This window comes from Carcharhinus amblyrhynchos, chromosome 15, assembly GCF_965287045.1.
Source record: "Carcharhinus amblyrhynchos chromosome 15, sCarAmb.v2.hapA, whole genome shotgun sequence".
Lineage (NCBI taxonomy): Eukaryota > Metazoa > Chordata > Chondrichthyes > Carcharhiniformes > Carcharhinidae > Carcharhinus > Carcharhinus amblyrhynchos.
In genome coordinates this window covers 34,212,054-34,284,142 of record NC_137338.1, presented here as the reverse complement: position 1 = coordinate 34,284,142, position 72,089 = coordinate 34,212,054, and the positions used below count along the sequence as shown (strand labels likewise).

The 72,089-nt window shown below is 43.3% G+C and overlaps 1 protein-coding gene across 1 annotated transcript; it reads left to right on the top strand.

The window, feature by feature from the left end:
• Nucleotides 1-26,222: 26,222 nt before the first annotated feature.
• LOC145353229 (immunoglobulin superfamily member 3-like) lies at nucleotides 26,223-70,185 on the top strand. Its single transcript, XM_080203776.1, has 9 exons — nucleotides 26,223-26,851; nucleotides 38,821-39,198; nucleotides 42,081-42,488; nucleotides 47,872-48,252; nucleotides 50,294-50,698; nucleotides 52,031-52,432; nucleotides 54,222-54,638; nucleotides 55,811-56,227; nucleotides 66,979-70,185. Exons 1-9 carry the CDS (start codon nucleotides 26,776-26,778, stop codon nucleotides 67,176-67,178), a joined length of 3,084 nt encoding a protein of 1,027 aa, XP_080059902.1. The 5' UTR covers nucleotides 26,223-26,775; the 3' UTR covers nucleotides 67,179-70,185.
• The last annotated feature ends 1,904 nt before the right edge of the window (nucleotides 70,186-72,089 follow it).

The window sequence follows — 72,089 nt, the reverse complement described above, 5'->3', positions numbered from 1 at the left end:
TTTGCATTTATATAAAGCTATTTCTCAAGCAGAGACAGAGGGCTCGATTTTACCATCACGTTGCATCCGCTTTCTGGCATGAAAACTTGGGCAAGTTGGGTGAGAGGTAAGCAGCATGATCCGCGACCACCTCCACAGCCATTCCCACTTTACCAATGGCAGAAAATGGCAGCGATTGGGATCAAAGAACAAAAAACAGCCCGGTAAACAGGCCCTTCGGCCCAATGAGCCCGCACCGCCATTTTAACATTACCAGTCCCCCCCTCCACCCATGACCCTTATCTATGCTTATGGCATTCCACATTGAGGGAAACTAATTTCGGGACAATTTATTACCTCCAATCAGCCTAATAGCACATCTTTGGGGTGTGGGAGGAAACTGGAGCACCTGGAGAAAACCCACACAGGCATGGGGAGAATGTGCAAACTCCCACAGACACTGGCCCAAATCCATGTATCTGCACAGCAAACAGTGATAGTCACTGAGCTGTCGTGTTGCCCAGCATCTGGTCCAGTTTAAGCGTACACTAATGACATGAAGTACTAGGCTACTCTTGAACATCCAAGAGTATCCTTATACGACACGTCGCGTGTATGCCCCTCGTTGGACAACAAGGCGGACTGACTTAAAGCCTGTGAATTAAAAGAGAAAAACATTAGTATCATTCCACATCCTTATACATTACCAGGGACGTCCCAATGCTAATGAACCTTATTTAAAACCATCTCCTATATCCTCCCAACTCCAACCCACTTATGTGCCTGTCTAAGTTACTCTTAAACAACTCCAGCGTGCCTGCCTCCACCACGGTGCTTGGCAGAGCATTCCATACCCCCACTACCCTCTGTGTGAACAACCTCCCTCTAATATCCGTGTTATATCTCTCCCCCCTCACCCTAAGCCCGTGGGCCCTCGTACAGTGCGTTTCTAACATAGGAACTAGCTTACCTCTGTTTACTCTATCTATACCCTTCTTAATCTTATATACCTCTATTAGATCCCCCCTCAGTCGCCGAATTGGGTCCAGTTGGGTCCAAAAAGTCTACCAGGGCAATAGCTACATGAAAGGTGCTCTTCCTAGCTCATTAAGATACAGTATGAATGACTTGCAAGTTAACGACAGTGCTATTACAGAACTTAATAACTCAGGCTATAAAACAATAACCTTAATTTATCCAGAAATGAGCTGAACAAGTGTGTTCTGAAATCATTGTGAAGCGAGAGGACATGTGACTGGACTGACTGTTTCTGAATGTCTTTTATTACAACACACAGAAGATTGGAAGAGGTTCGCCAATGGAGCAGCAACACCACTTCTCTCTCTCTCCAAAGTTCGAGACCCTATCACTATTGCTGTTTGAAATCCAGCACAGAGATAGAGAATTTCCATTAATGGAAAATCAGGTGCAAAAATCATCAACTTTTGGAAAAGACAGGTTGTGTTTTAAAAAAAGAGGCTATCTCCAGGAATTGTAGCTTTTCTTAGCTTCAACTCTACTGAAGTTTCAAGAGCGCTGTGAAAATATTTGCTTCAGGCATGAACACCAACAAAGGAGCCATAAAAAACATGTTTTTAATCATTTAGTGTTGAATTTTAAATTAAAATTAAATTTTAAGCGAACCTCACACTGTATGACGCGCAATTTGTGTGTGTATGTGTGAATTTGTTGTGTGTGCGTGTGTGTGTCTGTTTGTTATGCATGTGTGTGTGCGTGTGTATGTGTGTGTGTGTGTGTGTGTGTGTTTGTGTGTGTGTGTTTGTTGTGCTTGTGGATGTGTTTGTGTGCATGTGCATGTGTGTGTGTGTATGTGTCTGTATTTGTTGTGTGTGTCACGGAGGTTGGATGTACATTTACCTTTTTAAACTTCTTTACACATTTACCTGGGTGGTCTATTAACTCAAGAATTGCTAAGTGTTTAATACAAACAAATGCCTGCCGGGCCAGTTTCTTTATAGTCAGCACATAATTTAAGCACAGACATTGAGTAAATACCTTTATCCTTATAATTTTTTTAAAAAACCCCTGTTACAGGTAGACCTGGGGTGGTAGGGTAGGGGAGCCACTCTCTACCCCACCTCACATGGTGGAAACAGCACTCAATGCTGACTTTGTATTCAGATTAGTGCAATGGGTTTCAGGACTTCCCTCGGGTTACGTTTTAATGTACGCTAATGTACACTACACCAGTTGCTACCACATTCTCTTAAGTGTTATTAATACTTATGACTATTAACCTCCCTTGCTAGTTGACTCAGATGGACAACTCAAGATTCATCTCACGCACCCAAACAAAATAGTCAGCAATTATACAGTAGTACACTTGATGCTACTTTTAATTTGTTTTCTATGATCAATACCTGACCGTCCAAGGCTTTGCCTGGTTGTTGCTCTTCCAGTAAGGATTATCCCCAGGATTCATCCAATGAAGCCATTGCTGGTTCAATTGGCATCCTTATTGTGCAAAATCTATTATAAACACGTTATTTGTTCACCCTAGGGCTATGTTACAGACAGGAAGGGGGTTAATTAAACAGTATTAATTTCTCCTTTTCAACAGCAAGGTGATTTTATTTGTTTCTCTTGATAAGTGGTGGTGTATTTCCAAGCCTTCAGTTTTTGTTAATTTTCTATTAAAAACCTCACAGCTAACTCAATGTAGGATGAACTCCAAAGGTGGTGGTGGTGGTGGTGATGGGGGGGAAGAGGAAGGGTGGGGGGTGGTCGCAGCATTGCCAATACACTCAGACAGTACAGAAGTAAAAGGAAGAAGAGAAAATAAGGTTTTGCAATATAGATACAGAAAAAATAAATATTAGTGCACACGAGTTTCAGAGGTCAGAATCAATGATCAATGAGGCAGTCGTTCACAGAAACCAGTGGATTGAAAATCAATGCTGAATAATTCACTTTGCTGATGGTGTTGATTCACATGATGAGATAGGCATGCAAAGATGAATCAGTCATGTAAGTAATTGTACAGACCTCTCCAGAAAGTTGTGTAGATGGGACCTGTTGTTCAACCTGGGCCAGAGCTCCTTCAGTCTGACCTGCTGGTCAGATGTTAAACAGCAGACTGAGCTATGCAGTCCAGCAAAGCAATATTACTTGATCCAAAAGTTACAGGCCCATATCACACAACCTCCTACCTCTCCACCTGGCCTTTGATAAAGGATGTGTGTCCACCATCTGGGTCCCAAAGACTGTTAATGGTCTCAATTGAAAGGGAGATGATGGGGCCTTTGTCTTATAGCTGATTCATCTCATTCTGTCCAACCTGGGTTATGAAATGCATTTGGCCTCTGTATAGCTCTCTTTGCAGTTGAGTTGTACAGTGACTGTCATTAGAAGCTCCTCAGAGGTAATGAAGTGTGGGTTTTCCGAACAGCCAAGCGGCATTTTTGTTCAGGGGCCACAGACAAGCATAGTTTCAACTATTTTCAAGGTCTCGGCTCAGTTGTAAAACAAATAGCAATGAGCTTATATATATTTATTTTATGAAAGTATACAGTGTGAGATCTTAGTTCCTCACACATAAATGTTTTATAAAATAAAATATAAAACATTATTAGCACCATCCAGGTAATGAAAAGAAGTTTGCAACTAAAGACAATGCAGGTATTCACCACAGAGGTTACATGCTGTACAGAGGAATTAGGTGATGTTGGCTAAGATATTTCTGGCAGGTTTTATTTTACAACATCAGGTTAAAGTCCAACAGGTTTACTTGGTAGCAAAGCCACTAGCTTCTGGAGTGCTGGCTGCCCCTTCGTCAGGTGAGGAGGGGCAGCAAGCACTCTGAAAGCTAGTAGGTTTTGCTACCAAATAAACCTGTTGGACTTTAACCTGGTGTTGTGAGACTTTTCACTGTATTTACCCCAGTCCAATGCGACATCTCTACATCATGGTTTTGTTTTAACAGCTATTAATCACATGGCCTTTTCTTGGAAACTTCTCTAATCAAATTGGCTTGGCAATGCAAAGTAAATACACTGTCTTGAGGAAGCCTTAATTGTATACAAGTTGGGCATTATTAGTTATGCAGACCTATGAATTGTAATTGATTGTCTAGATATATGCACGTCCAAGCTGTGACAACAGACAATTCATTTAGTGGTTTTGCAAATAAATTCTCCCTTTTGGAGAGTGAACTTAGTGCTCCTGCCACTGAGCCAGAAGGTTTGAATGCTATATCAGGTAGAGTCCCAGTGAGAGGAGATAGTAACATGGTTTGTAAATACAGAGTTGATATCAGATCATGTCTGGCCATTAGCACAGTGCTCATGTTCCTGCCTCTGAGTCAAACAGGTTAGATTTGGGCCCAACTCCAGATAGCAACAGCAAGGACAGCTCCTGCATGAATCGCTGCTTTGATATCTAATCATAGAACCATAGAATCCCTGCAGTGCAGAAGGAGGCCATTCAGCCCATCCAGTCTGCGCCGAGAACAATCCCACCCAGCCCCTATCCCCATAACCCCACATATTTACCATGTTAGTCCCCCTGACACTATGTGGCAATTTAACCTGGTCAATCAACATTACCCGCACATCTTTGGACTGTGGGAGGAAATTGGAGCACCTGGCAGAAACCCACACAGACACGAGGAGAATGTGCAAACTCCACACAGACAGTGACCCAAGCTGGGAAGCGAACCTGGGTCCCTGGTGTTGTGAGGCACCAGTGCTAACCGCCGTGCCACCTTAATATCTGATGGATGTGGGTGGCCTCCACAAGGTGAGGGTGGTTAAGGTTGTTTAGCCGCATTGGCAATCTGAATCACGTAAAGACTGCTGCAAATGCTCTCAGCTAAATTGACACTGGCAGAGCATGGCAGATGATGGACTTGCAGCACAATTTGTGTTTTGTAAGTAAAAGAAATTAATCTATTGATGCCACTTTAGTTTCCAGGTGCACTTTAGCTGTGTAACAGCAGAAACACTGGGGTTCTGATTAGAGTCCAGAGATTTAATGATGTTGCACTTGTGTTTCATGCTTCAACCTCCAAGATGACAGGTGGGAAGTGCACATTCATTTTGAGAAGCAAGTGTGCTGTCCACCACATTGGCAATAAAAAGCTTCCCACCCACCCAACTGCCAGCTCCTACCAATTGCTATGTTTTCCAATTGTCCTTTCCAGTTAGTTTCCTTCCTGTCCTAGCTGTTGTTGGCTTATTAAGCTGAATGCTAATATTTGAAACCTCCTTGTTGGCGACCTGCTTGGGAACTCCCTCACTAAGTGCCTGCAACTTACTAACCTCATTTACCAGAGACACAAATTCGTGGTCAGGTGCAGGAGCTGTTTCATGAACGTAACAATTTAGTACAAATGAACTTCTAAGCCATTACTGCCTGCATTTTTATGTACTTTCAAGGGAGCTAATATTTACACAATAAGTATTTGAAATAGGGTTCTTAAATCGGTTTGGATTTACAAATATAATTACATATGTTGCTGCGTGTAAGTGCTGCTCTGGATGAAAGACCTGGTCATGATGTGGAGATGGCAACGTTGGGCTGGGGTAAACACAGTAAGAAGTTCTTACTGAAGAATCTGGTTACAGGTTTCATGGCTGTTATCTGAAGCAATGGCAAATTTAGAAAGTGTTGCAGAATATTTACTGCACAGAAACAGGCCATTCATCTCAACACACCTATGCCAGTATTTATACTCCCCTTGAGCTTCCTCCCACCCTTCTTCATCTACATATCCTTCCATTTCTGTCTCCCTCCCAAGCTTATCTTGTTTCCCCTTATCTATACTGTGGTAGTGAGTTACATATATTAACCACTCGGTAAAGAAGTTTCTTCTGGATTCACTGTTGGATTTATTAATGACTGTCTCATATTTATGGCACTTAATTTCATTCTTGCCTCTAAGTGGAAAATTCTTCCCTCCATCTAGTGACACGGTGGCACAGTGGTTGGCACTGGTGACTCACAGCGCCATAGACCAAGGTTTAATTCCAGCCTCCGGCCACTGTCTGTGCGGAGTTCTCCATGTCTGCATGGGTTTTCTCCAGGCTCTCTAGTTTCCTCCTGAACTCTGAAGATGTGTGAGTTAGGTTGATTGGTCATGCAAAAATTGCCCCTTATTGTCAGGAGGACTAGCAGGGTAAATATGTGGTGTTACGGGGATAGGACCTGGGTGGGAATGTCGCAGGTTCATTGGGCTGAATGGTCTCCTTCCACACTGTCGGGATTCTATGATTCTACCCTTTTATATCAAGGCCTTGACCAGGTTACTCCTCGGTCCTTTCTTCTCTAGTGAAAATAATTCCAATCCGCTCAATCTTGCCCTCCAGAATTGAAGACTGGTGTGTTCTTTGCTTTTTTTTCAGGCATTATTAACCTGCATCACTACTTCCAGTGATCTGTGTATCTGTACCCCCAGATCTTTCTAATCGTCTGCCTCTTTCAGACATTTACTTTCCAAGAAGTCTGTGGCCTCCTACCTAAATGTTTTGCCTCACACTTACCGATATTGATATTCATTCACCAGTTCCAGGCAACTTTTTAAAGTTTACTAATGCCTTCCATATTTTGTCACAGTCCTTTCCTGTGTTAACTACATCCTAATATTTGGTGTCATGCACAAATTTTGAAATGATACTTCTGATTGCCAAATTCAAATCTGAATACATGGGGGCATATGTTTAGCAGTGCAGCAGACTGGGAGCCTCAAATAGAGGTCATGTTGCAGGCTTCCTGCTGGGCGTCATGGCCTCCACAAGTCTCCAGCTGCTGGATTTCTGCACCAGAAATCGGGGTGGAACTGAATAAATTATGGAGATGCTGATTTTAATATAATTTCAATATCATTAGCAGGCACAGGACTGAAGTCTCTGGGCCCGCCAGAGTCTCCCCCGCACCAGGAGTGGTTCACGCCAGCAGGATTTAGCATAACTCCCCACTTGTGGGGAGCTGGGGACCCAACCCCACAGTAGTGAAGGGGGGCCATTGGGGCCCCCAAAAGTTTGGGATAAGTGGGGGTGCCCCCTGGGCATTACCAGATTGGCAGTGCCAGCCTGACCCCCTGGCACTGCCCAATGGGCAAGGCCCAAGGGGACACCTTGACACAGCCCTGGACATTGGGCAGTACCAAGGAAACGGGACCTAATGGTACAGGGCCTATAAAAGGCAGAGCCTCTGGAGGGGAGATTGGTGAGGGCGTAAGGGTGTCCTGCTGCCACTCTGCAATCGGTAGTGACAGAAAGAGGGAGGCCAGCAATCGGGGCTAGCCATCAGGGTTGGGGTGATGTGGTCAGGGTATCAGTGCTGGGGGAGTGGGAAATCGGGAAATTGGGGTGCCAGGCGCGGTGGGGTGTTGGGTCGAGGCTGGTCCGGACATGCCTGGGAAGCCAGCAATCAGGGCGTGAGGGGTTTGGAGTTGCAGGGATGCAGAGCCGCGGGGCTGACCAGCAATCGAGCTGGCCAGCATTCAGGAGGCTGGCAGCACAGGGCTACTGCGCAAATACAAACCTGCGCTCTGACAGATCGGGACATGCGCAGTGGCCCGCTCAGCTCTATGCTACTAGATCTCCAGCGGGAATTGGCACTGACTACAGCTTTTTAATGGTATTCATGCTAGTACACTCTGTGACGTACAGAATGTGGGAGATTCAGTTTGCAAATCCCGCTGGAAAATCCAGAGATTTACTCCAGTTTTTATGCAAATTCAACATTTAGAATTTTTTTGGGAGCATCCCACCTGATATGCATATGCTTATAGATAAAATAAAACCTAAATGTCAATTACAGCAAAAATGTCATCTGATTGATGCCCCATAATTTATACCTTAACAATTCTGACTAAGAGATTGAAAAGTAAAGGATGACTTTGCCTGGTGCGGTTGATTGAAAGATGATCAACTGCACTGGACAAGGGAGGATATTAAAAATTTAATGAATTTCTCTACCAGCTGGAGTTTTCCCTACCCCAGTCCACCACCATGTCATGAAATACCACGGCTACCTTTGCTATTATTTCTCTCTTCAGGCAGGACCTCAAAAGCGATGGAAATTTTACTGTGAAGCTGCCAATCAAGTAGAAATGGCCTTGACCCTGGAAGATGAACATTAGCTGGAAGGAAAAAGCCCACGAACCACCGACTCAGCAGCATTCCCACTGGATCAGAAAGCTCTGCGCACAGAACCACAACTACGTAGAGCCATAAATGACTTTGTTCCTGATTGAAATATCTGGTAAGCAGTTGGAAAATCGTACGCCCTCTGAGCCAATACTGCAAAGTCAGGTGTCGAATTTTCTGAAGGACAATTGGAGAACAAAAATCAAGGCTTCTCAATTTTAAACTTCATTTTAATGTGTGCATATACCTAAAAAAGGACACTATGCCAAAATTCCTGTGCCACTGCAGGGGAATGTTTGCTTCAAGTGTTCTATTTGCCGGTAAAAACAGTATGTGGGAGCATTGGGAGCAGATTCACCTACAGCTCAAATAGACATCTTGGGAGTCAATTCCCTTACTATTTTCAGTCTATTAGCAATGCATAAATGGTAGAAGGAATATTTTCAGGCAGTAAATTTAATGGATGCCATTTAAGCTAGAGTTTTATTTTATTCTCAGGCAAACATGTAAGAGAGTCAAATTTCCTGAGGCAGCTCTTCAAAGTACAGAGCACTCAACAGAAAATTTGGCATAACATTCCCTTTGAACTGCAAGCTTCTGCTTTGGATCAATTCAATGCCATTTTGTCTTTTTTCAGTTTTGTCGATAGTTTCACAGGGTCTCAGAAAGTTTCCCCTCAGTTCAATTTTTTTGCTTGCGTTGCTGTTTTTTTTTATTCATTCACAGGATGTGTGTGTTGCTGATTAGGCCAGCATTTGTTGCCCATCCCTTTATGTCAGTAATGAGTCCACGGAGGCAGAAGCACTTTCATCAAAATCCTTTTACTTACAAGGTTGAGAACAGCATACAGAGTGTTTTCAGTTAGCAGTCTGCACTAGGAGTCCCAGAGGAACTGACACTTCTGGTTAAGTACAAAGCAAGAGGCTCCCTGATCAGCCCATCACTTTGGCCCTTAGTTAGTGACATCTTTTTTATGTGCAACCAATAAACAAAATCAAATTAACTTAGGGACAACTCAAAATGGGACAGCTCCCTAAAAGGAGGGGAACCACCTGAAATAAAAAAACAAAGCAGAAAGGACGCTTAAAACATCAAATTAAAATGTGATTAAAGGAGCCAATAATACACCCCAGTCCCTGCAGTGTCCAATAGGCACAGAAGATGCCCTTAGTCAGTGAGTTCATATTCTGACAAACCAACCTCAATTACCTGATTAAAGTCATTACAATGTCGCTGTCACCTCAGATCAGCTCTTTTATCCATGTTTGGATCAAAGTTTGTGCTCCTCAGGGCCTACAGACATGATAACCAAGATCTTCTGTCTCGGAACAATTTCTGGGGGGGTGGTGGGAGGAGAAATGTGATCAGTATTTGAATTTGAATTTTCCATGCTGTTTACCTGAGTTTGAACAACAATCAGGTGAGTGGGAGGTAGAAAAAGAGCTGAGGTTGTTAGACTGCAATTCAATCTACATTAGTGCCCAACCCATTTTCTGTCTTATTGTGGCAGACTTGGAACAAGCAGGAAAAACGTGAAAACATTAGATTGGGACCAGTGCTTTCCTGCACAATTTTCATGCCTAGTAAGTCATGCCTTTGAATCTGGGTGTCTGAGGTAGCTAGGCAACAGTAACTAAACAGAAATTTATTTAAAGAACACCATATTTAAAGGAAGTGCATCCATCAATTCATGCGTTTTGTGTGTGTTTTCCCCGTTTTCACTTCTTGAACTTTTGTGCTGGTGGTTCATGTTTTGTTCTTAATCCCATTAACTGAAACCAATGGGTTTCCTAGAAAAATTCCCCAATCTAAATTCTTCACAAAAAAATGGATCAATGAAGCATTGCTAGACAGGTCAGGCAGCATATCAGGTACTTTGTGCTCACTTCCTGATACATTCACTCCCATATCTACAGAACTGAACACACCTCAGCTTAGGAAACAAAGTCACCGGGTGAAAAAAGACATTTCTGGCTCCAGTTCAAAACAATTGGCCAAATCTTTTCCCAATTTGAAATGGTTAATTACTTCATAACATCCAGCTGAATAAAAGTAGCTCTCAATTTTCTTGTCTAAACTTATTTGCCTCATTATTTACAAGCACAGCCAGTCAAAGCAACACACCTTTAGTGGGAGGGGAAAGCTGCAAGTACTAACTACTTAAAGAGATGGTATCAGTTAAAGAACTTTGATAGTAAATCAAACACTCTGACACAGACTGCTATTTAAGTGACAGATATGCTCGCTATAGTAAGAACATAAGAACATAAGAAATAGGAGCAGGAGTAGGCCATCTAGCCCTTCGAGCCTGCCCCGCCATTCAATAAGATCATGGCTGATCTGTCGCTGCTCGGTTCCACTTTCCCGCTTTCTCCCCATAACCCTTAATCCCCTCTCTTATCAAAAACCCATCAACCCGCGTCTTAAAAATATTGAGCGAGGCAGCCTCCACCACTTCAACGGGCAGAGAATTCCAGAGATTCACCACCCTTTGAGTGAAGAAGTTCCTCCTCAACTCCGTTCTAAACTGCCCCCCTTTTATCTTGAGGCTGTGCCCCATAGTCCTACTGTCTTTTTTGAGCGGAAAGAGTCTCTCCACCTCTATCCTATCCATCCCATTCATCATCTTATACATCTCAATGAGATCTCCCCTCATTCTTCTAAACTCTAACGAGTACAAGCCTAATTTATTCAGCCTCTCCTCATAGCTCAACCCCCTCAACTCCGGTATCAGCCCAGTAAACCTCCTCTGCACTCCCTCCAAGGCCAAAATATCTTTGCGCAGGTGCGGCACCCAAAACTGCACACAGTACTCCAGCTGCGGCCTCACCAATGCCCTATACAGCTGCAGCAAGACCTCCCTACTTTTATATTCAATCCCCCTCGCTATGAAGGCCAGCATCCCATTCGCCTTCCTGACCACCTGCTGCACCTGCAAGCTGGGTTTTTGCGACTCAGATTCTTCAAAAATCAGACAGTTAAGCTCCTTCATCCCTTTCATCACCTGGTAAGATCTTTGAACTTTCTCCAGCTGTATGTGATCAGCGTGTTAGAATTGGTGTTACCCACCTTGTCCATTACTTGCCACCTCTTTCAATGAATCTCTTGGCAAGCTGCGCGTTAGAGGTGGCAGCTCAAGAAGTCACTAGTTTCAGAGATCTGCGGGATAGGCTGACTGGCCACGTTAAATTGACCCTTAGTGTCAGGGGCATTAACAGAGTAAATACGTGGGGTTACAAGGATAGAGCCTGCGTGGGATTGTTGTCAGTGTAGGCTTGATGGGCTGAATGGACTCTTTATGCATTGTAGGTATTCTATGATTCTATGTGTATACCTTGCCTGACAATTACAGTGCGAATCCCATCAGGGAGTGTATGGCATGTCTCCGAGGATACTTGCTGTGAAACTTGTCCCTTAACCACCCCCATGCTAGAGACCCTTTGTCCAGTTGATATATCTGTATATGGATCTTCTCTCTTCAATGCCGTTTTCTTACCTCTTAGCTAACTTGTGGCTTTCGTTTTGGCCGTGGGCTGAATTTTCCGCTCCTGTCTACTGTGGAAATTTTCATATGTGGGGTAGAAAATTTGACAGACCAGCAAAAGGTCCATTGACTTCAGTTGGGAATTTCTGGATTGAAATTTCCCACCACTGGTGGTTTCTCGTTTTTAGAATTAGTTTTGATTTTCTTTACACTGCATACTTACTAGCTCATTAGCAAGAACCGCCTTTACCACTGGCCTTCCTTCTTTACCGTGGAGCTGTCCTTGATATGTATAACCATTCCATCTCCCTTCCTGTCAAACTGGCCCTTCCTGAACGATTACTGTACTTGTTGCAATCACTAGATTTCTGAGATTCCTATTACAATCTAAATTTTGCTGTCGGAGATGCCTATCAGAAGTAGGCAGGAGTAAAGTCATGAAGACTTCATTGCAATTTTGCAGAGTTTCCATGAGAGGACACTGCTTTGTAACTTTACTCATATCAATTTGATTCATTATTTGTCAGTATAAAATATTAATACACACAATACATGAGGCAATTTGGATTGAATGATGTCCTAGAAAGACTTAGCAGGGCAGTAACATTGATTCGCACTTTGCACGACATGGTGACAGAGAAAGGTGTGCACTGTTTTGTGGTTTGAAAATAATACAACACTGTGGCACAAGATGAAGAGGTAGGTGATGACAAGTTAAAAGCATATTAATGTGGGTGCTGAGAATGTGAAACAAAAACAGAAAATGCTGGTAAACCTCAGCAGATCTGACAGCATCTGTGGAGACAGAATAGAGATAATGGCCGGAATTTTACCTGCACGCCTGCCATGGGAATCAGAGCAGGCGAGGGGCTGGAGCGTGGGAAGGTCCTTTGACCATGGTCAGGATTTTACATTTTTGGGCCGAGGAAGGCCTTAAAATCCTGCCCCACATTTCGAGCCTGGGCGACCTGATGAAGCTCTGGTGAAGGGTCATCAAGACTCAAAACAATAGCTCTATCTTCTCTCCGCAAATGCTGCTAGGCCTGCTGAGATTTTCCAGCATTTTCTGTCTGTGTTTTGTTGTAGGTGATGACAAGTATCTGGATCAGAAAAACTATTGCAAACAATATTACTTTTCCAGGGTGTAATTTGGAGTTGTTACATGTCGATCATTCATTCAGTATTATTGGATGTTCTTTCTGTTTCTTTGCAAACTACACCGTGCTTTCATTCTGCCATTTATCAGGAAAACATGACCCTCATTCAGTCCACTGGCAGCACATATCAGAAATCAGAATACTTTCAAAAATCACAGGATGTGCACAGAAATTTCAGAAGTGAACAGCCAGTGGTGAGACATACCAATGGTGAAAGTGGATATTAATGCATATTAATGTGATGCATTGCTGTATTGCTCCTTCACGCTTTGAGTACTAATGCATCATGTTCTTTCTACAATACCATAATTGCTGGAAAGAGTAAGTCTCAGAGGTCTGCCAAGGGTGTGCTTGCCATCTGCATTCTGCAGGTCACTGATATGGCCATGCTTTCATTCCACAATTAAAAGGGTCAGTTATAGCAGCCGGTTGATCTTGGGCGCAGGTGGAATCTGCTACAAAATCCAGCAGAAATCATTCTCAGAAGAACGCCACCTAACTAGTGCTTCTCTCCATTTTTTGGCTAGGTCTGCAGCAAGTAGAATCATAGAATCTACAGTGCAGAAGGAGGCCATGTGGCCCATCGAACATGCACCGGCAACAATCCCACCCAGGTCCCATCCCCATAACCCCACATATTTACCCTTCTAATCCCCTAACAGTAAAGGACAATTTATCATGGCCAATCAATCTAACCTGAACATCTTTCGGCTATGAAAGGAAACCGGAGCACCAGGAGAAAACCCATGCAGACATGGGGAGAATATGCAAACTCCACACAGACAGTTACCCGAGGCTGGAATCGAACCCGGGTCCCTGATGCTGTGAGGCAGCAGTGCTAACTACCGTGCCACTGTTTGCCCGACTGTACCGCCATGTCGTCTGGCACGGTGAAACAGGCAGGCATTGAAAAGAAGCAGGAGTAAATGCTGCTGTGCTTGTCGAGTCTAGAGATCCATCCAGATAACTTGGCACAGGGTGAAGTATGGGGCAGTTCTTGAGAACCTTTGAAAAGTAGAATTTGAATGTTTTTGGGGGCTCTTCTTGCTAATCTTTTTTTTATCCTATTAGTATTTAGATTTTCAAGAACTTTTTGTGCCTGTTGCTGCTAATTACTTTTTCTTTATAAATCCCCCATTAATCCTTCCTTGACATCAATGGATTAAGCAATCAAAATGCACTCATTTGAACTGTTTGATAGAAGAGGGCAGGCTACAAAGGGATGCCAAGCAAGTCGACCTGAAAATTCCTGTATGTCTTACAACAACAGTCAACTCTCTCTCTGCAGAGAGAGCTTAATGGCCTTCTTACCGAGTACATAAGCACTTTCAAATCCTGATGATACTCCAACATACAATTGATTGTTGTGCTGTAAGGTTCTTCAGAAGTACTCAATTGCAACTTGTCAGGCTTAACATGTTGCTTCTTCAAAGGAGGCATACCAAGGCAATCAAGAGCCACTGCTACCTGAGTGGCTTTAAGTATACCTACTTGCCGAGAATCATGGAGACCTATCTGCTCTGAATCTGGGTCAGCAGAGAGGCAGAGGTCAAACAATGCAGGGATGCATAATGCAACATAAGACTGGTACACCCAGGGACAATAACAAACAGCTCTGGTCCTATTACTTGGTTGAATTTCCTTGTGATCCTGATACAAGTGTAGTCTGGCCTCTGGCAGTGGGTGGTGATGTTGGAGGAGAGCAACAATGAGAAGAACCGTGCAGGCCGCTCCCTGAAAGGGGCAGTGTCTTTGACAAGCTGAGGGTAGAGCCAGATGCCATGAGGTGATGGAAAAAACAGCCAGACTGTAGTGGTATGGCAGGAGCTTTCATCAGCTGAAGTTAAGAAGAGGAACTGGGGACTTAGACTGACAGATAGCACTGCTGAGGCTGAGAAGATTAATGGAAAGAGGAGGAAGCAGTACTGCAGCCCGGAGCTGGGCAGCAGAATAAGCCGAACACACATGATGAATGCTGTGCTGAGGAGCCAAGGCCCTGACTGGGACAGAGATCTGGAGCATCCGTGGTGAATATTCTCAGTAGCTAGTTGTTTCTCAGAACTATACTTTCCCTTGACTGTTTATACAGTTGTTATGTCAGTGGAATAAGGGAACTTTGTTTTTTTTAAGTTTGTAGAATTTGATTTAATTTATTATTGTCACATATATTAATATACATGAAAAGTATTGTTTCTTGCGTGCTACACAGGCAAAGCATACTGTTCATAGAGAAGGAAACGAGAGAGTGCAGAATGTAGCATTACAGTCATAGCTAGGGTACAAAGAAAGATCAACTTGATGCAAGGTAAGTCCATTCAAAGTCTGATGGCAACAGGGAAGAAGCTGTTCTTGAGTTGATTGATATGTGACCTCAGACTTTTGCATCTTTTTCCCGATGGAAGAAGGTGGGAGAGAGAATGTTCGGGGTGCGTGGGGTCCTTAATTATGCCAGCTGCTTTGCTGAGGCAGCAGGAAGTGTAGACAGAGTCAATGGATGAATTGAAATATATTAATGAATTTAAACACATGGATATATGATTTTGACTTGTATGGACCATGAAATGTGGCAGAGAAAAAATCTTGCATATTAGTACCTCATGTGGCTCCATCATCAGGAACAGGTATTGGGTTCCTCTATGATCTATTTGCAGACTCATAGCAACACATTGTGCTTCCCTTACTTTCACTTCTGTCCGCTATTTCTTAATCCCCTATTGTTTTGCCAAAAGTTGTTCAATCGAAATACCTTTGAAGATTTGCGAAAGTTTACTGAATTTATTTTGTTGTTTCATTCTGACACTCCCCTTTAATTGTTCCCACATTTAATATTTCAGACAATGCAAATTTCCATTTTGACCACTAACCATGCCCTCCACTAACCCCTTTGCGTTTGCGTTCGGAATCGTGAATAATTATTCAATTAGCGTAGGCAGGGAATTTAGTGTTATTTTGCACTTGACCTTTCAAGCAAAATGAACATTCTCTCTAACCCAACTTGGAAATGGGCCCTGCTGGTGTTTAGTTCTGGAGCTTGTCTGAGTTCTTTAGCAGCAGCAATTACAACCAGAGAACTGTTGAAGTTTGAGACCAATACTTTTCCGCATTAAATCTACTGGAGGCTGAGTTGTCAGATTGGTCACTGATCTAGATCAGCACAGACTGTTTACACGAGGACTCAGAGTCTCTGGACATGCTAAAGCTCTCTGATAGCACGTAATGGAGTGTAAATCTCAATATCTCAACAGCATCAGTGCCAGCATTGCAGAGAGATGTTCCAACAAGTCGTGCTTAAAGAAGACATTAACTAATGCTTCATACCAATCTGCAGAGCAGTGAATCTCTGGTATAAGAGGTCTCCCAACTGGTTACCAGCTGCTTACACTGCTCTCTTCCAAGGCAGTCAGTGACTGAAGCATCTGTTCATGTTCCTGAAATATCCTTGACTCCACAGCTGACCCCATGATGGTCTTTGTCATGGACTATACTGTGTCAATATTGGCAGTCAGCCCTTCATCATGCTTCACCCTGCCCTGCTTCCTGGCAACATCTGTGTGAAGTGACCGACCTTGTTTTCTTTAATCTTCCAGAATGTGTGTCTCTCGGCTGGTGGCTGCTTAAAGACACAAAGATGCAGAGTGCTACGCCACTGATTGCTTGCTGCTTTGAGGATCTGGTTTGCTGTTCATAGAATCCCTACAGTCCAGAAAGAGGCCATTCTGACCATTGAGCCTGCACAGACAATTCCACCCAGGTCCTATCCCCATAACTTTCAAATGTTTACCCTGCTAATCCCCCTGACACTAAGGGGCAATTTAGCATGGCCAACCCAATCCACCTAACCTGCACATCTTTGGAGGGTGGGAGGAAACCAGAGCACCCGAGGAAACACACACAATCACAGTGCAAACTCCACACAGACTGTCACCTGAGGACAGAATTGAACCTGGGTCCCTGTTGCTGTGAGGTAGCAATGCTAACCACTGTGCCACCATGCCGCCCCGTGTTCCGGAATCTGCGTAACAAGAAGTGAAGGCGGAATGCTAAGTCGACCTGCATTAATAGGCAGATTGTTGGGTATGTAAACCATACTGAAACAATCAATGCTATCATCTTTAGCCTCCAACATAAGCTTAGTATGTTTTCCACCAATTCGTCTACTCCTGCCCACCCTCTCACACTGTCATCAATCTAGTCAACCCTGTGCTGAACTTGCAATCCCACATTGTTTTAATTTAATAAGCATGCTGACTTGCACCTTCATAATATCATCCTCACCTAGTTCAATTTACTTGTGCCTTTATCACCTCCCAGATTTATCTATTCCAATTCTCTCCTGGCTTCTTTTCATGCTCCACACTTTGTGAACATCTTTTCTTCCAAAATCCTTCAGTGTAGATTCTATCCTCTTTGTCCATTACCTGTACCCTTCCCAACTTTTATAATCTGCTCCATCCATAATAGATTCCTGAACGCTCTATTCCACTGACTTTGAGGCTTTTGTGCTTTCCTCTTTTGCTTCACTCACCATTAGTTGCTGTTTATTCGACCATGTAGACCCTACTCCTCTTTGTCCTGTTCCTGAATTGTTCACTGTATCCTTGTTTGCAAGGCTGTGCCCCCCTGATGGTCAGGTTATGGCAGATTCAGCAGACCACCACGTATCAGGGCACGTGCTCCACCAATCCTGCAGAACTCCTCTAGAGCAGTTCAGACAGTTGAGTGATTGCTTCAGCAAACCAGTGGACAGCTCAATGGCTGTCATTGTTCACATGCTGGCCAAATCTGGTTGTGTTGCTGAGTGGCATCATGAACCAGGTGTTAAACAATTAGCCCTTGTCACCCAGAAATCATTCTCTAATTCCACATGGTGACCAAAAGATTGAGTGAACAGTGGCCTGGTGCAAATGAAAGCATTGTAGCAGCTGCCAGGAGAGCGGGTATTCATCAGCATGATCTGCTGAGCATGGTCACAAACCAACGATACAACCTTTGCAGCTTTGGTACATCTCAGCACTCAAAACCACATATATGCAGTTGATGGTGTCATGGGGAAATGGGGAATCCTGCGATCATGACAAAGCTACATGTATGTTTTGTCTGCTCCTCTCTATTCAGAGACAACATAATGACATTGAGTCTGTCGCCTCTCTGACGTAACAGGGGATGGTTAAGTAGGAGATGTTAATTATGCCGGCCACATCAGCTTCAAAGGATCCTAATGCCAAGAAATTCAGAGTGCCAGTTACCTTCACAGTTACTGGCAGCATCATTACTGTCCAGCTCTGAGGTTGCTTAGGTGGAAATAAGAGAAATGCTCCTGGAAGGACCTATGTCGATAAAACTTTCTGCTGAGAATGCTTGTCCCTTCTCCTCCTCCCTCTGCGAGCAGCTTGACCTTTTTTGCTATTTTTGGCCTCTGTTCTGCCTCTCTCTCATGCTGCAACCCAAGGTGGTGTGGCAGTGGTTGGTTGGGAGGGGGAAGACAGAGGTGGGAGTTGCACCTAAAGCACCCAACATTGGAAAAATGGTTGATAAGAGGCCTGGGAGTGTAATTCAAAGGCCTTCTTCCTATGCAGCACCACGTTAAATAATCTGACAAACTGCCTAGCACGACCACAAACTAAAACAGAGCTGGCAGAAATTACCCAGCATCTCAGACTGGAAGTTGCTGATGATTCCTTTAAATAGTTCTGGTGGGAGTGGGGAGGGGTTCCTTCCTGCTGCATTCAGTTGAGGATATTTAAGAGAGAGGTTGTTAACTGGGGCGACAAGATAAAATAAATGGCACAGCTGGTTTCAAATCATCAACAAGAGCTGATTGACATTGTTAATTTGTTTTCCCAATAAAGGGAAAGGGAATTGTTGATAAGGAAAATGAGTATGAAATATTGGCGGAGATAAATCATAGTGAGGGAGGAAATTTATAAGGGCCTTACAACTGGATAAACCTCCAGGCCTAGATGAAATATCTCTAGGCTGCTAAGAGAAGCAGGAGAAGAATTTATGCAGGTTCTGACCACCATTTTCTAATTCTTTCTGGTTACAGATGTCATACCTGGGGACTGGAGGATGGCTAACAGGAGTTAGAAAGTGGGATTTGGATTGATAGCTCCTTCCTGGCCTAGTGGGGTTTCCCTTGCCCTCTTTTAAACTGTTCTTGACTTTAGAATTATAAGGAACAAAATTGCACAGTGTTTGGCTCAACCAAAATCTTGATATTTTTATTTTAACCCACTAATGTCCCTAACGTAGATTCTTTCTATGATTCACTAAAATAGTGCAGGAAAACCCCAAAATTAAAACTACCCATCCTCATTACAAAACCTCCCATGGCTGGCTGAAATGGACACCCCAATTCCCAGCTAACCTAACATGACTTCATCGTGTTCAAAACTTTCAAAAATACAGGTAAAACACTCCATCTTATCCCTACAACTCTCAGACCAATATCACAACGATATGGCTGAGAAAAACTTACAATTTATTGTCTAAAACAAACCTTTACAAAGCCCGCAGACCAATGTCACTTCGATTTGGGTGAAGCCATTTACAATATCTCCACACGACAGGTTTGTCCGGTGTTGATTGTAGAGTCAAAATAGCCAGCCTTGACTCTTCTTCCAACTGCAGCAACACACTCTGAAATACTGCTCTTGCTACAATAATTTAACTCAGACATATCAAACATATTTCCTGTTGTTCCGGTGTCAGGTAGTTAGCACTCTTTGTTTAGTCCAGATGAATGTGATCAGCTCATACTGGTTGAGACGGTTTAAGTTTTTTCCTGGGAGATATTGAATATTGTCAGTTCTCATTGAATGATGGGTGGCACAATGGTGAGCCTAGCACCAGGACGTGGATTTAATTCCTGCCTTGGGTGATTGTCTATGTGGAATTTGCATATTCATAGAATCATACAGTGCAGAGGGAAGCCAACGGCCCATCGAGTCTGCACTGACCACAATCCCACCCATAACTCCACATATTAACGCACTAATCTATGCATCCCGGGACACCAAGGGACAATTTAGCATGGCCAATGCACCTAATCTGCACATCTTTGGACAGTGGGTGGAAGCTGGAGCACCTCGAGGAAACCCATAGACACAGGGGAGAACATGCAAACTACACACAGACAGTGACTCAAGCCAGGAATTGAACCTGGGTCCCTGAAGCTGTGAGGCAGCAGTGCTAACCACTGTGCCACTCCTCATTCTCCCTGTATCTGCGTTTTCCTCTGGGTGCTCTGGTTTCGTTTCACATTCCTAAGATGTTTGTTAGGTTGATTGGCCACGATAATTGCCCCTTAGTGTCGGGGGATTAGCACAGTAAATAAATGGGGTTGCGGGCATAGGGCCTGGCTGGGATTGTTGTCGGTGGGGGCTCAATGGTTCGAAAGGCCTCCTTCCACACTGTAGAGATTCTACAAATAATTCCCCTACTGCTTGAGGTAACACAGTAATAACACTTGGCTCCAAGGTTAGTGAATGACCAAATTCCTCTTCTCAGGATAAGCCAATTGTAGTTGCAATGCCAGATTCCAGTACTGTTGTTTGTGGTGCATATCTTAGTGGAATCACAGTTCCTTGAGTGTACTGCACTGATAATATGTTCTGTGCCATTGTGCTGATAATCAGACACTTAACTGTGTTAGTCAATGGCAGGTAATAGCATTTCCCTAGTAGCAGAAACACTCTGGTAGCAATCAGTCGACGTCCAAACCATTTTGATGAGACACTGCTCTTTTATTCAACATCCATATTAACCCCTTGCTGTTCATCTCTGCAGCTGGGCTTTGCATTTTATAGTTCTAAACATGACATTAAAACAGATCCGTTTTGTAATTCCATAAATTTCTCGTTTGGATGGGGATTCTTATCCGACAGGTCAGATGAACCAAATGCCTCCTTTTAGAACATAGAACATAGAACATTACAGCGCAGAACAGGCCCTTCAGCCCACGATGTTGCGCCAACCAGTTACAAAAACAATGACCCACTAGCCTATACCAATCCCTTTTCGTCCATAAACCTATCCATAGATCTCTTAAACGCCCCCAAACTAGGCGCATTTACAACTGCAGCAGGCAGGGCATTCCAATCCCTCACCACCCGCTGGGTAAAGAACATCCTGTCCTGTAGCTACCCCCCCTTAATTTAAAGCCATGCCCCCTCGTGTTAGCTTTCTCCATCCGAGGAAAAAGGCTATCACTATCCACCCTATCTAAACCTCTAATCATCTTATATGTTTCAATAAGATCCCCTCTTAGCCGCCTTCTTTCCAATGAAAACAACCCTAAATCCCTCAGTCTCTCCTCATAGGACCTCCCCACCATACCAGGCAACATCCTAGTAAACCTCCTCTGCACCCTCTCCAAAGCCTCCACATCCTTCTTGTAATGTGGGGACCAGAACTGCACACAGTACTCCAAGTGCGGCCGCACCAGAGAAGTGTACAGTTGCAACATGACGCTGCGACTCCTAAATTCAATCCCCCTACCAATAAACGCCAAGACACCGTACGCCTTCTTAACAACCTTATCTACTTGATTCCCAACTTTCAGGGATCTATGTACACATACACCTAGATCCCTCTGTTCATCCACACTATTCAAAGTCCTCCCGTTAGCCCTATACTCGACACATCTGTTGCTCCTACCAACGTGAATTACCTCACACTTCTCCGCATTAAACTCCATCCGCCACCTCTCGGCCCAGCTCTGCAACCTATCTAAGTCTCCCTGCAGACTATGACACCCTTCCTCACAATCTACCACACCTCCGACTTTGGTGTCATCAGCAAATTTACTAATCCACCCAACTATACCCTCATCCAGATCATTAATAAAGATTACAAACAACAGTGGCCCCAAAACAGATCCCTGAGGCACACCACTCGTAACCGAACTCCATGATGAATATTTACCATCAACCACCACCCTCTGTCTCCTATCTGATAGCCAATTCCTGATCCAACTTCCTAGATTACCCACAATCCCATACATCTGCATTTTCTGCAGAAGCCTACCATGGTGAACCTTATCGAACGCCTTACTAAAATCCATATATACCACGTCAACTGCCTTGCCCCCATCCACCTCTTTGGTCACCTTCTCAAAAAACTCAATAAGGTTAGTAAGGCACGACCTACCCGCTACAAAACCATGCTGACTATTTCTAATCAATTCATTACACTCCAAATAACTATAAATCCTATCCCTAATAATTTTTTCTCAAACCTTGCCCACAACAGAAGTAAGACTCACCGGTCTATAATTCCCGGCAAAGTCTCTGTTCCCCTTCTTAAACAATGGGACAACATTCGCTATCCTCCAATCCTCCGGGACTACACCAGAGACCAATGACGACCTGAAGATCAGAGCCAGAGGCTCTGCAATCACCTCTCTAGCCTCCCAGAGAATCCTAGGGTAGATCCCATCCGGACCAGGGGACTTATCTATTTTCAGCCCCTCAAGAATATCCAGCACATCCCCCTTATCAACCGTAATACTGTCTATTTTACACCCCTGCAACCCAGTGTCCTCCACAGCTATATTCATGTCCCCCTGCGTGAACACCGAAGAGAAATATTGGTTCAATGCTTCTCCAATCTCCTCCGGTTCCACACACAACTTCCCTCTGCTGTCTGTAACTGGCCCTAATCTTGCCCTGACCAACCTTCTGTTCTTGACATACCTATAGAACGCCTTAGGATTCTCCTTAATCCTATCAGCCAAAGTCTTCTCATGTCCTCTTTTAGCCCTTCTTAACTCACTCTTCAACTCCCTCCTAGCCAATCTAAAGCTTTTATGCTGTGAACTTTGCATATTTCTATGTTTTTATCAGTCTACATTGTGTACTTCAGCTTATGTTTCTAATGCCTGTATTAGCACCCTCTTCACAGTGGTGTTTGAGTCGTACTGTGCTGGAAGTGTGTGCATGAGGCTTCAATACTATTTTAATATCAGAACAAAACCCTTAGCACAGAAATTACAGGTACTAAATTTCAAGGTGCGAACAGAGGTGCTAAGATCAAATTTGCAGCCACTGTGAGCTAATAGGAATTTCATTTCAAAATATTCCCTTCTCCCTGAGCTTTGAGGCAATTGATTCAGGTGGAAGTTCTCCAAGATAGCAAACTCTAATTTAGCAATACTGCCTTGGTTTCAAATCAAATGATAATGTGTTTAGCAACCATTGTTCTACAGAGACACACTGAGTCTCCCTATTGGCTCATAGATCGAACAAATGCAACTCACAATTCAACTTACATTTCAAGTTGAAAAAGCCACTCATTTCCGTTACATTTCTGCTATTATACATTGCTTGTGGTGGGGACATAGACAATAAGATGACACATCTACAACATGCAGGGCTTTATTAAGTGTGCATGAGAGACAAGGACCAGTTGCAGGCCATTCTTTAACATCGTTTAGTTATTGCATATGAAATAATCATCCCCTATTGTACAATGATCAGCTGTGATAGGAGCTGATTTAATGGTTACAATAAGTAATCCAATCTGCAATCTGTTTGAATGATACTTTTGCTGCTTTTCAGAACCAACTCTGGTAAAAGCTGACTTTTCATTTGATTTCCCCCTTATGCTAGTGTTGCAGAAGAAATCTGCACCCCATAAGCCACATACCAACATGTACATCTGCAGAGCCTAGAATCTCTACCCCATATTGGTTTCCCCACTCAAAACAGTGTTCATTCCCTCACACAGGCAGACTGCTTCTCTCTCACACACAACTGTCCACGCTGTCTGTTTCTTTCTCCCTCTCACACTGTTCACTTACCCTGTTTGTCTGTCTCGTCCTCTCTGTCTCACACACTGTTCACTCACTGCCTCTCTCCTTCACACACACACACGTGCACTTCACTCACTCTGTGTCTCTCCCTCTCTGACTTACGCATAATGCTGTTCACTCAGTCAGTCTCTCTCCCTTTCTCCCACACACATTGTTGACTCTCTTGCATGCGTACATAGACTTTTCTCTCTCTCAGGCACACAAACTATTCGTCCCTCTCATACAGGTGGTTATCTCTTTCACACGCATGGTTCACCCCTCTCTCATCCATACACATATGCCTGAGTTTTCATGCAGACAGAAGGGCTTTCCATCTTGGCAAAACTGGCTGTGGAGGCCTGCGTATGTCTCCCCTCCACCATTTCACAAGGGGGTTTGGAAACAGGATCACACTTTACACATTTGTGGTCCATGGAGACAACTCCACATATTGAAGTACAGTTGCCTTCAAGTTGATTTAATTTTGGTTAGTGGGATATCCAAAACATAATTTGTGCTCTGTAGACAAGCTTGGAAAAAAAGTTTGAAGTTCTTTGGAGAGATAGGGTATCCTGAGAAAAGGTAGCATACATTTTATGATCTGGTCTCAGGACACCTTTGAGAAAGGTGCCATTTGGAATTGTTAAAAGAAGACATGAAAAAAGGGAACAAACCCATTTGAATTGTTAAGTGTAAAGTAATTTAAATCTCCTATCTTTGAAATATTTGACAAAACCGTTAGCAGTATTAAAAAAAGTGCTCACTATTTCACTCTGTCCTTTGTCATAAGTTTGGAGGTTAGCATTATAGCATTTGTGCTGAATGACTGACTTCACAACCTATCATTATCACACTGAGGTACTTGTCAGTTCACTGACAGCTTCAAATGTTCATAAAATCTCTGAGATGGGACAATGAATACAACAATTTGTTATGAGAGAATAAGTTCTTTAAGGAAGTTAAATGGAATGAATGAGTTTTTAATCATTTTTTTTAAAGAATAGTGAATAAACACTGCTCATAGTGGCTACAGGGTGAGTTGGCATGGAAGCTGTAAAGCAAAGGGTTGGACATGATTTGGCACAGGGGTTATAAAGGAACACGGGGAAGGCTGGGAGCCACAGGTTGGCATGGAGGGGCCTTGGGGGAATGGGTGGAGGAAAGTATGATGATGGAAGATATGAGGGCCTGAGTGGTGGGCAGAGGGGCATGGATGGGACACGAATGTGCTAGGATGGTGAGGGAGCAGGAGAAATAAGAGCTAGAGTGTTTTTTGTTTGTTTATTCTTCATTTTTTTTCAAAGTTGACACACAATATAAAAAGTTATTAAAGCCTTTGATACTTTAACCTTCAGAAGAATACAGTTATAGAGAAAGCAAAAACTGACAGAGTATAGATTCCTTGATTAAGAAGTTATATTGATCTCAGCTGAAATTTGCAAATATGGAGTCCTAAAAGACAAGTTCAGGATCATATTGTAATAAGAGTGTTAGAAGCCATGTTATCAAATTTTTTGCAATCAAAAGAAGATTTAACACAGCCAAAGGAACTTGGTAGCACACAGAAGTAACAGTGCACCTAACCCCAAACAGAGGAAGAGAGAAGATAACCACCATTATTGTGTTCCTATTGTGGCATGAACCAGGTGGCACAATGGTTAGCACTGCTGCCTCACAGTGTCAGCGACCTGGGTTCCATTCCAGCCTTGCATCACTATCTGTACAGAGTCTGCATGTTCTCCCTGTGTCTACATGCATTTCCTCCAGATGCTCTGGTTTCCCCCCACAGTCTGAAAGATATACTGGTTAGGTGCATTGGCTGTGCTAAATTTTCCCTCAGTGTAGCCAAACAGGTGGAGTGTGACTACTAGGGGATTTTCACAGTAACTTCATTGCAGTGGTAATTTAAGCCTACATGTGACACTAATAAAAAAAGGCAATATCAATGTGAAGAAAGTTCCATTGATAATGTGGAGTGCCATTTCTTCAAGAGAGGCCATTTGACATCAGTTTGTCACAGCAAACAGCTCTTAACACAGTAACTAAGGAAAAAACAACTAAAATCATGTACCATTCAAGAAAGCATTCAAAAAAAATGAAAGAAACCAGGAGGACAACTTGAGAGAAGTTTCAGGATCAAATGGAAACTATTGAAGTACTGATATTATGGTTAACTGACATACCACATACTTCATATTAAAAGTTTCAACTATTTCATGATATGGAGATGCTGGCATTGAACTGGGATGGGCACAGTAAGAAGTCTCACAGTACCAGATTAAAGTCCAACAGGTTTATTTGTAATCACAAAGTTTTGGAGAGCTGCTCCTTCCTGAGGTGAGTGACGGAGAAGCAGTGCTCCAAAAGCTCGTGATTCCAAATGAACCTGTTCAATTATTTCAGACAGTGATTAAAATCTGACTATCCATTCATTCCCCTGCTGTCCATTCCCCTCTCATTGTTCATTGATGCTCCTCCCCTTGTCCTGCTCATTACCCCTTTCCCCTTCAGTGTTTACTCCCCCTTTCCCCCCTCACTGCATTATTCGTTACCCCCTTTGCCGCCTTTCTCCCCACACAAACAGTTCATGCTCTCTCTCAGACACACGGAGTCTGCTCACAATCTTATCTACACTTCCTATCACGAGCGACTTTCCCAAACAGCCCTCCTTATTTTGAAAAACTTCCTGAATCGAAATTCTTCACTGACACACGCAGTGAGCAGACACCTACTGTAGCCGGGATATTGTGACCCATTTACGTAGAGCTCTAAGTAGAACGAGGGCAAACGTGACAACAATTCACTCATACAGAGGAGCCTTGCTGCGTGCATGCTGTTTTCGCTATGTGAATTTACAAGCTCTATATTCGGCACGTTGTATGAAGTTTCTGTGCCCCAGCTGATCTTGCCCAATGTCAGAAAATTGCAAATGTTAAGAGTGAACCTAAACCACTTCTGCTGCTGCTACTGCTGGTGGTTTGAACCGTTTTGATCGCAACTCTGCTGAACACTGCGGTTTGTGTTTCCTAGTAAGCTGACTCGATAAAGCTCGTCTACGGCTGTGTTTGGTCAAAATAACTTTGACAAAGGGTCATCTAGACTCGAAATGTCAGCTCTTTTCTCTCCTTACAGATGCTGCCAGACCTGCTGAGATTTTCCAGCGTTTTCTCTTTTGGTTTCAGATTCCAGCATCGGCAGTAATTTGCTTTTATCCTGTGTTCTGGTCAAATTGCTGCCTGAGCGTGCAATGCCATGGAGCAGCCCAGTTTTAAAGAGAAGTCTCCGAAGAGTGGAGTTTTTCTTGTATTGTCATTGATTCTTTCATTTGGTGAGTAATCAGTTTTTTTGTTGCTGTAAGGACTGGATGTTATCAATTTCCCTGTTACAAAATGTCATACCTGACTCTTAAATCTGTTTCAGAGTTGGTGGCTGTAAAAGCCACTCCCTTGTCTCATAATTGCTCAAGTAGAAATGATTAACTTAACAACAATTGTGAACCAGCGCAATAAAGGTGAAAGCTTCCTGTCCTGATCATTGTTTAATACTTCAGAAGAAAAATTGCATTTATATAGCATCATTCTTGATCTCAAGACCCCAGTGTGCTTCACACTGAATGAGGTATAGAACGTACATAGCAAGATTCCACAAGCGGTAGCATGATATTGACTAGTAATCAGTTTCAGTGAACTCGATTGCCACATAAGCATGAGTCAGGGCGATGGGAAGAACTCCCTCCTTCAGCCATCCACCTGAGAGGACAGAGTCTATTTGAAAAAAAACCACACCCTCTACATTGCAACACCCTGAGGAAGGGTGTCCTTGCGATAGAGGGAGTGCAACGAAGGGTTGCCAAGGATGGCAGATCTGTGGTATGAAGAGAGATTAAGTCGGTTAGGATTATATTCATTGGAGTTTAGAAGAGTGAGAAGGGAACTTACAGAAATTTATAAAATTCTAACAGGGTTAGACAGGATAGATTCAGAAAGAATGTTTCCGATGGTGGGGAAGACCAGAGCTAGGGGTCATAGTTGGGTAAACCTTTTAGGACTAAGGTGCGGAGAAATTTCTTTACCTGGAGGGTGGTGAATGTGTGGAGTTCACTACCACAGAAAGTAGTTAAGGACAAAATGTTGTGTGATTTAAAGGATGAATTAGATATAGATCTAGTGGGTGGGGATGGGGGTTGTAAAGGGATCAAGGGATATGGGGGGTTCAGGATTAGGATATTGAATTTGATGATCAGCCGTGATCGTAATGAATGGTGGAGCAGTCTTGAAGGGCCAAACGGCCTACTCCTGCTTCTAGTTTCCATGTTTCTCCCTCAGTAGGACACTGAGGTGACAGCTCAGATTGCATGTTCAGATCTCTTCTGTGGGATTGGAAGCATTTACCTTTGATTCAGGTGAAAGTGCTTCTGACTGAAGCATTGAAAAAGATCATTGGACTATCACATTGCAGTCCAGAGACCTTTCACATTCCACAACATGTGCAATAGATGGTGGTGATCCTCCTGCACGATGGCTACGTTACCAAATGTGTGCGATTGTAAACAAAAACAGCAAATTCTGCAAAATACTCAATGGGTCAAGCAGTATTTGTAAAGGGAAAACCAGAAATAACATTTGAGGACCTTTTGTTAGCAGTACAATTAGAAATACCATTCTCAGCTTTGGCACGTCTGTATTCTGCAAGAATAGAAATCAGACAGGTTCCCTTGTATTTTATTCTCAACATACCTGATTTGTTCCCATGTTCACTGTGCCCAAACCTAGGAAAATATCCCTATAACTGTCTGAGTGAGAACAATGGCCAATTTCTAAAATCTGGAACAAAACCTGTTGAAATAAAAATCAATGCTGAATAGGTACAATATATCTTCAAGTTACAAGTCACATTTGTTAGGTGCAGGCATATTATACATAGTCACTATTGACATTTCAGTAATTATGTATGGATTAGGCCTCATTGAACTGGCAGTGAATTTGACACTGCAATTATTAACTGTCTTGTTTGAATAACATTGCAAGGGACAATTATTCTTTGTGCTGTTATCTGACCAAAACTGACAGAAATTTTCTGCATATCATGAACACAATTACCATATGGAGAACCATTTCTAGATTGAGAAAGATCTCTGGTTTAAGAATGCTTGTATTTACATAGTGCTTTTCATTCCTGTTTCCTACCTACTGACTCCATCCCTCTCTCAAGTAACAGTCTCAGATTAAGTCTGTCTGTTCCTGATCCTGATGTCACATTTGATCTGGAGATGACCTTCTGACCTCATATTTGTGCCATCTCTAAGACTACCAGCTTCCACCCCAGTAGAACAGCCCGATTTCACCTCTGTCTAAGCTTATCTGCTGAAACCCTCATTCCTGCCTTCATTGCCTTTAGACTTGACTATTCCAATGCTCCTGACAGGTCTTCCACATTTTACCTTCTGTAAACTTGAGGTCAACTAAACCTTAGCTGCCTTGCAAATCTTGCAGCAAGTCCAGTTTTGCGCTTGCTGACCTCTATTGGCACCTGGTCAATCAAAGTATGGATATTAATATCCCTCAATGGTCTTGCCTCTCTGTGTTTCCATAATCCCTTCCAGTCCCACAACCCTCCAAGATGCCTGCAGTTCAGCCTCTTGTGCATTTCTAGTTATACTTGCTCCACCGTTGGTGACTGTTGCCCAGGCCCCAAGCTCTGGAATTCCCTCCCTACACCTCTATCTCTCTGTCTTGCATTCTTCCCTTAAGATACTCCTTAAAACCTACCTTTCCTCTAAGCTTTTGATCAGCTGTCCGAATGTAATTTGAGTTTATTTACTTGGTTTGACCTGAAAGACTGACCTGAAAGACTGACCTAATATTTCACTGTTTTCTGTAATGCTCCTGTGAAGCTCTTTCAGAGAGGCAGTGCAGACTCAATGGGTTGAATGGCCTCCTTCTGCACTGTAAAGATTCTATGGTTCAATTGTTCAAAGGAGCCCTAATTATTATGGGGAGACTGGAAGGGAGCAGAGGAGGCCAAATGAAGCTAAAGAACTTGAGAAGGCTGGGGTCATGAAGGTCCTGACGAATTTGATCTCAGCCAGCTAGTCATGGTGGGGATGGCCAGCTGGATCAGGGTTTGTTCAGTCTCAGCTGGAGCATTGTGTCCTATTCTGGGTGCCACACTTTAGGAAAGATTCAAAGGCGTAGGAGAGAGCGCAGAAAAGATTCACGAGAATCGTTCCAAGAATGAGGAAGTTCAGTTACAAAGATAGATTGAAGAAGCTGGGGCTGTTTTCCTTAGAGAAGCAAAGGCTGAGAGGAACTCCAATAGAGGCATTCAAAATCATGAGGGGTCTGATAGAGTAGATGAGAAACGATTCCCACTAGTGAAAGGATCAAGAATGGAGGGCACAGCTTTAAAGTAATTGGCAAAAGGAGCCAAAGCGACAGAAATGCTGATCTTTTTGACACAGTGAATGGTTAAGGTTTGGAATGCACTGCCTGAAAGTGTGGTGGAGACTGCTTCAATTGAAGCATTTGGAGGGGAGTTTGACTGTTATTTGAAAAAGAACAATGTGCAAGGTTATGGGAAAAGGGGGGATAATGGCACAAAGTGAATTGCTCATTTGGAGAGTGGCTGCAGATACAATCGGCCAAATGGCCTCCCTCTGCACCGTATCAATTCTCAACAATATAGCCTATAGTCCCCAGGAACTCTCAATCAACACAACTTCCCCTGCAACTGACACTTTGACTTCTAATTTCTTCTAATGACAGTCATCAATAATATCAATTTCAGATTTATTTTATTGAATTCAAATTTCCTCATCTGCTGTGGTGTGATTTTAAACCTGGACCTTTAGATAATTAGTCCAATGACTGTACCACTGCAGTATTATCACTGGACTAGTAATCCAGATACCCAACATAATTGACTCCCACCACGGCAGATGGTGAAATTTCAATACAATAAAAATCTGGAATTAAAAGTCTAATGATGACCAGGAGACCATTGTTGCTAGTCATAAATCCATCTGGTTCACTAGCGTCGTTACCCAGGCTGGCCTCAAATGAGACTCCAAACCCACAGCAATGTAGTTGACTCTTAAATGTCCTCCGAAATGGCCTATCAAATCATTCAGTTTAAGGGCAATCAGTGATGGGCAATAAATGTTGGCCCAGTCAGTGACACCCGCATCCCTTGAATGCATATAAAAAAACTGGAGTTGTTAAATGGACTTGTCAAGTTAATGATTGGCAGCATGGGGTATAGAATAAATGAGCGGCACTTTAAAAATCAGATCAATTATCGAACCTCTCCTGTGTTCAAATGATCTCACCCCTACCTTGGATTAGCAGAACAATTGAGAGAAGTACTATATTGCAAAATCAAGTCCATGCATGCCCACCCAGGGAAGTCAATCTAAGTGTAATCAATTCAAAGTTGAATTTAACTCTATTAAGGCAACAATCTGTATTTAATATTTATTATGTAGTTTAAAATTTAGTATGCAGGATGTAAGTGGGGGAAAAATCAGGTCTATATGAAAATAAAAAGGCCTCTGGGACTATATTGCAGTATTTGTTGTTGGAATGGTAATGTTAATACCAGTTTATTTACTGTCTATTCATAAAGTAAGGATACACATCACCATTTTTTCTTTTATATGTTTTCAGCAGTGCCTGTTCACTATAAGCATTTCAGAATTTTCTGTCTTTAATCGGAAAGAGAGCTCCTGACAAAATGCAAATGAATGAAGTATTTATTCCTCTGCTGCCACTTCCTTCCCCAACCATAACTGTCACATCAACCAATCTGCTCTTTCAGTAAACTCTCCTTGTTTCAACAGCCTCCTCCGCACAATAAAATCATGAATGATTTCATTCTGATTTAAACAGAAATGGTCCTTTCAGATTTTGTAACCTCTTGTAACTGAAAAATTTCTACCCACCGTGCCGGTGGTTTCAGTGCTATAGATACTGGTTGTGTAACAATGTGGTGTCAGCTCTTGGCATAGCCCACTCTGAATGCCTTCTTGGTGAAGGTGTTCAGCCATTACATGCATTGGTTGAAAGTATGCAGAGTGGAGAGCATGTTGGCTAAAATCAAGCCCAAGATGGGGTGCAATCCCTTATCTTGTCAGCTTGAATCTTGTTTGTGTCTCTAACGGGAATCTCGAATTGGATTCAATTGGATTTTCAATTTGGCTTTTGGAGCAAGCAACGAATGTATTTGGATCTGACCAGTCCACTTGAGCATTGGCTTTGTAACTTTAAGAAAGGGTGGCACAGTGGTTAGCACTGCTGCCTGATGCACTAGAGACCCAGGTTCAATTCCAGCTTCGGATCACTCTCTGTGTGGAGTTTGCACATTTTCCCCATGTCTGCGTGGGATTCCTTCAGTAGCTCCAGTTTCCACCCACAGGTTTGGGTTAATTGACCAGGCTAAATTGCCAATTAATGTCAGAAGGATTAATAGGGTAAATACATGGGGCTACGGGTTAGTGCCTGGGAGGATTGCTGTTGGTACAGGCTCAGTGGGCCAAATGACCTTCTTCTGCACTGTAATGGTGTTAACAAAAAATGTTTGAAGTTTGTAGAGTGGGCAGATCGGGCGTCAGTCAGTGTCTACCACTGAGACAGACCTGCTATTTTGGGTGTCACTGCTCTAGTTGATGCCTTTTTCTTAAACGCATACAGCTGAAGCTGTGAGTAATGTGAGGGACTCCACCACCAACATTCTTTAAAAAAGATCATGAACAAATTGTAGGTTATGTGGGGAAGGTGTTGCTTGTGACTGTGAAAGTTCTAAGTGCACCATTTTCTCCAAAGGAAAGATGAGTCCTCAGCAGGAAAACCACTTAAGGTCTTCCGGGAGGTCCTCCCATACCTAAACCAGGAGCTAAGTGAGTGTTCAGTGGCAGTGATTCATAAAGGAGAAGGTCACAGAACTCTGTCACCTCTCAGAGCCAGATCTGTAGCCTAAACACAGGGACAATGCCATGGCCCTTACTTGACTGGATCCTTCCAGGCTGGAACAGGAGGTACATAGCTAACATCTCCAAATTTGTCATTTATCACTGCATCAGAGAAGTGTTGGAGGTTCTGTAAGCCAGGAGAGGATGGTATTCTCTGTGAATACAGGGAGGAGGAGGTGTAGCAAGTGGTTTTTCCTGGATACTGTCCTTGCGTTGTGGCAGTGTATTGCAATGCTGAGTTGGATGGAAACAGTAAAGATTACCTATCACTAAATGTAAAGTTGTCGTGTGGCCACACTCAGAACCCCATGCTTGTGAGTGCATGCTCTCCTGGAAGCCATGGTTCATGTGGAACAGCCGACTGCTGCAGGCTGAAATCTGTCAGCTAGCATAACAAACCAGAGGGAGGCTGCTTTGTGTTGGATGCTATCGGCCCAACACCAGGCTAATGACTACTGTCTGCAACTTGTCCTCATATGGCCTACTCGCAAAATGAGAACCAAGTTGCCATGAGGGAACACCCATGAGAGAACTAACAATGGTTCTGCTGACTCAATGTCTCTGGAGGAGCCAGAGTGGTACTGCAATTCCTGGCGCTCCATTATATCCTCCAACACGTGACCATCGTGATGTTAGAGTCCTTCTACCCAGGTTCAGCGAGGACCTCGAGAGGAAGTGGTGGAGGAGGAGGGGAAAGGAAGAAGGCAGCCGATATGTTCAAATTCAAGATGGACTGCCTGTGAGTGCTTCATTTGATTTCAGTTCCCATGAATAAGCCCCCAGATTCCCTGTTCTTCATGATTCTCCATTTTACTAAACATCTTGACAGAGCTACACATTCGTCTTGGCACCAATCCTGCAAGAGACAACAAAGCAATCATTCTATACAGACTTTATCCAACAAAGCGTCAAATAATCTATACGAAATTCAACTAAGCACCCTTGTGCATTCTTGTGTTTGTCTTGTGGGGGCCTTTGTCTGACCTGGTGCTCCTACACAATGCTGCTCTAGTGGCTGCAGAGTGGCTGGTGTAAAACTGCTGACTCTAAGCAAATGGTTCATGCAGGATGACCCCGAGCAATTTGGGGTGTGGGAGGCTCAGCCTCAGGTGCATGTGTGGCAGCTGCCTGGGCTGGCTCAATAACCAGACGTTCCAAAGGCACTGGCACAGTGGACAGTGCTGGGAGTATGAGTGGTGTCAGCTTGAGAATGGACAGCAGATTCCTGCTCCATGGAGCCATTGACGCTCCTCTGGGCTGCTTCCTCAGCAATAAGAGGACAGACGCTGTGAGAGCCTGCCAGCCCCTTTGAATACTGGCATCCACCGCCATGATGGCAGCAGTCCAAACCTGCCTGGCACCAAGCTGGGCTTGCACCAGCCCAGTCTGAGCTTTCACTGTGGCACGCAGATGTTGGGTGGCTTCTGCTTGTGCTGCAGTGAAAACTGAGGCATTGGCCAGCAAACACTGCATCGTGGGTTAGGACTTTGTACTCCACAAAATGTTCACGGGGAATATAGGTCAGTATATTAAAAAGAATAGCAATAAATGAATTCCATTGATGGCCCAGAAAAAGAGAAAGTTTGTGTTTAATATCTTTGAACCTTTTTGCCCATTTTTTTGTATGTTTAGCACCACCTGTTCCATTTGTTTGTGAATTTACCATGGCAACATTTTCAACCCTTGTTCTGACATGATCCCTGGGAGCCCAGCAGTTACAAACCATAATCTTGTCGACCCTGCAGTAAATATCCCAGATCGTTTTATGAATCATAGATATCACAGAATCGCTACAATGCAGAGGGAGGCCATTTGGCCCATTGAAACTGCACCAACTCTTACATTTTGTAAGCTACAAAATATCTTACCCAGGCTCACCTTTGTACTATTCCCATAACTTCATGTATTTGTTCCGCTAAGCCCCCTGACATCTTTGGACACTAAGGGGCAAATTAGCATGGCCAATTTATCTAACCTGCATGTCTTTGGACTGTGGGAGGAAACCGGAGTACCCGAAGGAAACCCCCATAGCTGCAGGGAGAACAAGCATCTTTCACACAGGCCAGAATCAAACCTAGGTCCCTGGCACTGTGAGACAGCTGTGCTAACCACTGTGCCACAGTGCAAAAATAATTTTAAAAGTGAATTGTTTGTGTGTGTGTGTGTGTGTGTGTGTGTGTGTGTGTATTTATACTATATAACCTATTAAAGATGGGATCCCGCCCCAAATAGCTGCTGTACCAATTGGAGAGCTGACAGCTCAGCAGTGCCACTGGGCGATGTGGCCATTGCTGGAGTTGCATCTGGAGGAAGAAGATAAAATAATGGCCATGTATACTAGCCCCTGGACCCAACTTACCTGGTTGTGTCAGGGTCAGTCAAACAGACCCCAGTGTTGGTTGAGGGGTGTTGGCAAAGGCAGAGGGGGTACTGGTGCTGCAGAATTGGCCATTGCTTCAAGCTCTTGTGCAAAGCGCTGTGCCAAATTGGAGCCAATCTCCTCCATGACCCTTGACAACAGACTTTCTGGCACCAAGTAAATCCTGTATGGATGCCCATCAAATTTTTACTCCGTGTTGCCCCAGCAGTACAGCTGGTTAGTTAAACAACAGGACAATATTGAGAGGTGAGGAGAAACCTTGCCTCAGGAAACTAGTGATTATACTGTTTATTAAGTCCAGGAATGTAAAAGAAGGAACAGTCTGGAGGAAAATGACAAGACATCAAACCATGCCGGCACTTTGATGCCAGAAAGACTGATAGGCACGGTGTCCTGAAAGCACTGCAGAATGCCTCCTCTGTAAGAGGAACAAAGCAATGTTTTGGGACAATATGCTGAAGTAAAGTTGCTAACTTTAAGACGTTAAAGGAAAAAAGTCTTCATACACAAGGCTATTAATGAGGTTGGGGAAGTTCAGCAAGAGGGACAAAAATGTTTCCTGATTGACAGCACGATGGCACAGTGCTTAGCATTGCTGCCTCACAGCGCCAGGGATCTGGGTTCAATTTCAGCCTTGGGTTACTGTCTGTGTAGAATTTATATGTTCTCCTCGTGTCTGTGTGGTTTTCCTCTGAATGCTGCGGTTTCCTCCCACAGTTCAAAGATGTGCGGGTTAGGTTGATTGGCCATACTAAATTAACCCTAGTGTCAGGTCAATATGAAGGATTATGGGAATGGGGCCTCGGTGGGATTATGGTCAGTGCACACTCAATGGGCCAAACGGTCTCTGTCTCCATTGTAATTTATATGAGTCTAGATTCTATGAGATCAGTGACCCTCAAGTTCACATTCTAGAATGCAAATGTTTATGTCAATCGACAAATTGCCAGATTTAAACTAGATATCAGACCGTATGTAATGGTCTTATCAGACAAAGAAGCTTGGTTATTAACACATTGCCTGAAGCTGAAATAAACCCAGTTATACAGTTGAGAAGGCATCACATTACAAGTCAAGCAAATGTTGCAGGCAATTCTCCAGAACAGGGACTGGAAACATTGTATGTTTCATAGAATCAAGAATAAACTCTTCAAAATCAAAAAGTCTGTGCAGATCTCAATCATAAAGTTGGAGGAAGTCAATCAGCATGGACCTAGGTCTGAGTTCAGAAAGCACTTTCCAATACTATTTACTGATCTGTGAAGATTGAAGACTAAGTATAGTATTACTTTACAAAAAGGTGCTAAACCTGTTCTGTTTCCCACCCAGAATGATGCTATATCCAATGATGAAATAGATCTAACTACAGCTGGAAGAGTTGATCAGAGTGAGAATCACCTCTCTCTGATCACTAAGCCTAAAGAGTGCTGCTCCCGAATAATTCTCGTTCTGAAACCTAAAAGATCCCTTTGCATTTGTGTGGACTCGGCTCAGCTTGAGATCATAGCGAGAGAAATGCACTCAATGTCCTCCGTTGATGTCAGCTTGACGAAGCTGTCCAACAGTACAAGGTTCACAAAATTTGATAGCACTAGCAACTCTTGGCAGGTGCGGTTTGGTGAAAAACTGAAATTACAAATAACCTTCATTCAACAGATTTTTGCTCTAATTGCTTACTGTTTGGTATAACCTTGACACCTGAAATTACTTACTGTTACACAGGACCTCAAAGCTGTGACATGTCACATGGATGACATACTGGTCCATGGTGCATCTGCCATGGAACACGATCTGAGGTTCTGAACCATCTACAAGAAGACCAGACACTTAAGGAAAGCGTGAATTCTCAAAAATGTCCATTTGCTTCCAAAGCCACATTGTTTGTAATGAGTATAATGGCACTGCTTCTACAGTGGTTAATCCTGTGTTACTGTTGTTGATGTCTCTACATCTGTCCTTAAAAAGATCCTGCTGGTACTGGTCATGCTTCCAGTCAAGTACTCCAAGGATAGGCAGGAATCAACCACTGTCTTTTTGGTCAGGAATACAGAGTTGTGCCCCTGTCAGAGGGTCATAATTCTCTCAGCAACACAACACACAAATCTGTGTCCAATCACTGTCAGTTCAAGACGTTGCACCAGCCACAGCCCAATCAATTCCCATGTTTATTCCATAGCTACACATCCTGTTCTTTGCTGCTCCCACAATCCTTAGCCTGATGCAGAGTTAGTCCTTTTAACCATCAGGCTTTGCTGGTGTCTTCACTTTGCTGGTATTTTTATGAATATCCATCAGGTTATATACAAGGTTTACATATAGCCTGCATTACATTGGACTTGCACATCATGATCCATGCACACCGATTTCAGGGCTATCCAATTTAGCCCCTGCATCTATAGGCCAGTTGTCTAACCAAACACAAGCTTTCTTCCATGATGAGAAACCTTCAGGTTCCTGTGTGCAATTTTCTGTCTATTAATTAATGCATTTGTGCCAAATTTTTGTCTCAACTATTTTAACAATGATCTCAGCCTGAATTTTACATTGAGGGCAGGTCTGAAGTCTGCGCAGGCGGATGTGAAACCATACCTGCTTGATGTGGCATTGTTAACATGATATTCAGCGAGATGGCAAATTATTGGCCATCCAGTGTGAAATATGCTGTGTAAAAGGCTGAGTGCTGCCTGGGAGGGCAGGAAGAGGGCAGGCACCAAGAAAAGGGAATGTGTGGGCTGGTGTTTCCAATGTGCTGTTTCAGGGGTACAAGTGCTGGAGACTGCAGAAACAAATCAGTGGAAAAACAGTGCCACCAGTGTCCAGGCCACAATCATACATAGACCTCAGGTGGCATAGTGGTTGGAACTACTGCCTCTTCAGTGCCGGGGACCTGGGTTCAATTCCTGGCTTTGCTCACTGTCTGTGTTGAGTTTGCACATTTCCCCCCATGTCCCTGTGGGCTTCCTCCGGCTGCTTCGGTTTCCTGCCACAGTCTGAAAGATGTACTGATTAGGTGCATTTGACATGCTTAATTCTCCCTCAGTGTAACCGAACAGGCATTGGAGTGAGGCTACTCGGGGATTTTTACAGTAACTTCATTGCAGTGTTAATGTAAGCCGACTTGTGACCAACAAATAAAAGACTTAACTTAAATTTTTACTTGAGCCCTGGCCTATTATCCTGCTCTGAATTGAGGTTTCAGCTGAAACCTAAAGACTGCTTTGTCATCAATGTAAATGTAGATGGGCAATATAAAATCCCAGTCAATTGTTGTTTAATTTAAGTTGGTTTCTTGATTGTCGACGGACACGCTTCCAATGCTTGACTCGTGCCCAAAATAAGTTGCGAGGACACAATGAATTGGGACACATGCCCCACGTCCACTTGTGTGATTCTGAGGGTTAGGTTAGTGCCCGAATTTTATACGTAAAACTCTTGTGTTATGAAATAAATAAGCTAAAACTTTTGCTGAAATAACACACAAATAGATTCATGGAATGTAAGAGACAGAAGGAGGCCGTTTAGCTGATTTATTCAGGTTCCACTTGAAGACCACTGTATTCTGTAATCGACTTCCTCTCGGGCAGTGCAGTCCAAATACTACTGCATTAAAAAAGTTCCCTTACATCATCTCTAGTTCAATCATGTTCCATTGAAAACCGGTATTCATTCGTTCTAGCTTAAGGTTGCTTCTTTTTTGAATTTGTTCACCAACATTATTGCACACAAAGCAAATATTTAGTAAAACAATTGTCCGCATTGGTAACTTCACCAGAGAATTCTGTGAGCCATTGAGGGCGTACCTCCTTCTTTCTGCTTTCCATCTCAAACTAAATACGAGATTTAAACATTTTCTGTTATTTGTGATAAAATTCAGACTTGTTCTTTATTAATGTTGTTTTCATTCTGAGAAAAATGAGTTGAAATATTTTTTGTCTTTCCATCTTGATTATAGATCTGTGTGCTGCTCAGAGAGAAGTGAAGCTACCAAAAGGGCCCCTAGTCCGGGCCGAGGGGAGTCACGTAACAATTCAGTGTGATGTGAGTGGCTATCAGGGGTCTTCAGGACAGAACTTTGAGTGGTCCATCTTTCGACAAACTGAGCCTAGACTCAAAATCCAGATTATCAGTACGGTTAATTCTGATTTCTCCTATGCCGTGTATGAAAAGAGGGTGCGGAATAATGAGATCTACATAGAGAGGATTAAAGGAGACTCGGTGCAGTTACACATCACAAAGCTGCAGAAAACAGATGAAGGGAAATATGAGTGCTTCACCCCCAACACAGACAGCGCATACTGGGGGTCCTACCATGCCATGATGAATTTAACAGGTGGGTTATTCAAACATTCTCACCTGTTCTGTTTCTGTTTTCAGGGCTTTAATATGCCTGACCATCATTCTTATTGTAAGTACGCAGAAAGACACTTGCACCCAATTGAACAGGCGACTGTGTGCAATTGCAATTTATCTGAAATGCAGCAAAAAAGGTACCCAGCAATCCTATCCAAGTTCAACACATCATTGTGAATCTTATCATGCACAAATAAATGCACAATTGTATACCTTTTTTGAACATAATGGAACATTATAAAATCTAATTATAGACCAGGGCATTAAATCCTAATGAGCTCATAGTTCACAATACAAAATTTACCAACATGTAGGGACACGTTATTGTTAAACATACTGATTTGTTTATTTTAAATCCAATTAAACATGACTTAATGCATCAAATACATTTCCTGCATATGCAATTTGCTTATTTATAAGTAGGCAAATGTCTTTCTGATTTGCTGGGAAGAGTGAAGAGAATGGGGAACACATTCACTATCAACAAGATCAGATGTATTGTGTAATACAAATCATACCGGTGTTTGAAGAGATCAGCCATGATCTGATTGAATAGCGGAGTAGGCTTGAAGGGCTGAATTGGTTGCTTCTGCTGTGTTCCAAGTTATTTGTAATAATCAAATTGTTGTATTGAACTCCAGAGATCATGAGGCTCAGTTTGTACAATTACAGAATGATACAATACAGAAGGTAATTTGACTCCAGGCTCTTTAAAGTGTTATCCAATTAGACCCACCCTCTGCTCTTTCCTCAGAGCCCTATAATTTGCTACTTATCAACTGTCATAGAAACTCTACAGTGTAGAAGAAGGCCATTTGGCCCATCGAGTTTGCACAGACAACAATCCCACCCAGGCCCTATCCCCATAATCCAACCTATTTACCCCACTGATCCCTCTAACCTATGCATCCCAGGAGACTAAGGGGCAATTTAGAGTGGCCAATGCACCCAATCTGCGCATCTTTGGACTGTTGGTGGAAACTCACGCAGACATGGGGAGAATGTGCAAACTCCACACAGTCAGTGACCCAAGCTGGGAATCGAACCAGGTTTCTGGAGCTGTGAGACAGCAGTGCTAACCACTGTGCCACTGTGCCACTCTGAAGTGTTTCTCCAATTCCCTTCAGATAGTTATAATTGAATCTGCTTCCACCACCTTCCAAGCAGTAAATTCCAGACCATAACAACTTGTTACGAATTTTAAAAAAGCTTAGTCATGTCACCTCTGATTCATATTGCCAATTACCCAACATCTCTGTCCTCTGATAACTGATCTTCTGCCTCTGGGAATAGTTGCTCCTTAGTCTGTCAAATACCTTCAAGGTTTTGAATAATTCCATCAAATCTCTCTGTAATCTACGCTGATGTAAGGACAGAAATCTCAGTTTCTCTAGTTTCCCCCCGCCTGAGAAGTCTTTCATCCCTGGCATCATTCTCGCGGTTTAGATAGCAGTTAAGAGAGCCCCATTGGTGTGGAATTAGGATCACACATAGGCAGGATCATTTCAGAAAGTCAGGTTTCCTTCCCTAAAGATCATTAGTGAATCAATTGGCTCAGCAGACTACGCAAACTTCAGATGTCCTTAAGTACAAGCTAATTCTTACCCACATTCATACACTTTGCAACAGGGGTCGCTCGATAGGTCTCAGGATAGCAGCCCACCACTATCTTCTCGGTGGCAACTGGGGATGGGCAATAAATACAGGCCTAGCCAGCAATGCCCACACCCCATGAAAGGAGGAAACAAAGGAGAATCCTGGGTACTCCCATTCTAGCCAAAGGTTGCGGAGGATATTTGTGACTATGGATGGTCAGGTATATACAGTACAACATTAGATTTATTGAGCCATTGGAAATGCCCAAGAGGTAGGGTTTGTTAATATATTAAGATACAGTGCAACCATCTCTTTCTCGAATGGATTTGAGCACAAGCCAAAATAATAGAGGGAGAGGCTGTAATTCACCATAGCAACTGGTCCCACGGAGTCTTAAGGGTAATTGTGTCCCGCCAGTTAATGTGTGGGGCGAGCCAGTAAGAGAGCCAAGAAATCAGGTTCCCGCCTGATTTCTCGCCTCTTACAGCACTGGATATCTGGGAAATGGGTGCAAGGTTGAACAAATTATTTAAGTTCAATTTTAAATGGAGTGACAAACCCGGAACGGTATCGCCCGGGCTCACTTGCCCGTGTGGCCTTGCTGGGAGAGTTTTTCTACAACACCAGACGTGTGAACCTCGCCAATAGAATCGGAAGCCATTGAAGCCCCCACCCCCAGGAGATAGGGGATAAGGGGAGGTGTTCCTTGGGCAGTACCAGCCTGGCACCCTGGCACTGCCTACCAGGCAAGGGGAGCAATTGTTCCAGCAGAGGGAGGTCACGAATGGCCACGGGGCCCATGCAGTAGGGGGGGTGTGGGGCTACCAGGCCATGAAGGCCAGCTGTAGAGGCAGAGGCCGAGACCTGCACAAGCACAATTGTGCCCTCTGGTGCTATCTGCTGGCTTTTTAGTGATTTAGACCCTGCCCCCCGCCCCCCTCAACCTTACAGGAAGAAACCAGATTGAGGGTTTTTTTTCCACAGAATGAATAAGTTGGACTTGTGGCCTCGCTAAAAAAAAATCTGAAACTCTTCCCCCTTTCCCGCCTGGCGTGGGCTTAGAATTTTTTTGATAGGATTGCCCCTTCAGAGTTTTGTTTGTCCATGGTATTATTCACAATGTCATATTATGAAAGAGCTGAAGGCCTGATATGTGATGAATTGAGGTACCTTTTTAACATTATGGAAATATTGCATTCTTGTATACAAAGTATGATTATCCATTGTGCATCCTGAAAAACATGCTCAAAACATATGTTCTTACAGTCATTCCCGACACGCTTAGAGTAATATCGGCACCCCAGACCCTGGATAAAGTTGAAGGTGACTCCCTGGAACTGGTCTGTGAAGTATCCAAGCAAACATCACAGCACACGCACGTGGCTGTCGCATGGTACCTACAGAAGGGGGATCAGAGTCTCGAGGTGATCTCGCTATCAAGAGATTTCATCCTACGCCCTGGAGAGTCATATAGGCAGAGACAGGCAACAGGAGATGTTCGACTGGATAGGATTGGAGCAACTTCATTCAAACTCACCATCTCCAAACTGCAGATTTCAGACCAGGGAGAGTTTTATTGTGAAGGCACTGAATGGATTCAAGACTTGGACAAATCCTGGCATGACCTGACTAAAAAACGTACTGAAAGGACCACGGTGAATGTTAAAAGCATAGGTAAGACTCCTAAGCACTAAATTTATACAGCTACAGCTTCATAATGTGTCAACTTCACACACTGTGGTGAGAAAATCACGTGCAGCATGTGATTGAAATTTGTAACATGCATTTTGGCAGTTTGCGGTGGTGTTGAAAAAGACTGTTTAGCTGGAAATTCACTCTTTTTACTCTACATACACTACTGCGAGATTTAGGAAAGGAAATCTGGACCCTCAGGTAAAGAATCTACAATCAGGTCGAAGTTTGGTCAGGTCACGCGAGAATAAAAATAAAATAAGGTCAGCCCCATCAGTATTACGGAGGTGAATTTCTGCCCTTGGACATGCCTCTGATTACAGGCAGCTCGGCAATCCAAGAACTCAACTGCTGCTACAGGATTGAAGTCCTGCAGTGACTTGAAGGAATAGCCCCCTTTTGTTAGCTTTTCAAGGTAGTAAATTTCTTCATAGGTTTACCATGCCTGGAAGAACTGTTAAAGCACAGAAAATGTCCCGAACTTTAGACGTAGCTGGTTCCAGCTGGGAGAGAACATACACTGCAGTGCAGTGAGCAGCACAGTGCCGAGGTGTGTGATGTCTATGGCAGATATGGAACATTTTGGTCACTGGTGTATCGTCGTAATGTTGCAGCTTGTTTTGACACTCACAACCTGGATAGTTTTTAGAAAGTAAGCTCATCTTTCAGTTTGGGTACCTCAGGGACAGGCAGAGACAATGTAAATTCGGGCTGTGAATTATTCTCCCACCTCCCTGTGGCCTGCTCCTATTTCTGATATGATTAACCAGCAGATACTGAATATGTCCATTCAAACATAGAATCACAGAATCCCTACAGTGCAGAAGGAGGCCGTTTGGCCCATTGAGCCTGCACTGACAACAACCCCACCCAGACCCTATCCCTGTGACACCATGTATTTACTCTGTTAAGTCCCCCGAAACAACTAAGGGGCAATTTATCATGGCCAGTCCACCTAACCTGCACATCTTTGGATTGTGGGAGGAAACCAGAGCACCCAAAGGAACCTCATGCAGACACATGGAGAATGTGCACAGACAGTGACCTGAGGCTGGAGTTGAACCCGGGTCCCTGGAGCTGTGAGGCAGCAGTGCTAACCAGCGTGCCGCCCCCATGGCTTTGCCTATTCAAAGAGCTTGTTAATTGTGGTAAAAGGTTTTTTTGTCATTTCACAAAATAAATAAAGCAAGGTGGTTGCGTGAATAATGGAGAGGGGTGGGAGATTGAAATTGTAAATTCTCCTGAGAGATCTGGGTAATCCTCTGCCCAGCAACTGTAAAAATTGGAGGGGGGATGGGGGCAAGGGAAACAGGTTTATTTTGTCTTCGGTCCCTCGAAGGAAAGGAGGGCTTTCCTCACTGGGCTCGGAGGCTGGGCCCCTGATGCAGATGGAAATTCACTGGAAATTTGTCTGAATTATTTAAATGAGGCTGATCAGAGAAAACCAGGGATCAGCACAGGCTGTGGGTAATTCCTTCTGTGGGATTCCAACCAATCTGAAAAATCCACCTGCCTATTCTGCATCTCTTGTCTAACAGCAAGGAAAAAGCGTTCAATTCAAAGAAGTTTATTTATTAGTCTCAAGTATGACTTACATTATCACTACAATGAAGTTACTGGGAAATTCCCCTAGTCGCCACACTCTGGCACCTGTTCGGGTCAATGCACCTAATCAGCACGTCTTTCAGAATGTGGGAGGAAACCAGAGCACCCGGAGGAAACCCATGCAGACACAGGGAGAACGTGCAAACCCCATGCAGACAGTGACCCAAGCCAGGAATTGAACCCGGGTCCCTGGTGCTTTGAGGCAGCAGGGATAAGCATTGTGCCATCATGCCACCCCTACATACAAATATCCTTTGGATTTATTTATCTATATTTTGGTTGATTGGCAACTGTTTGCTGGGTTTGAGATAGTCCAGCCATATTTCTAAAAGCTATTTTTGAGCTGATTTTGTGTGACCCATTTGAAGGTGTCAGGAGATGACAGGGAGACACTCCATGAACAGATAAAATCAAGCATAGTGTAGAAGTTAACACTCAGAATGGTAATAAGGAGCAGTGTGTCATTACTGTTCAATAAACCTGTTTGTTAAATCTTTTGGACGCTTTTGCTATGGTCCAGTGGATTTTTTTCCCCCAGAAAGATCCACCATGAAACTCCACATCTAAGGACAGGGATGCTTCTCCCATGGATGTTCAGACTGTAGTCAGAAAAGCATGGCATTCTAGGGTTGAATGGATTATTTAATCCAGTTTGAAAGGCACTGGGATAAACTACAGGCAGCCTTGGGAAAGAGCTTCACTGATCTTAATACTGCAGGACCTGTATAGCAGTTCTGCAGTCCACATTTCAATCAGTTCTGTAAAGTTGCTGTGTTGTGTAGGAATGATAACAATGAACAACAACTTAAATGGTTCAACATAAGATCTTCAGCAGCTCTTACACACTATGCCTGCAGCCACACTGGTGAGAACTCCCATGCTACCAACACATCACTTCCAGTGTACAGGTCACAGCAATACATATATGAATACACATTGTACATCTTCCCCATTTAGTGGGTACATTCCATACCTACATGTAAAGATCAATATTGAATGCAGTAACAAACTATTGAATATTTAAGTTGCATGGAGCATGAGCTTAGGCCACAAAAACTGGTGCAAAGCCCAAGTTGTGTCCCACCCCCTGGAAGAAAACAGCACACACATACACTTAAATCAGTCCAGAGTCCTTAAGCTTGGGTTTGGTCTGCTCAGCTTCTCAAGTGTATAATTACATCACTTTGGGATGCACCCGGGTTATTGTCCACAAGGCAGCAGGTGTGCCTGGGGTATGCACAGTGGCAGAAGTAGGAAGGGGCTCTGTCTCCACTAGCGCAGGGGACACAGATTGTGGACTCTGTCTCAACCTCTGTGACAGTTGGCAGTGCTGGTTATGATACCACCGGTTCCTGATATACAGGGCACCATCTGAGGCATCCATGCAACTGTTTGGTTGGGGGCCTTTGTTGTGGACTGCTGCCAATTTGTCATAGCTGCATGTGGTTTTCATTCTGACTGTCTGGCCCGGCTCCAGAGTGCAGAATCTGTGGGTGTTACAGTGATAGTATCTTTCCCCTCTTTGTCAACATTTCATAAGGCTTCCCTCACATTTGTTTCCATTTTGGGTTGTAACAGGGCCTTGGCAACAGAGATCATGATTCTGGTGCATCTGGTGACCATTCTCTGTGCTGGCAAGAGCAGACCCTCTCTCAGCAGACTACAGCTTATATGGTTTACTATAAAATCTTCAGCAGCTTTTCCGCACTATAACCACACTGGTGAGAACTCTCACGCAACCAACACTTCCTGTGGATAGATTATAGCAATATATACACATTCTACAAGTTCCATCCAACATGCACCTATTTATCAGATTGAACCAATTGAGAACTGTAGACATTGGGTCCTAGGTATTGGCAAATGGATCAAACAGTACCTTTTATCTGGAATAAAACACTGAATGAGGTCAAAGAGCTTAGCACATTCAGATTCCACAATTCAATTGAACCAAATCAAACTTTAGCTTCTGATTATTCAAATACGGCAAAAAAAGGCTATAAATAAGAATTTGCATGTGTACAGTTACATTGTGTGATCTTTTGGCGACAAATTGCAGATACCATAAACAGTTAGATTTTTAAACTTTCCTATTTTACCCCGGTCTCAGTTAAACTTTGCACGACAAGCATTGAATGGTTTGGAACGACTGTGACTAATAGTGGTGGTGACAGGAGATCATAACACATAATAATGCACCAGACAGGTTAATTATAGTGAAAACAGTCTGAGATACATAAACTGAAGCTCTTTTGTTGAAGTTTGAATCACTGACCTTTTGATGAGCAGCAGTATTATGTTAATGCACAGAGTGAATCACCACTCTTAACCTTCAGCAGACTTCAGTTGCTGATGTGATCAATTTCAGCTTCAATGGCCCTCTCCAGTTTGCACCAGAGAAAGTGTGTTACAATTTAAAAGTAACCTTTATGGTCCAGGGTACACCACTTAGAGGCAAGTGTACTAATTACACTTGTTGACTCGCTTTGGAAAACTGCCAATACCCAGCTAGTGACAGTCTCTGAATTTTGATAAGGAGGCATGACAGAAATTTCTAATGTTTGAGTTTTACATCCATTTGCTTCCATCCCATTTTGTTCCATTAATCTCCGTCCACATTCCATTCTCCCTCTTCAGTCATGGCATACGCTGCTGTGTGCCCTCGGGACCTCTAGTCAAGTAGGAAATACGATTTGAATTCATTATAATTTAGTAATGGACCAGCAACTTTGTGCAATTTCACAGCTTGTGTTTCAAACAGGAAGCAAAGTGAGTAAGGAGCACCTCCTTGGGTCATCAGGACTTTAGTTTATAAAGTTTATTTATTCATTAGTCACAAGAAGGCTTACATTCACACTGCAATGAAGTTACTGTGAAATTCTCCTAGTCGCCACACTCCGGCGCCTGTTCGGGTACACTGAGGGAAAATTTAGCATGGTCAATGCACCCAACCAGCACATCTTTCAGGCTTAGGGAGGAAACTGGACCACCCGGAGGAAACCCACACAAACACGGAGAGAATGTGCAAACTCCACACAGACAGTGATCCAAGCCGGGCACCCAACCCAAGTCCTTAGCACTATGAGGAAGCAGTGCTAATTACTGTGTCACTATGCCAACTTTAGTACATTCTCTTCACTAAAGCAATTTGATTTGATTTATTAGTGTCACATGTATTAACATATAGTGAAAAGTATTGCTTCCTGCGTGCTATGCAGACAAAGCATACTGTTCATATAGAAGGAAAGGAAAGAGTGGAAAATGTAGGGTTGTAGTCATAGCTAGGGTGTAGAGAAAGATCAACTTAGTGCAAGATATATTCATTCAAAAGTCTGATGGCAGCAGGGAAGAAGCTGTTCTTGAGTTGGTTGGAACATGACCTCAGACTTTTGTATTTTTTTCCTGATGAAAGAAGGTAAAAGAAAGAATGTCCGGGGTGCGCAGGGTCCTTAATTATGTTGGCTGCTTTTCCGAGGCAGCAGGAAGCGTAGACAGTGTTTGCGTGATGGATTGGGTTTCATTCGCCACCTTTTGTAGTTTCTTGCGGTCTTGGGCAGAGCAGAAGCCATTCCATTGCAAGACAGGCCATATTTCTATTTAATTTATACACTGCCCTGTTTTTTCTACACTACATCATAGTTGACATTGAAATAGTGGTCTTCCATCAGGTTAACATTTTAGCAAATTTTCTCACTTGGCATTTGATTTAATCCCATATGCTGACTGGCACAGTAATAATATTCATTTTGTTTCACTGCAGGTAATGTGTTTCTTGCGCTGATTAAAGCCACTGCAGTCAACGTTATTGTCGGAGGCTCACTGGAAATAAGCTGCACGGTTGAAGCTCAGAATTTTGCAGAACGCTTCTTCTCTGTTGCCTGGTTCTTGAACAGAAATGAGATCGTTCGTATTGGACCAAATGCAGTACCAGCCTTTCACAGCGAATATAAAACGAGAGAGAGCCAGGGAAAGGTCATGATCAGTAAGAAAACCGAGAGAGACTATGTGTTGAAAATATACCAGGTTCAAGTGGAAGATGACGGTACATATCACTGTCAGGTGGGTGAGAGTGTGAAAATTTCATCCGGAGCATTCTCTACCAACGAATCCAAGGAGGTGACGGTCACTGTTCAGCGCCCACGTAAGAAACATTCAAATTGACTTTATTCTTTTAAAGTTTGTTCTCATTAGTAGTAGGCTTATGTTAACGCTGCATTGAAGTTACTGTGAAAATCCCCTAGTTGCCACATTCAGGTGCCTGATCGGGTACACTGAGGGAGAATTTAGCGTGGCCAGTGTACCTACTCAGCATACCTTTTGGACCTTGGGAGGAAACCGGGGCACCTGGAGGAAACCTGTGCAGACACTGGGAGAATGTGCAGACTCAAGCCAGGAATCAAATCCATTCCCTGGCATTGTGAGGCAGCAGTGCTAACCACTGTGCCTTTGATAGTGATTAAGATATTAGGAGCAGTTTTGTATTTTGGTTCTGACAGGTTATCTGGTCAGCTTCTGCATGAATGTGGAAATCTCAGACACGATGGAATAGATGTTTATCTTGGGCAGAGGAACAAAATGGCGACCAGGTTTACATTTGGCCTGATTTTTATTGTCCATTAAAGCCAGTAGGAAAGAAAAGCAGGCTGAACCTAAAACAGACTGAAAGTTCACTCAGCACTTCTGTCGCTGCCCATGACCAATTCCTGTCCTAATGTATATCGGCATTGGCTCGATTTTCAATCACCCGGGTGTCTAGATAAAGTAGGTACAAGGTGCTGCTATTCCCATTGGTGGAAGGGTTAAGAGACAGGGGACATTGTAGTAGCAGCAACCTTAACATGGAAAGTGGTTAGGATCTAGACAGTGTACTAGGCAGCGTGCTGTTCAATTATGGCTTTCAAAAGGGATTTGAATCAATACAGCCCATGACAGAAAGGATGATGGTATGGGACTAGCAGAGAGCTGGCGCAGACATGAAGAATTGAATGTCCACCTTCTGCAGAATGATAATACCTCATTCACCCATCACCCTACACTTGGCTCAACAATTAACAACACTGCAATTTTAAAAATCTATCCTTGTTTTAAATTCCTCCATGAGCCATAACTTCCTCAGAATAGCAATCAGCCACTCCACACCCACTCACCTCTGCTAGATTTCTTAGTGTCTGCCTTGCCTAACCTTTCTGGTTTAGGTCAGATCAGGTCAAGTAGTGGGGTGGGAGTCCAGCTGGTTTGGGTCAGGTTGAGGGGATGGTCAGGTCAGATAGTGGGGGTGTCCAGCTGGTCAGGGTGGGGAGGGGGTGGGAGTAGAGGCAATTCCAGCCAGTTGGGTTTGGGTCAGACAGCCAGGCCTGGGAGTGGGAGGGAGTTATTCAGCTGGGTTGGATTGGGCTGGGGCGGGTCAGGTCAGGTGGGGATGGGGGCAGGGGCCTGTTAGTGGGGAAGGGGATAGAAATGGGTCGGGGTTCCGTTCAGGGCACAGTAGGGATTCCCGGACTGATGACAGAAGTCAGGATGAGGAATACTGTGGGGGAGTCCCCTGTGGAAAGTGGGGTGAGTCCCATGTGGGACTGGTCTGGGTCTTCAGTTACGCTGATGTTAGAAGTGCTTCTATTTCTTCTAACTCTTTCGGACTAACTATTAGTGTAACAGTGACAGAGCCTTCTGAAGTTCCCAACCCAGCTAAAATTGGCCAGGGGAAGTTAGCACTTTTGAACAATTGCTGGGTAAACCTGGAACTTCAGAGAGGGAATCCCCAGCACATCTTTAGGGTATCCCGCAAATCCAGCGCTGAAGAGCCAGGACGTTATGGCTCCCATGGTCTTGCCCCTTCCCTATCTGTGTAACCTCTCCAGCCCAACAAACCTCTGAGATCCCTGTGCTTCTCCAATTCGAACCTGTTGTGAATTCCTGATTTTAATTGCTCCACTATTGAAGCCTTGCTTCAGATGGCTCTGGAATTTCCTCTATAAACCTCTCTGCCTGTCTTCTTTTGAGATGCTCCTTTTGCCGTGTTAAATATATTATAGAAATGGAAGTTGCTATTGCTCTGCTGATGTTCACAAACCTTTGTTATTATGTCAGTAGCATGCTTGATTAATCACAGAACTTTCTCTCTGCCAAACATTCAAGGCCTCCATATATTTTTCACATTATAGTAATTTCTTGTCATTTCACAGAAGCCAACCTTAAAGTGGTAATCAACAGTAATAGTACTGAAGTCTTGGAAGGTGATAATCTTCAGTTTTCCTGCGATATTCATTCTGAAACTGCAGGTTATGGTCAGCTCTCTATTACCTGGCAGTTTGTAAATGAACAGAACCAAAACAGTGATATCGTTGGAATGGACCGAGATGGTATCCAGGTCACTTATCCACCTTACCAGGAGCGTGTCATTAACAGCAATGTAAGAGTGGCAAGAGTGAAGTCGGATTCCTTCACATTAGATATTTATAATGTCCTGACTTCAGATCAAGGAACGTACACTTGCAAAGTGGTGGAATGGGAAGCAGAATCTAATGGAAACTGGCGGCTAATTGGAGAATATGTCAGTGACAATAAGGCAGTGACTGTCAAATCCCTTGGTAAGCAATTCAGTGTTGAATATCTACGAAACCTCGATTTAAGTAATTTCAGGGTTCTCAATTGGACATAGATTGCGTTTTTAACAGGATGGTTCTCATTCACAGACACAAGTGAATCTTTCATTAGCTTCACTGATTTTGGTGCATTTTACTATCAACTTAAGAAAGTGGATTATGGGCAGAAAATGAACCCATTTTTTTGCTTGCTTTTCCAGTAATAAACTTCTCATAAAAATAAACTCTCCACTGGGTCATTTTGTCCCTTGCATCATTCTCAATGGGTCGAATGGGTAGGTGGATTGTGATTGACTGCTGAAGCGGCGCATGAAAATCTCCGGGAGGTGTGAATGCGTCTCTCATTTCCCCACACATCAGTAAAAAAAATGCCCAAAGACCACGGGTGGCCTTTTGTGCTCTGGGTGACTAAGAGAGGAAATCTACCCAGTGGGGGAATTATTAAGCATCTTGTCATTCTACGATGTGGGAGTGCAGGAACCTTTGATTATTGAGCCTCTGTATTGCTTTGTAGAGAACGTGGAGGCGATTCTCCCATCCAGCACAGCGGGCCGGGAGACTATAGCGGAGGCTGTTTCACAGGCACTCTGCTGGGTGCCACAGGCTCTGCACATCTCCCGGTGCCAGATTTCCAGCACCATCAGCTCTGCACCAGAAATCGAAGAAGAGCTCCTAATGTATTCAAACTCTAATGTAAATATTCTTTAAATATCACTAGCAGGCTTGGGACTGAAATCTTCGGGCCCACAAGCCTCTCCCCCACTGCCAGAAGTATTTCACTCCGGCAGGGTTGAGTAGAGCTCCCCACTTGCAGGGAACTGGCGGCATGACCCTGCTGGAGTGAAGGGAGGGCAATCAAGGCCCCCCCCCAGAGGGTAGGGCACTTGGGGGTGCCCCCTGGGCCCCCGGCACTGCCCAAGTGACAAAGTGCCGATGTCTAGGGGGCACCTAGACCCTCCCTACTGGGCATGGGACAGTGCCGAGACAGGGAGTTTGGGGCCTCTAGGGGAGGGGAAGGGGGTCTTGCCGCCACCACCACTCTGCACTTTTGGCTGCATGCCAGAGGGAGGGAAGGGATGTTGGATCCCGGAGAATGGGGAGGCTGTAGAATTTCCTGTAGAACCAGGAGGAGCATTCCTGCTTTTCCTGGCTCAGCAAAGGAAAGTTTTAGAATTCCCGAAAGGGCCCCTGAGCCCTCAGACAAGTTGCATATTCAGGGTGGAAACGGTGGTCTGTGTACAAAAAGCTTTTGAATTGGTTAAAGGGGCGTCAGGAGAGTTGCTGATATCAATTCATCTTTCTTTCTCATATTCACAGAAAGTAGCTTTGCAGTCACAGCAATAACCCGGACACCAAATGTGAATTACTATGGTACGTTTGAACTTCGGTGTTCCATTGGACCTAGAAGTCTCACCCATGTGCCAGCATCTGTATCCTGGAAATTTCAACCAGCAAATTCCAATGACAGCTACCACCTCGTTACTTTCACCCATGACACTGCGATTAAGTGGGGGGACATGGCGGAGAACTTCAAAGGAAAAATGATTGTCGTGAAAACTGTGACCAATACTGTCCGGCTGAGTGTCTCTCGAGCCAGCAAGCTGGAAGCTGGGAAATTTCTATGTCTCGCAGAGTTATGGGGAAGGCATCATTCAAACCAGTGGGTCAGGAAAGCCAGTGCAACATCAAACATCCTGGAAGTGAAAGTTAGACCCCCAGGTAAGGTTGTAGTTTAATTTTTTTGTATTTATCGGATCGAAGATGAATTCAAGCGGACAAACAGGCTGCTGTGTGCAGATTAAGAGATATTAACTTGCCTTCTGAGAAAGAAGGAAATTGAGATAATGACTCCAGTTGGTAAGAGCAGGAGAGAAGTTAAACCAAATGCACCAAAAGGTGTCACTTCCAATTATAGCTCTGTGTGGGAAAAGAAAATGAGCTCGGTGACTCTGGATGGGGGAAGGGGAAAAGCTGTGCCAGGGTATCTGCAGTGACCCTTACTGGAGAACTGTGTGGACATCAGAGAAAGATAGTGGGCAGAATTTTCCCAAAAAATGGCAAAGTGCCTGAAAACTGGTGTATTTCTCCCCAGAGAGAGGGACAAGTTTTCACTCCATATCTTCTGATATTTTGTCATTTAAAAAGAAGTTGAGGTGGGGGGGAATGTTTGCACTATCATTCCTGAGGGGCAGGGCCTTAAGACACTGGCAATCCCAGCTCCACCAAGATGGGGCACCCCAATCTTGCATTGAAGTTATAAAGGCCACTCCCACAGCCCTGGGGCATCAGATCCTACTACGCTTCCCGCAGTGCAATGCAGGCATCTCTTCCCATCCGGCCCCAACCATCACCACCCCCATATAATGGGAAGCCCCCATTGGAGATCTGCAAAGGCCCTCCCTTGGCACTGCCAGGTTGGTGGTGACAGGGGGCAGTGCCCAATCATTTTCCTTCCCACCCAGGGGCTATACGCACCTCCAAGCTCCCAGTGTGGTCATCATGACTGGTTTCCATTTGTGGAAACAGTAGTGATTCCTACTGGTGTGAAGTCACGCTGGCGGTGAGGAGGGGGGACATATGGGAAATCTGGAAGCTATAGCAGAATGCTTTTTATGTATTATTTAATAAGATATTTAAATTTAAGGAAATCGGGTTCATGCCCTCACTGGGAGTGAAGCTGCTTCCATCGCCAGCAGAGGGGAAGGTGGAAGAATCTCATTCTGAGATCTTCTCAGCACATTGGTTGCCACTGCCATAATGGATTTGCATCCGTGGCAACCAGGGTTGGAAAATTGTCCCCAGTATCTATCTCATGCTGCAGGGTCCTCAGTCAGCGCCTCAATAGCCTGCAGACACTTACTGGCTGGGAACACACATGGAAAACGGTGCCTTCAGCGTGATATTGGAAAGCCGCAGGCATCTGTTGAGTCATATCTCAGCAGGAGTCAGCACCTTTGTGGGAAGGAAAAGTATCTGACAAGAGGAAAGGAAAATGTGAATCTGCGGCAAACAAAATAAATTGACTATAATTAAACACAAGGAAATAAAGTTGGATTATAAATAGATTTCAAAAGAAAGTCAATAAAAAGATTTTTGATCATTAACACAGGTCAATTACTTCTGCTCACTCACATGTAACTAACTACAGAAAAATTTTTGTATAAATTAGATTGCATGTATTTATCTGATGTCCTTTAGTCTAATACATTATTTTAGGATTAAACACACATGGTTCAACCTCTTACCCAATGTCAATGTAAGATCGCTATATAAAAGAACTGGATGAAAATTAAGGTGTAAAGTTACGATAAAAACATCATTAGTACCATGAGTTCAACTGGACAGCATACTCATTAGTGAGTGTTCTCTTAAATCATTAGGTGAGTTCATACTACTCAAGTAATCGCTAGGTATTGGCTGATCTCTTGTCACACTTCACCTTGAACCTAAATGTTGTGAAGGGATACAGTGAAATTATTTTGACATGCTGTCTTTTCTACTTGTGTAGCAAGTCTTTTGGAACTTACCAAGCAAGTTGCAAAGATACAGAAAAGGGTTGAAGACATCACTGAACTTGAATGTAGAATTTTGGCTCGAACTCAAAACGATTCTCGATTCTCAGTGACATGGCTCTTCAATAAGACACAGGGACCACATGTGAAAGGGGAAAATCTTCTAAGTATCGATGGCAATGATGTTATCCAGTACTATGGGGAATTGCGAACTGATTCTCAGAAGAAAATGAAATTCCAGAATGAGAAGCCCTCCAATGATGTATACAAGCTGATTATACAAAAAACTGATGTGAATGACAGCGGAAGTTACTATTGTCATGTAAAGGAGTGGCTTTTGGATCCCAACAACATCTGGTATAAAGTGGGAGAGAATACATCGGCAATAACAATTCTTCAGGTGCACCCAGCAGGTAAACATGTTTCTTAAATAGTTCATACAAATTGAAGAAAACCATAGAATCCCTACAGTGCAGAAGGAGGCCATTCGGCCCATTGAGTCTGCACTGACCACAATCCCACCCAAGCCCTATCCCATAATCCTATGCATTTACCCTAGCTAGTCCCCTTGACGCTAAGGGGCAATTTAGCATGGCCAGTTCATCTAATGCGCACATCTTTGGACTGCAGGAGGAAACCAGAGCACCCAGAGGAAGCCCATGCAGACACGGGGAAAATGTGCAGACTCCGCACAGACAGTGATCCAAGTCGGGAATTGAACCCGGGTCCCTGGCGCTGTGAGGCACCAGTGGTAACCACTGTGCCATCATGCCGCCTCATGTAGGACCAGAATAAATGACAATTGTAGGCAGCTGTGTAGTGACAAAAAAGGGATGTGGTATATGTCCAACTTGAGATGTGCGTGACTGGAAGGGAAACTTGCAAGTGATGATGCTGCTGTGAAATTGCTGCTGCCCTGTTTGGTGGCAGTGGTCATGGGACAGTCAAACTGAAACCAACAAATATCTTTCTCAGCAACTGGCAACTCTGAGTTCATTGGAATATGGCTTTCAGCCCCAAACAGGTCTGCACTCCTTTAAGTACCTCCTGCAGCAATCTATTCAACTCTTCAGCATTGATTCCTGCCCCATATGTGTTGGAGTTCACCCCCACATAAGCAGTACTATTAATTATGTGTGCTTATTCAACAGATTGAAATTCTAAAATCAATACTGTGACTGATACCATATATATATATTAATGAGTTGATTAGTCTAGTGGGAGTTGGAGTGGGTTCTTACCTAATTATGAAAAAACACCAATTTTGCTGGCATTAGTAGCCAAATCACTGGCCCGGTGGAAAGAAAATTCAAAGGGCCAAATGATGTACTCCTGCTTCTAGTTTCTAAAGCAACACTGTCTAAACTAGCTGCATTGTCCAGGTGGCTATCATCTTTTTGGGAAGCAATGGTAACGCGATAATTAGATCAAAGCAGAATTTACTGTTAAACCCTGAAGAAAATAATATTCTAGCTTCTTGTAATGTGTACATTCTCCCCAAGTCTAACATCAACATGCACGGCAATATTCCTCACTTCCAAATAAAGCCTCATTATCTTTCTTTTGTCTTGTGCCACTTCTACAGATGCAAACCTACAGCTCGAGGATAATAATGTAACTGTATCGAGCAATGCAGATGATGTTGTTGTACTTGAATGTCATATTACCAACCAGACTCAGACACAATCACAATTTTCAGTTACATGGTATGTTCAACACGAAGAGGATCCAAAGGCCAAGGAGACAGCGCTCCTCAAAACCGATCGACATAATATCGTCCAGTACTATGGAGACTTGCTTACAAATCCTCAGAAAAAGATGAAATTCCAAAGTGTGAAGGCCTCCTATAACATGTACAAGTTGATAATACAGAAGGCAGCGCTAAGTGACAGCGGTGTTTACTTTTGCAACGTAGAGGAATGGGTCTCAAGCCCCCAGAATGAATGGGTTATACAGGGACATGCTCGCTCGGGGTCAATAATTCTTCAAGTCCAGTCACCAGGTAAGATAGAATCATAGCATCCCTACAGTGCAGAGGAGGCCCATCGAATCTGCACTGACAAAAATCCCACTCAGGCCCAATTCCCATAACACCATGTATTTACCCTGCTGATCCGCAGGGGTTTCACAGGGATCTGTGCTAGGACCTGTTCACATTATATATTAATGATTTGGAAGGGGGAACTAGATGTATTGTCTTCAAATTTTCAGACGATTCAAAGTGGGTGGGAGGGTGAGCTGTCAGGAGGATGCAGAGATGTTTCAGGCTCAGTGTGTGGGCAAATGCAGTATAATGTGGATAAATATGAGGTTAACCCACTATGGTAGCAATAATAGGAAGACAGATTATTACTTGAAAAGGTGTAAATTGAGAGAGATGGATACTCAGCTAAGACCTTGGTGTCATCATGCATCAGTTGCTGAAAGTAAACATGCAGGTACAGCAGGCAGTAAAGAAGGCAAATTGTATGTTGGCATTCATAGCGAGAGGATTTGAGGATAGGGACATTTTGCTGCAATTGTATAGGGTGTTGGTGAGACCACACCTGAGCATTGTGTACAGTTTTGATGTCCTTATCTGAAGAAGGGTGTCCTTACTATAGAGAGAGCACAGTGATGGTTTACCAGGCTGATACCTGAGGTGGCAGGTCCACCATATGATGACAGGCTAAATTGATTAGGATTATATTCACTGGAGTTCAGAAGAATGAGAGGGAATCTCATCGAAACCTATAGAATTCTAACAGGGTTGGACAGGGTAGATTCAGAAAGAATGTTCCCGACGTGATGGAGTCCAGAACTAAAAGTCGTAGTTTGGGGATAAGGGGTAAACCTTTTAGAATGGAGGTGAGGAGAAATTTCTTCACCAAGAGAGGTAAATGTGTGGAATTCACTACCGCAGACTAAAAGTTGTGAGATTTCAAGAAGAAATTAGATTTAGCTCTTGGGGCTAAAGGAATCTGGAGATAAGGGGAGGAAGGTAAGATCAGGATATTGAATTTGATGGTCAGCCATGATCATAATGAATGGTGGAGCAGCCTCAAGGGGGTGAATGGCCTACTCTTTTTTCTAGTTTCTATGTTTTCTTTCTCTTCATTGACACTAAGCTCAAATCCAGTGTACAACACAGAGTTGTTTAGGGAGCAGTGTGATGGAACATTATCTTATCTCTTTGATCCAAGTTGACAGCTAATATCTAGACAGGAAGCTAAGTTTTCTGCTCTGATACTTGACAAGAACACTGAAGTAATAATGCCCAAGTAGTTCAGAGAGCATGTAAATTGATGATAGAAACTTGCCCTAATGAGGAATATATAATATTGAAGAACTGAGTTAGCATACTGCCTTTCATCTCTGGGAAATTGGTTTGAATTTAGCAGAAGTTAATAGGAATAAAGGCTCCTCTGTCTTTTGGCTGTAAGGGCCTGTCATAAAATCAACAGTGAACACAGACAGGCTCAATTCAGTTCTGAGTGCCTTTGGGCTCAACGCACAGAGCTTCATATAATTCATCACTAATTGACTTTAAATCAGTAATCTTGCTTTCACAGGAGAAAAATGGCACACTAATGTTGTAAAAGGTACCTTCCTGAGGTCATACTGAATTCACTTTGCAGATCATGATAGAGTGAGCTTTATTCTGCTTTTGACTGTAATATATTGAATTAATAGTGAAACCTAGACTTTAAACTGGAGGTCGATTTTAATATTTCATTTTATGGGATGTCAGTGTCACTTGCTAGGTAAGCGTTTATTGCTTAATTCTAGTTGCCCTTCAGAAGGTAGTTGTGAGTTGCCTTCTTGCAGTCACTGCTGCAGCCACTGAGGTGTAGTTGCACCCACAGTGCTATTAGGAAGGGTGTTCCAGGATTTTGACCCAGCGACTTGAAGAAACGGCAATATAATTCTAAGTCAGGATGGTGAGTGACTTTGGGGACCCTCCAGGTGATGGTGTTCCCAGGTGACATTTGCTCTTGTACTTTTAGATGGTAGTGGTCATGAATTTGGTACCTTGGTGAGTCCCTGCAGTGCATCTTGTAAGTGGTACACAGGGCTGCTACTGCTCATTGATGATGGAGGTATTGAATGATTGTGGAAGAGGTAACAATCAAGTGGGCTGTTTTGTCCTTGATGGCGTAGAGCATCTTGAGTTTTATTGGAGTTGCACTCATTCAGGCAAGTGGAGAGCATTCCATCACGTACAGACTTGTGTTTTGTAGATGGTAAACAGGTTTTAGGAAGTCAGGAAGTGAGTTACTAACCACAGGGTTCCTAGCCTTTGACCTTCTCTGGTAGCCACAATATTAATATGGCTGGTCCAGTTCAGGTTCTGGTCAATGGTAAATCCCAGGATGTTGATAATAGGAGTTTCAATGAAGATTTTTTTTTCATGGGACATGGGCGTCGCTGGCTGACCAGCATTTATTGCCCATCCTGAGTTGCCCTTGAGAAGGTGATGATGATGCTCCTTGAATCATTGCAGTCCACATGCTGTGAGTTGACCCATAGTGCCCTTAGGGCAGGAATTCCAGGATTTTGACCCAGCAACAGTGAAGGAATGGTTATATATTTCCAAGTCAGGGTGGTGAGTGGCTTGGAGGAGAACTTGCAGGTGGTGTTGTTCCCATATATCTGCTGCCCTTGTTCCTCTAGATAGAAAGAGTTGTGGGTTTGGGAGGTGCTGTCTAAGGATTTTTGATGAATTGCTGCAGTGCAGCATAGTTAGATCATTTCCTACTGGAGATGGTCATTGTCTGGCACTTGGGTGGCACGAATGTTAAGCCACTTGTCAGTCCAAGCCTGGATATTGTCCAGGTCTTGTTGCATTTGGCTATGGACTGCTTCAGCATCTGAGGAGTTGTGAATGGTGTTAAGCATCATACAGTCATCAGCAAACATCCCAACTTTTGACCATAAGATGGAAGGAAGGTCATGGATGAAGCTACTGAAGATTGTTGGGCCTAGGACGCTAACCTGAGCAATCCCTGCAATGATGTCCTGGAGCTGAGATGTTTGATTTTCAACAGCCACATCCATCTTCCTTTGTATCAGGCATGACTCCAACCAATGGAGAGTTTTCCCCTGATTCCCATTGACTCCAGTTTTGCTAGGGCTCCTTGGTACCACACTCAGTCAAATGTTGCCTTGAAGCCAAGGACAGTCACTCTCACTTCACCTCTGGCATTCAGTTCTTCTGTCCATGTTTGAACCAAGGCTAAAATGAGGTTGGGAGCTGAGTGACCCTGGCAGAACTCAAATAATTAGTTAGCAGGTTATTGCTAAGCAAGTACCACTTGTTGACCATACTGTTGATGATCCCTTTCCTCGCTTCCCTGATGATTGACAGCAGACTGATGGGGCAGTAATTAGCTGCGTTGCATTTGTCCTGCTTTTTGTGTACAGGACATACCTAGGCAATTGTCCACATTGCCGGGCAGATGTCAGTGTTGTAGCTGTACTGGAATAGCTTGGCTCGGGGCGTGTCAAATTCTGGAGCAAGTCTTTAGGATTATTGCTGGAATATTGACAAGGCCCATCGTTTTTGCAGTATCCAGTGCCTTCAGCCATTTCTTGCTATCATATGGAGTGAATCAAATTGGCTGAAGACTGGTATCTGTGATTCTGAGGACCTGCGGAGGAAGCTGAGATGGATCATCCACTCAGCACTTCTGGCTGAAGATAGTTGTGAATGCTTCAGCCTTATCTTTTGCACTGATATGCTGGGCTTCCCCATCATGAAGGATGGAAACATTTGTGGGGCCTCCCCCTTCAATGAGTTGTTTATCATCCACCACCATTCATGATTGGATGCGGCTGGACTGCAGAGCTTAGACCTGAGCCATTGTTTATAGAATCATAGAATCCCTACAGTGTAGAAGGAGGCCATTTGGCACCACCTCTGAAAGAGCATCCAGCCATGCCCACCCTGAACTCTAGCCCCGTAACCCCTCACATTTACTATGGCTATTCCCCTAACCTACATACCTTTAGAAACTAAGGGGCAATTTAGCATGGCCAATCCACCTTTGAACTGTGGGAGGAAACTGGAGTACCCGACACGTAGTGAATATGCAAATTCCGCACAGTGACCCGAGCTGGAATTGAATCCAGGTCCCTGGTTCTGTGAGGCAGCAGTGCTAAACACTGCGTAACCATGCCCCCCTTAACATAATCACCTAACTCTGCCTATTACTTTCTGCTTATGTTGTTTGGCATGCATGTAGTCCTGTTTTGTAGCTTCACCAGGTTGACACCTAATTAGGTACACCTGTTGCTGCTCCTGGCATGCCCTCCTGCACTCTTAATTGAATCAGGGTTGATCTCCTGGCTTGATGGTAATGAAAGAGTGGGGGATATGTCAGGCCATGAGGTTGTACATTGTGGCTAAGCATTACTCCACTGCTGCCGATGGCTCACAGTGACTCATGGATGCCCAGTTTTGAGTTGCTCGATCTGTTCCAAGTCTGTCCCATTTAGCACAGTGGTAGGGTCACACAACACAATGGAGGGTATCGTCAATGTGACTGTGCAACACGATTCTTACCAAATCTGTCGTGGACAGTTGCCTCTGTGGCAGGCAAGTTAGTGAGGATGCGGTCAACCAGGTTTTTCCTGCTTGGTTCTCTCAGCCCCTGCCACAATCCCAGTCTAACAGCTGTGTCCTTTAGGACCTGACCAGCTCAATCAGTGGTAGTACTACCAAGCCACGATTGATGATGGACATTTGAAGTCCCCACCCAGAGCACATCCTGTGCCCTTGCCAAGTGGTGTTCAACGTGGAGAAATACTGATTCATTAGCTAAGGGGGGAAATGGTATGTGGTAATCAGCAGGAGGTTTCCTTGCCGATAGTTGGTGTGGTGCCATGAGATTTCATGGTGCCCAGAGTTGATGTTGAGGATTCCCAGGGCAACTCCCTCCTGACTGTACACCACTGGGCTGCCACCTCTGCTGGGTCTGTCCAGCTGGTGAGGCAGGACATACCCAGGAAAAGTGATGGTGGGGTGCCTGGGTAGCTTGAGCAGGTAGCTCTCCCAATTTTAGCACAAGCCCCCTGATGTTAGTAAGGAGGACTTTGATTGGGGCCATAAGAAGGTGATTTGGATGCTTACCTGCTGGCCTAGAAATGCATCTGTTCTAACTCCCCAACCTTATTTAAATCTCACTGGCTAACTTACCTGCCTATAATTGGCAGGGAGTCAGCAGAAAGCAGCAGAAAATTAGTGGTCTGATTCAACTTTGGGGATTTTGTAGCAGGGAATCCCATAGTTGGGAAGTGAGGGGGAAAAACCATCAATTTGGCAAGAAGGCCAACGTTTTCCTTGTGACCTCGGGAGAAGCAATGTTATTGCTCCTATCTTAAAGGAGAATATAAAGACCCTTAGCTGTGAGGGATTCTTCTGGCTCTGGCTCCATGCCTTACTGTCTTCCACTCACCTGAGGCAGCTACTTTCCTCAGCTTCTTGCAGCATTGGGCAGATGCAGAATGTGGCCAGTATTGTTCTCTGCTGATCTAGTTGGTTTCCGCTTAGTGGTTAGTGTTAAACGTTCCCCTAGAGTTTCAGTTTACCAGGCTCACAGTTAAGGTTAGGTCAATTGGCTGCATGTTCTGAAAGTTGCAGACTGCCTGGGTTTTGTCGATCCACATTGTTACCAAGTGATCCACTGTATCATGATGATGGAGTCTGAAGATTTGCAACCAGTCGCCACAATACACAGATTTTCCTGCACTTCTTTAACTGGAAAATGACAAAGAAATATCCTGACAGGGCAACCCAATATTGTCATCAGCAGATAATAATATTTGCAGAGCAGAATTTCAGGGATGTGCAAGATGTTTGCTTTACCACAGACACTTGATTAGTTAGGTCTAATTATAGAGAGAGATTGAGGTTGGAAACTGGAGGTGAAGCATGGAACCACTGCCTACTAGACAGAAATGCACTTTCCTGTGTTCTGGAGTGTGCAAAGGAGTCGCTCCTGGGGTCGCTCCAGGAGTTGCTTTGCATTCATATTTGAGGTATCCTTGAGCAATCTAGGGTCATTGAAAGGAAAGTAAGATTGTACGTGAAAATGGAAACAGCTTTTCAGAGTCTATTTGAAACGAGTGGTGAAAGTGAGCTCAATAATGAAAGGCGACTTAGGGTTTGCTTCTGATGTGCCTCGCTAACATTCACACAGATGAAATATGGAATTTCATACAAGAATGATTCCAGGTTCTGCCGTAGATGGCATCTTTATTATTTGTTCATGGGAATGTGATGCAAGTATCACTGGCAAGGCCAGCATTTATTGTTCACTCTTAATTGCCCATGAGAAGGATAAAAGAGTTATTTTCCTAAATAACAACAATGTCCAGCTTCAAAAATATTTAATTGGTTGTAAAGCATGTAAGGATGTTCTGAAGTCTTGCAAAGTGCAATAATTATGAAGAAAACAAATGATTGCAGATGCTGGGATCTGAAACAACAACAGAAAATGCTGGAAAATCTGTGGAGAGAGAACAGAACCAACATGTCAAGTCTTGATGACCCTTCATCAGTGCAGCTCTCTCAAAGGGTCATCCAGACTTGGAACTTTGGCTCCAATCTCTCCACAGATGCTGTCAGAACTGCTGAGATTTTCCAGCATTTTCCACAATAATAATGAACATTTTTTTTTGTCATCAACTTCAACATTAATTCCAGTTCCATGAATGTCATAGCATTTTCCCCAAGTGTCTTACTCTGTCCCTCTTTAGTAGACTGTAACAATAATCAAGTACTGATTAAAATAACTATTATTAACCCTAAAGGTATACCCTGAATAGAAAAAATATATATTTTTCCAAATTCAGAAGTTTAGAAAATGGATTTTTCAAAAAAGTAAACGAATGTTTACTAAATTCACATCAAGAGCTGGTTGTGATTTCATTTGTGCATGGCCATATTAGTGACATGTAATTCATGATATGGTCATATTAAGATGTAGGCAACACAGAGCTTGCCTCAGGGCTCCAAAAACATGAACCAAAGCTTAGTCTGCTGTGCTGATTGGCTTTTGTCTCATGATTAAAGTAGTTCTACCATAATCTCATCTGGGAGTGCACAAAATGATTCAAAGAGCTGTGTTTGTTACACGCTATGTAACATTATTGTAGCAGTCACATTCTGCTTTAATCATCACTCTGTTCCTATTGGAGTAACAACATAATTCAGTAAGATGCAATGGAATTATTGAAAGCAGAAAGAGTTATATTTTTTCGGATAGCAGTATTTGAGGAGTACATTTGTTGTGCATTTCAGCTAAAATGAATGTTTGTGGCATTTTATTGTTTGTCTTTATGTTAAATCAGGAAGATGGAGTTTTATAATTTCTTATCTGGATTTTGCATTGTGGTTAGAACATGAGACTAAAAATTCTCTCCTGGTGCACTTGAGGTTTTAGTGGTCCTTGCAACTTCAACTCATTTAAGTAATTATAAGTAGCTGCCCTTTGAACTCAGCAAGAAGTAAGACCAGGGGGACAAGGAGAAATTCTCTTTATCATTTTGCTCCTGCCAAGGCCTCTGTCAACAGATCACATGGCTGCTGTTGGATTGTGTCAGCTCTGCATCAGATGTTTGCTCTGATGGCCCGCCAGCATGGAAACTTCCTGAAGATCATACACATGGATCTTTGAACCATAGCTATGAAGGGGCCACAGCAGCAGTTAGAATCTTTAATAGAGGGAGCTCTGAGCTCCCCTGGAAAAAGCAGATATTCCAGAATGCACACTGCTCAAACATTACGACACAGTTGCAAACCCGTGATCTTTCCAGAGTCTTAAAAGACAGGGGAAGTCTTATACCCTTCATGACTGGCATATTTTCAGCTAGAGGACACATACGTAGGTTCAGCATCTCCAGTTTTGAGCCTCTCCCTTGTATTAATAACTTTGGTGCCTGCAACCATGAAACAAGGATGAAATGATAACTGAGCCTAGGTAATTGGCCATTTGAAAAGATACAAGGCCACTCAGCTATGTAATTGGATATTGAAATGTTTTTAATGCCCCAACTTGTCATTAGAGATTTCCTGGAAAGGTGAAGGATCAGATAAGAAGTTGTTAGTTGTTGAGAGGAAACTCTGTAGAATGAAATTTTGCCCCCTCCCGGGGTCAGAGGCGGCCAAGACCATAAATAAGCCCCACAGGCTACATCTCACCTCCACATAAAAGGCCATTGGGGCTACCTGCCACAGGTAACTGGAGCTGATCAAACTCATTATGATGCTAATCAAAGAAGGTTAACTGGCCGGGATTGGTTTAGGTACTTGGAAGGAATGGCAGGCTGAGAGAGCTAACACTTTAAATAGGTCTAGGGGCCCAGTCTGTCCGCCTGGAGCAGCTGCTGGCTGCCCTGAGAAGGAGGGGGTCCTCTCCTCAATGCCTCTCCACCACCACACCCTTCCCAAAATCACCCCAACCCACTGCCCACAGACCCACAGACTATGGTGGTCTGGCTATTGAATCTGTTTTTTAATCACTGAAAGAAGTTGGAGAGAGGGTGCAAAAATCTTGATGTGTCCTCTCTCTCTAACTTACCTTCTATTGCAGCCTGTTTCTCCTCTAAAGCTGTAAGGCCATAAACAGGGGTTAGAGAGTTTATATGGGGAGAGAGATTCAGGGTGAATCAGAGGGCAGCGATTTTGGAGGATAGAGAATGTGATGAATGGAATTATGAAGGAAGAGACATTGTTTGGTGCAGAGAATGAGGGGGAGAAGCAACGTAGATGTCACAATGAGAAATTTGTTATGGTACTTAGCTGGGCAGAAAGGGACAGATTTGATATGTAAGCTGAACTTTTCCTAACCTTTAGTTTTCTATATCTCGTACTGAGACCGAAAAGCCCATGTTTCTCTAATATTTTCTCCATTTAAGACCCCCAGAATGGGGATTAGCTTTGTGGCTCTCGACCTACCCCTACTGCAGAAATACTTCCTTTATTCCTCAGTTATGAAAATCAGGCAACGTACTGAAAGTATGGTTAATATATTTGTGATTATTACTGACTGCTGTTCTGCATTGGTTAGAAATGTTAAATGTTGAGTCTGTTAAGACTCCGACGTCTTTCTCGACTTTTTGATGTAGTTACTGAAGAGAGTGCAAATCTAGATAAGCTGACGTCCTCTCCATATTATCTGAGGATTCTCTCAGGAAAAGGAACATTTTTCCCCCTTTCATTCTTCATTAAATTTACCGTCATTTGTCACCAAGACCATACAAAATTAAAGAACAGGGAGTGCAGGTACAGTTTTAAGTAGCTGCTCCAGTACTTTTCCTTCACTGTACAAGAAAATCCACCAACTAACTTCTCCATTACTAGCACATAACCTCAAACAAAATGATTGTTTGGATGTGGTAAAGTACTTTATAAATGGAAATCTTTTCATCCTTAACATAAGAAGTACTGTGATATAGAATATTTAAAATTTATTTTTTAGTGTCACAAGTAAGCTTACATTAACACTGCAATGAAGTTACTGTGAAAATCCCCTAGTCGCCATACTCCGGTGCCTGTTCAGGTACACTGAGGGAGAATTTAGCATGGCCAATACATCTAACCAGCACATGTTTCGGACTGTGGGAGGAAACAGGAGCACCTGGAGGAAACCCCCGCAGATGCAGGGAGAACATACAAACTCCACACAGGCATGGGAACAACATGCAGACTCTGCACAGACAGTGACCCAAGCCAAGAATCAAACTTGGGTCTCTGCCACTGTGCCACCTTGTGTGAGCAACCTTTAATATTTAATGATAGATTAAAATGCAGGGCCTATTGGGAATTTTTGGGGGAATTTGCATGCACTTAAATTGAATTAATGAACTGCCTGCCCAACTCTATCAGGATTTCCCCCTTTACCACCGCGTTTGCCAATCCGGAACCGCTCTGTAATGTACCTGCTAAATAAAAGTCTGAATCGGGTGTTCTAGCTGCTGAAGTGGTCTGGGTAGTGGGGGACTGGATAAGGGGGACAGTGATGTGTATGGGTAGTGGGGAGGTGGATAAGGGGGACAGTGATGTGTCTGGGTGGTGGGGGAGCGGATAAGGAGGATAGTGCTGTGTGTGTGCGCCAGTGCTCCTGCTTTCTGTAGCCCGGGAGCGATCTGACATGGGCACTTTTTCAAAAGTTTTTTCCAACTGCGTATGCGCAGTTCAGAGCTCCGATTGTTTTGGCTGTGCTAAGCCCCACCCGTGGCGTGAATCGGACTGGAGATGGCTGAGAGCGTATGGGGGCACCTGAAAGCGGATTTCTAAATCGGATCTGTATTATGCCCAGAATTGGCACTTAGAATGAAAATGGTAAAATCAGGACCAATGTGTGCAAATTGAATGCTTAACAACAAATTAGAATAATACAATTTCTTATAATCCAAATTCTTCTTTGGTATTGAAAACTAAAATCTTCCCCTCTGGGACAAGGAAGATCTTGATGTGTGGTTTTAACTGCAGCATTTCAAAACTGAAAAGTTGCCTTCGTTTTTATAATAAATTCAATGGCTTACAGTTCCCCATTGAACAACGTCTCCTGATATAACTCAGGTTATATTCTGAATCTATATTCTTTGCTGTACAGTTGAAAATCCTGGAGTTGTAGCTCAAAGTTAACCAGGTGAAAAAATTTGTTTATAAGTTCTAGCCTCCATTCCACATTGAATGTGTCTGTGATTATGTTTCCAATGTTTCAAAGAATGTTACCATTTCTAACTTGTTATGTGTTTTTTTTCTAGTTGCTACTCTTCACTCCAAGGCCTGTGCATCAGCGTCCCTCTTCTACTTCTTATTTGTCTACCCGTTTGTAGTCTTCATAGCTCTGATCAGTGTTGGACTTTATTTTTTCCTAAGGCCAAAGAAACCACAGAAAATCCCTAATGAAAAGAGTCTTTGGACACCAATCGAAACATTCATTGATGATCCTAAGGGTGAATAAGAAGACAATGTAATATATAGTTCCTTATTTTTGTAACTCACTGTTGTTGCTATAGGAACTGTCACAAATAGCAGCAAAACATCACTTGTGATTAAGAACATGTTCACACTGTTTCCCAGCCAAACAAAATGTTATAACAAAAAATTGAGGGCCTTGACTCAATTTTGCAGAGTGATGACCATTTTCTTTTAAATTAGCATTTGTGAACCTTGCCTAAGAAGAAACTTGTAGCAACATTATTCATTGGATACCACGTATACTGGAACGCTCAGCTTCTCTGCTGGTTCAAACAGCCCAACTGTTGCTTTGCTTCTTATGGTTGCCAGCATTTAATTTTTGCACATGCCCTTCTTCCCAGTACCTTTCAGTTCTAAAATTGAAACCTAAGATGTGCAAATAACTTTTCACAACCAATTTTGTTTCCCAATCTTTTGCCTATCGATGAGCAATTTGGTTCAGCAATCAGCAGAGACCGAAGTTGCTGGATATTATTCAGCATTTACAAAATGCACCACGTCATTGGTATGGTGGTCAGCTTTGTTACTGGGATACAAAGCAATCCTGGAGGTCTTGTGAAGAAGGGCCACAAAACTGATCCACAGCAGGAGATGGGATTAACTTTTATAGTTCAGCCTTGAAGGAGGTGGCTGAAAGGGGTCCTCATTTAAGTGTGTGAGACAGTAAAATGTATGCTAGAAGTGCTGACAAATTTGGGACAGAACATAGGCGGTCGTTGCAAAGAACAGCCAACACTTGGAATGAAATCTTGAATAGAGTAAGTGCTAGTGAAATGCTGGGGCAAGAAATGATCTGGATGGAATATTGGAGATGGGGGAAAATGGCCTTCACCATTTTGTGTGCATCTTGTGATATCAGACAGAAAGATGATTGTGTTGGCAAAAAGAAGACAGGCAAGTTTAATTTGCTTGTTTCTGAAACATCAGTGGGGATTATCTTCTATATGCATTGTGCCAAAAGTTTACATGTGTTGCGGTGAGGGCAAGGCTGTTCAGCAATTCTTGGAACTTGTAGTTTAATTGTGTGGCAAATTTTCTGGGACCAGGAATAGCCTTTACTGAGACAGTATTATGTGCGATAGTTTGTATATTTGTGCAGTTGAAGTCAGAATGTTTATGCGCTCCGATGACATTTATCTAGCCACACATGGGGAAGTAGGGTCTTTTTTAATAAATCTTATTTTAGGTATATATGGTGGAATGAATGGGCCATTTAGGATCTTCAATTTATTTCAAGATTTTGATTGGATATATCAGCGGGTTTTCTGAATAAGTTTTTTCTTAATTTTCATTGTTTTGAATAGCTTATTGGCCTTTTTTTTGTCATTTTGCGCAAGTAGGGAGTGTGTGTGTGTAAAATAAAATATTGTGCACAGGATTACCAGCCATTTAACTGAAGTTGTACCAGTTATAAGAGTACAGTGAAACAAGAAACAAAGTTAACAAAGGAGGATAGGAAAGGGGCTTTCTCGCAGTTTTCACAGTAGCTCAGGAGCAGTAAGGTTACAGAATCCTCTGCTAGTTGCCATTTCACTGTAAAATCAATGTTGCTTTTAAAGTGCACAAAATGTACTGTTTCAGCTATAAATTACTCTTAGATGAAAGTAGCTAGGCTGGTATTAGAATTCAACTGTCTGGAGGCCCATCAGGTTACCAACTCTGTGTGGGCGTGGCATAGACTGAGGACTACTGTTTGTTCAGGCTGCAGTCTGGCAGAGAGACAGTTTTAAGGATACACCATCTGCTAGAAGACATCGACAGCCAATCTGTATAATGAATGGCGTTGAAGATCACTAACACCGTTAATGCTTTTATGGTCATCTCTTTCCAGACTAGCACCAGATCCATCTGTAGTTTCTCATGTTTCCCAGTACAGGATTAGAATAGATTTGATCAATTAGTCTTCTGATACGTGCTTCCAAATTCATACGCACTGAATTTTTAAAAAATCTTTCATGAGATGTGTTTTTTTTACTCATTCCTAATTACCATTGCACTGAGTGACATCCCACTTCAGAGGGCAGTTAAGTGTCAACCACATTGCTGCGGTTCTGGAGTCATGTAGAGACCAGACCAGGTAAGGAAGTCAGATTTCCTTCCCTAAAGAATGTTAGTGAACCAGATGGGTTTTTATGACAATTGATAATAGTTTAATGGATACAATACTGAGATTAGCTTTCAATTTCAGATTTTATTGATTGGATTCACATTCAGGACTTGGACCTACATCTCCAGAGCATTAACCTAGGCCTTTGGAGCCAGTAGTCCATTGACATTACCACAGTCAACTACCACTAAGTCAGTTAGGTATTGGGAGAGTTGTAGTGTTTATGAAATCATTGGGTAGATTTCAACTTGACCCAAATTATGGGCATGAAGCTTCATTCCCACATCCCACCTGGCACTTCTTGATCTTCACAGCAAGAAAGACCCCACTTTTAAAAATGGGCAGAGACTGAATGACACATGCTCCTTCTGTAGGTGGCCTAACCAATGGTCTTTCAGGAGATTGTCGAAAGCTGCTCACCAAATTACCCGGGGAATGTTTAATCTCCATTTTGTGAGATTTCCTGGGCTCTCTCACACAAAACAAATTCTGGATTGTTACCAGCCCATTCAAGGCCTCTTTTCCACCTACCAGCCTCTGAGTGGCAGTGTAGGAGCTGGTCAGTTTCAAGTCCCTTTGAACTGCTGAGTTTAAACAGGGTTTTATACATATAAAACCCTGCAGCTCACCAACTGATTGACACACATGCCTCTTTTTTTTGCAAAAGTGTGGCCTTTGCCAGTAGTTAAAATTAACTCTTGTAAGTCTGCAAAAGTCATTGTTGTCAGAAGAAATAGAGAGAAAAAAAATTACTGCCATGGTGGAATTAAGCTGTAATAAATAATCTCTTGCTATTATTATTTTTGCCTGGCTTCATATGTGTAAAATCAGATTTTTAAAAATCTATATTGTATATAGATATAGAGAAACCACTTTACTCTGGTAAGTTAACTTCTAATGGAAAGTTTTCCATTCTGAATGTCTTTTAATTTAAAATTTACAAATGTTCTTTGTGTTTTCTAAGGAAAATGCTGAAAATTGTATCCTACAAAGAAATACAGTAAAAATAAGATGGTGTTTGATCACTGTCACTGATTTTGGAGAGGATGGCCTTACATCACTTGAGGGAAGGCAAGTGAGAAGGGGCATATATTAAAGAACATTCTCAATAGAACATCATTCCAATTTAGACTCTCAGATCAGCTACTTTTATGTGAAATGTGCCTAATTATGTTATGATAGAATGACTATGATGGAGTACCTGAGTGCAACAGCCAAGCTGAAATGCTGCAGTGCCAGCACCTATTGTCAAATCCCTTAAACACAGCGTAGGCTGCAAATTACAACTCCAAAGTGTCACTGCTTTCAGTGTTATAGGAGCCACAATGGGGTGTTTGCTCGCAGCAACTTCTGGCATGACCCAGGCTGATTACCAACGGTGATGGTGAGACCAGCCTGTGCGTGCACCAGAAGCATGTGGAGTGGGCAGATTGTGATGTCAGTCAGTCTATTACTCATTTTATGCCTGACCTGCCATTATGGGCCTGACTCTGAAACACGTACAAACAAATTAGCATTACTGACTCTGAAATGCACGCACACATACACACGAGCACCTGTTCAAACCCACAAGCATTACCCCACATGCATCAGCGTGGTATTTTCTGGTGATGTGGTTTAGAACATGAGGTGAGATGGTCACACCATCTGCAGCTTGTAATCTATACCAGATTATAGCTGGGGACATAATGGGATTTGACAGAGCGCGTAAGGCAGGTATGTACTTTCATCCCACATGGGTGCAACAATGTCTGTTAAAAGAGCTTCAGTGACTACCAAGCACTGTAGTCAGATCCTCCAGCCCAGGGTCCTTGCAATGACCTCAGATTCCCCTATGTCTCATGGCCCCTTGAAGAAAAATACCTTCCCTCCCCCCTCTGACTCCTTCACTAAGGTCAGCAGCACAATGGAGATGGTGGGTTTCGGTAACTTCTTCTATGGTTTGTTGTCCCATTATTCTCTCTTTCCTTTGATAAACACCACCAGGTCTAATTCCAAAACTCGCTGCATCCAAACTGCACCTCCTCCCTAACAGGCACAGGTTGGCTTTAAAGCTAATCTCATCATAAAATCCCTACAATGTAGAAGGAGGCCATTCAGTCCATCGAATCTGTACCAACTCCTCAACAGAGCATCGTACCCAGGCTTTATCCCCATAACTTAATTTATTCTGATAATCCCCCTAACCTACACATCTTGGAACATTAAGGGCAAATTTAGCATGATCAATCCACATAACCTGCATATCTTGGATTGTGGGAAGAAACCCATTTGAAGGAAACCCATGGGGATGTGGGGAGAACATGCAAACTCCACACGGACACCCGAGGCTGGAATTGAATCCAGGTCCCTGGTGCTGTGAGGCAGCAATGCTAACCATTGTGCCACATTTCTTAAAACTAACCTGTGCTCATGCTAGTATTGCACAAACGTGGGCATCCCGCTAATGCATTTAACATTGGATAGCATAACGGAAACATGGAGAGAAGCAGGCAGCACATAGTTTGCATGCTGTTTGCATCCCCCTGGTCAAATAGGGTGCAATTACATGTTGCAATAAATGGATCAGATCCAATTTTCAGCAGACAATGTTTTATTAACCAATGAAAGCAGTTAAAAAATGCTTCACGATGTTCCCTTCACATTCATGTTCTCTAAGTAGTGTAAAAATAAATGGACACATTTCCAGCCATATATTTAAAGAGCAGTAAAGGGGGCAGCATTAGTCCAACTCCCAATTCCAGTTCAGAACGACCTCTGACTCTCTATTTATTCAGTAGTGATCTA

Excerpts from the sequence above, each read along its gene's own strand:
- LOC145353229 (XM_080203776.1), top strand. The coding sequence starts at position 26,776 with ATGGAGCAGCCCAGTTTTAAAGAGAAGTCTCCGAAGAGTGGAGTTTTT. Across the intron at positions 39,199-42,080 it reads TGCCATGATGAATTTAACAG|TCATTCCCGACACGCTTAGA; the intron begins GTGGGTTATTCA and ends ATGTTCTTACAG. Across the intron at positions 42,489-47,871 it reads GGTGAATGTTAAAAGCATAG|GTAATGTGTTTCTTGCGCTG; the intron begins GTAAGACTCCTA and ends GTTTCACTGCAG.